Raw genomic sequence first — 72,089 nt, 5'->3', positions numbered from 1 at the left:
AAGTTTTTCTTTCAAAAATTATAAATAAGGCTTTTTAAACTACAAGTAATGCAATTATGTTAGAAAAGAAGGAGTTAGTGGACAAAATTTAATGGCTATGCATGAATAAAACTAAAGAATTCCGAATATCTGGCAAAAACTCAAGACAAGCGAACATCATTAAAGCTGTCTGCAATTCAATATTAGATACATTACACAATTGATTTACTCATAAAACGGCATACAAATAGTTTAATTTATATTTAATAGCCTTGAAACAAATTACCTTAAATTTCAGAATAATAAACTTTTAATTTAGTAACGATTTCACTGAGGGTGAATAAGATAGTTAATGATCTTATTTTTGTACTTAGCGTATTAAACTTTATAGTTGGCAATTGAATGCACTTTACTAAATTTCCTGACAGGAAAATGCATGTAACTTTAAATTGCCAGTAGTTGTCATCAAACATAGAGGAAAATATAACAAAAAACGTAAACAGTAAAATGTAAAACAATTATATCCACAGAAAAGAAATCTGTGACTTAATTTGGTACCTAACACTACAGAGAGATAACACTGTAAAGTCAGCAAAACATTTTAATTACATTGTGTTGTAAAGGGAATATTAAGCTTCTCAGTGATCAAAAATGGTGTTTGTCAAACTGCTATATAACCAGTATAATTTTTCTGATAAAATGGTTGGTTCAAAATTTTTGAAATTTTTATATTTTTGTTAAAGGTTCAAAGTAAATACTGTGTCAAAATTTTATGAAAATTAAACGAGCCAAACTAATTTTAGTGAAAGTGTTGGGTACCACCTTAACAGAGTGAACAAAGACGAGAGAATCTACATTCGATAACATGGACATGCGAACAACAGTCAATACATGATTTCGTATACAAATTAAATAATCAAAATCAATTTGTTCTAGCTAAGAGAATATATTTACAAAGTAAATTTTGTTATTGACCGTTTCTTTTAAAAAAAAAATGTGTTTCTAACAGAACAATATATTAATGAAAAAGTGGCACAGCTAAATGTCCTTCAACCAAATAAATTGAATAAACCGCATGTTATAGAATTCGTCCTCACAATGTATGCACCTAATTATTATTATACCGATGTTAAAAAACTTCCTATTGTCTTTGTATCCTAGAAAAAGTTACAAATTGATATTTTGGATAACTTTTTTTTACAATCTTTGGTCTATTTAATGATAGAAAATAAACTGTTTTATCATTGTATTACCGTTCTAATTGACACATTATTGCTGTATTATTGCAACTAGTTTTACCTTTCGTTTTGACCGGTAAACTAAAAAGGGTTTATCATCCCTGTCCCGCTTCCTATCTGATACCATCATAACAAAACATAATATTGTATGTGTATTTACATACAGCTGCAAGCAGAAGACGCAGTAATACAAGACCTCTATCTGACAAACCAGTATCCAAGGTCCTCTACAAAGAAAGGAAAGTTAACGCTACCCGAACAAATATGCGCAGAGAGAAAGACGAAGCAGAGAAAATAGATTATAAACTTGAATTGCTCAGGTTGCTGACGAGGAGAAAAGACGAAAAATAAAAATTGAAACGTTCCGAAGAGTATGCTTAAAAACAATTTGAATCGTCCATGGACAATGATATTGACAGTTTGTAAACATCCCTTTTTCATTTTCCTTTTTTGTTTGATCGTCTTACATTGATGTTCTTTTAACACTGGATGTCATTTGAAACAATATTTTAAGCTATATTGTAAACCAATCGCTACTTTCCCGAAACCAAAAAAAACGATAATATTAAGCGTCTCAAAAACTCGAAGTATATAAAACTTTGATAATTTTAATCAACCTACATCAAGTAAATTTGAAAAATCGCGAAATTAAATTGCCACAGAGTAGGCTTGGAAGGGCTACGCATAAATCAAAAGATACGACAAATAAAGCTGGCTTGCAGTAATTCATTGTATCAACCAAAGTTTTTGACAATAATTGGTGACAAAGTATGTTTTACACTTTTAATCAATATGAATATATGACAGCTAGATACATGCTATTTGTTCTTTAAATAACGACCATTTTTTGTTTCAATGGCGATAAGACTATTATGTTAGACCCTAGATAGCGCATGTTATATTATCATATATATTTAAATTTATATATTCTCATCATTCTGATGTTATTTGAATTGACCTTAACATTGCTCATTCTAACTGCTTTTTTCCGAATAAAATACTTCTTGCAAATGCAATAATTTGTGTTGTCCTTTATCTATGATTGATTATGACGTCAAAGTTTGGAGCTTAACATCGATCGGCTGCTATAACATGAACATCAATAGTCATCAAAGGTACCTGGAGTCAATTTCACAAAAAAACATACGACTAAGATTGATCGTGAATGTACTCAATTGTTCATGACTTACGACCAGTCTTAGTCGTAAGTTTTTTTGTGAAATCGATTCCAGGCTTATAATTTGATACGCCAGACGCGCGTTTCGTCTACATAAAACTCATCAGAGATGCTCAGATCAAATCGTTATAGAGTCAAACAAGTATAAAGTTTGAAGAGCATTGAGGATTCAAGATTCCAAAAATGTGCCAAATACGGCTAAGGTTATCTTTGCCTGGAATAAGAAAGTCCTTAGTATTTTTATAAACAGGAAATTCACAAAAATGACCATTTAGTTGATATTCATGTCAACACCGAAGTGTTGACTACTGGGCTGGTGATACCGTCGGGGAAAAACGTCCAAAAGCAGTGGCAATGACCCAGTGGTGTATATAGTTATCAAAGGTACCAGGCTTATATGTGAATACGCCAGAAGCAAGGCAGATAACATGATATTATGAGGAATATTACACTAAACGGTAATCGCTCACTGTAACAGTTCAGAAGGAAAAAAAGAAAGAAAGATATCGACACTTTATCATTCTTTATCGCACATATCATTTAAATTTCATTCGTATATATTGTGTGCTTAGCTATGAATCAGTTAAGGGTAAAATGGCAATTTTTATTAGCCTCTTTTCCCTTGACCATGGAACAAACCAAAGATCTCCCGTAATTTGGATAATAACGTGATAAACCAACTCAATTATATTTTTTTGATTTTTTTGATTTTCAGTGTTTAAACGCAACTTTAAGTACCGCATTTAGGGTAATTCGTGGCGGTCAGTTTTTATTGGCGGAGTGCCTGGAGAAAATCACCGACCTTCGATAGCACCCGCAAGAGCAGGGTTCGAACCCATGACATCAATGTTGACTGGCTAGTGATTACAGTAGTTACTACTTAGACCACTCGGACAACGAGCCCCCCCCCCCCCCCCCCAATACTATTTATAGATCGATAACCCTGTTTTTAGACGTATTAGATAAATCAGGTTGATTATTTGGTAATACATACATGCATATTCGTATATCCAGATCGGTGCGTGCTGATATATTTAAAACAATTGAAAAAAAAGCAATTACAAACTTGAAGAGCAATTAACACAATGACGCAACTTAGAAAAAGCAATGTGCTTTCTATCAATTATATTAGCTGTTTAAAGCTGTGTATCTATCTAATAAATAAAGACCTTTCCAAATTAAATTTACAGTGTGTTAATAATGTTGTGTTGTAACAACTGTCTCTGGTTAGAGGGTTTGATCTCTCGCAAACATGTGTAACCCGACCACTTTCTGAATGTCAACGTTTGTATTCATCAGCCTGTATATAAACAAATATCCCATGGGATTGATTATGACTTTATCCTATAGGATTTCATAAAATCCTGTGGGATTTTTAAATATCCTACGGGAGAAGAAAATATCCTGCAGGATTTTGTCACGGTTTTTACTCCAGTTGCCGAACCAGGCGTGCCAAAAAAAAATAATTTAGTATTGTGTAACCTATCCCCAGAGGTTATTATTGCCAAATTGGATGATTGTACGATTAAAAAAAGTGTGGTTCCAATTTGCACTTATGAGAAGTGCAAATTAATCCAAGAACATGTTAGTGGATTCTTTGGTACCTGTCAATACTGATTATGTTATGTCGTTTATTTTTTGTACACAAATAAGGCATTGCATTTCTCTTTTGAATTGCTTTACATTTTGTTATTACGGGGCACTGTTGATAGCTATACGATAAAAGTTAGTTAGTGAAAACCATACGGTTAGATATCTTTATTCACATCAACGTAATTGTATCTAAATTTAATTGCTTTCTTATTGGGAATCATATATGCTTATTTTCCAACTGATAGGATCAAACTATGTGTCTCTGTAATTGCTAAAGAAATGATTCTTTAGAACAAAAATAAGTACATGTATATGCTTACATATATAGGTAAATCTTTTCAGTGACGTTTACATTTTGTTAATGTCATGCGACGTTACAAGGTGAAGCGGAAAATATTACACAGTGTATTCTTTTAATTCTTTTGTTCTGCTGATGAACACATTTTATCTATCCAATATTGTCAATAAAGTGTTAAGTAATTTTTTTCTATTAAACAAAAGACAATTTTTTTTGCCATGCTTAATATAAATTGGATCATTATAAATGGTGTTATGTCTCAAAAAAGAAGATGTGGTATGATTGTCAATGAGACAACTAACCACAAAAGACCAAAATGACACAGACATTAACAACTATAGGTCACCGTACGGCCTTCAACAATGAGCAAAGTCTGTTTGTGGGATTTTTTTTCTGTTTGAGCCAGGGTGTTGTCAGTTTATTTTCGACTTACGAGTTTAAATGTTTCTTTGGTATAGTTTACCTCTCTTTTAAGAAGTAGCAATTACTTTTGATGTATGCTTTGTTAGAATTAGACAAATATAATGTATGTTCTCTCATTAAAAATGTTTAACAAAATATTTGTACCAATCTATATAAAATCAAAGGTCATGCATGCACAAAGTTCTAGACTCTGTAATTTAATTAATTACAAATATATTAACAGCTCATGGTAAATAGTATCAGGCCTATATTTCGTTAAAAGTAATACATAATATTCATTTTAACTGGTTTACTCCTTGCAACATACGGATATTTGATATAAAAGACAATGAACCAGTACCGCATCCACACGTGTCTTTTTTTTTTTTTTTTTGATAACAACTGTTATTTTGTGTTTTGGAAGGATAGAAATATACGGCTGAGATCTGATGTTGAACATTAATTCATCGAGCATGTTAAAGGGAAATTCCGCGATTTTTTACTTATCATCTAATTATGTTCATCTTAACATAAAAACACATTTGCAAAGTTTTAAATTGATATTCCTTCTAATAACGGAGAAAATCAAATATTTGTAACTTTTTTGGTTGAATTCTCGAGTGGGTCGTGACGTTTTAGCCCGATTTGTTGAATTCTGGGAAAAAATAAAATCTGTTTACCTCTTATAGCTTATCTGTAGTAAATGTTTTCGAATAAATTTCATTAATTATTGTTGAGATTTTTTTCATAAAATATTAATTAAACATTTTTACTGATATTGAACTGAAAATATTTCAGTTCTATTTACCGTTATTGTTTTGATAATCATTTTAATGCAACTAATGTGTGAGCAGAGTGTGTATATTATTTTGTAAAGGTCACTGTATATTTCTCGGCTTGAGGTCAATTCGTTTACCTTGTAGCTATTTAGCCGCAGGTGTGAGTTCAAGCGTACACAGGTATGAATGTTGTTATTTGGAAATATTAATTATGTTATTATCAAATACATGCAAAACTGACAAAGATAACTAACTGCAAACACTATACTTTTACAAAAGTTTAACCATTCATTATTTTTTTTCATATAAAATTGAACACATTAATTTAACTGAGATATTCAAATTTGAATTTAGATCAACAGAATTTAAGTTTAATGTTTAATGAACGTACACGTATTACCTTATTTGGTGTATGCCGTTAAACATAAACTTCATGAAATATCCAGATTGAATTTGGTGAAGGATGTGATTTATTTCTTATCTAAGTCCCTAGCGATATGGTTTCACCGTCGTTGATTTTTTTATACACGATTAGGCTTTTGATCTCAAAATGTTCTAATTCTGTCCTATACACAATTGTTTTCTTTCAAAATTTGCATGCTTGGTTAAGATTTCGCTAAACATGTTTATTGTTTGAGCCTGTCCCAAGTCAGGAGCCTATAGCCTATGTTATTCTTTTGTATTTTTTTTTGTATTTATTTCATTTACATATATTTAGGAGTTAAGTGTGATGTCAATTTTCACTAAACTAGTAAACACTGTTGTTTAGGGGCCAGTTGAAGTCCGCTTCCGGGTTTGGGTATTTTTCTTAGTGTGTTGAAGAGCTATTGGCGACCCTCGGCAGTTTTTGTTTATTTTTTGGGTCGGGTTTTTTTCTCGTTGATACCTTTTCAATTTCCATTCTCTATTTTATAGAAAGAACCACTTGATTTAGTGCATTTTCTTCGTTGTTGTAGCATAAACCAGACCATTGGTATTCCCTTTTTTTCCTTTTTATCATGTACTGCTTACTGTTAAGTTGTAGATATATGTTTTGCAAATTGTTGAATACATGGCGGTAACGATGTGGATACTTTGTTGAATGCATTGCGGTAACGATGTGGATACTTTGTTGAATGCATTGCGGTAACGATGTGGATACTTTGTTGAATGCATTGCGGTAACGATGTGGATACTTTGTTGAATGCATTGCGGTAACGATGTGGATACTTTGTTGAATGCATTGCGGTAACGATGTGAATACTTTGTTGAATGCATTGCGGTAACGATGTGGATACTTTGTTGAATGCATTGCGGTAACGATGTGGATACTTTGTTGAATGCATTGCGGTAACGTTGTGGATACTTTTAATTGTTGCCATTTTCTGTATGGATAGTTGGCACATTGGAAATCATACAACATATCCTCTTTTTATATATTCGGTCTTTAACGGAAACTTTTGACGCAAAAACATTTACTTCTAAATAACAAAAAACATATTTATTCGAAATTTAATTTTCCAGGTACTAAACGATAAGAAATACTAAAATGCATTGGACACGTTATCATATGACCATTGGGAATGTCTATAATAAAAATCAAGACAAGAGTAAGGTTTCGAACTATGATTCACTAACTGTGTTTCAGATCAGTTTCCTTGTATTATTGTTTATACAAGTGTTTTACACATCAGATAATTGTCAACCCATCCTAGTTTTGATCACAAATCAGATTTCTCAGTAAAAGTATTAACAATGTTTCAACCAGGAAGCTTCTCTCCCTTTTTGATACAGTTTCCCTACTGTACAATCAGTCAAGTAATATTGTGAAGCAATACGTGTATACTAGCGACCAAATTAAAAAGGTAAAATATATATATTTTTTAGAAAACATGCTAGGTTGAAAAGGCTTGTTCTGTCAACTCACTATGTGTTCCCATCTGTGGATCAACAGGCAGTTTTTACTATCTATGTTTCAGTTTCCCTTCTTTGAAGCAGTCAAGTAAAATTGTGACGCAACAAGTGTATACCAGCGGCCAAGTGAAAAGGGTAAAATATAAATATTTGATGGTTGAAGCACTTGTTCTGTCGACCAACCGGGCCTTGAAGTCATAAAACTTTCGAGTCAGTTTTTTGTACTAACACTCCAAAATAAACCAATCAAAATGCTGGATTTCATGTTTCGAGCATGCTTTTTGTGCTCCAAGCATTGAGCAAAGTTTTATGACTTCAACCTCAGGTTTTCCCGTTCTGGAGTTCATCAGGCAACTTTTCTCTCTATCTTTCAGTTTTCCTTCTTTGAATCGCTCAAGTTATATTCGGAAGCAATTAGTATACAAGCGGCACAGTGAAAATAAGGTAGGTATACGTCATTGAAAAAACACGCATGACAAGAGACGTTTTTCCTGTCGACTTACCCGGTGTTTTCATTCTGGATTCATTAAGAAGTTATTTTCTCTTTCTTCAGTTTCCCTTCTTTAAGTAAGTCATGTAATATTCGGATGCAGAAATAACGAGAACTGCGTATTGATTACTGTAAACCAACTTATTTTCGCGGATACTTTATTTCGCGTTTTACCCTTTCTAGACCATTTCGCGGTTATTTATATTCGCGATTTTCTGTCTTACTTGATGAACTTTAATAAGGAATGATCAAAGTTTTACATATTCGCGACAATTTATATTCGCGTTATTTTGCTACTCGCGAAAGTCGCGAAAATAAATAGCTCGCGAAAATAAGTTGGTTTACAGTATTTACTGTCAGTTTAATCTATCAGACAAGAAATATTCATTCTTGTTGTCATCGAATACTATTTGATCACAAAAAGTAAAATCACAAAAATACTGAACTCCGAGGAAAATTAAAAATGGTAAGTCCCTAATCCCTAAAAAGACATGTGTGTAATAAGACATACAAGAGTGGCAACGTATTAATCATATATATATATATGATTCTCTATTATAAAGTATATTCCGCTATTTATATTATTAGTAGCTTTTCTGATGTTGTTTTTTTTTTCTTTTCTAAACCTTATCAAGCTTATTGGTATGTGTCCACTTTCGCAAGTCTCTGTTCATTAGATATTGATAAACGTATAATGCTGAACTTATACCTTTTTGTTCGTCTTACTTTTTGGTGTTTAATATATCCTACTGTCTAATATGAACGTTATGACATGGACCATACTAGTAGTGCTACACACATAGTTTTGGCATTTCACATGTTATGCTTTTCTAAGATTGTTTATGACGTATTTACATTTAATGCGTTATATAACTACTTGTTGGTACTTCAGACTGGGATAATTTGATTTGACGATTTTGCTGATAAGTTGTTAATGGCTTCGAACAAACAAACAATGACCGTAAGTAATCTAATATATCGTTCGATTTTGCCTTTTCTAAATGTTAGTTTGTATGTCTGTCTGATTGTTTCCTATCTGGTGATTCATTCCCATATGCAAGTAAGCGACTGTCTTTAATTGATGTAAGTTAGATCTGGTTGAGTTATAGTTTTACCATAAAAATTCATATAGAACTAATTATATATACCAGGCAAGTCTATTGTTAAAGTTACAGAAAATAAATAAAGCAATGCGATGTGTCGACAAAAATGTTCTGACAACTTTGCTTTATTTTCCCTCTGGGATGAAACGTTTACCGGCAGTGGAATAGACCCTGTTGTTGTAAAACTTGTTAACGATATCAAGCTGGAATTCAAATCAGACCGTTGTTTTTTTATATTTTTTTTCTTATTTTATCATGTTGATGTCTTAGTGACATTTTATTGCATAAAACAACATTTTGTCGTACGCAATTATGGCTCTTAAAAAAACGTTTTTAAATCCCCCCAAATAAAGTGACTGAAATGATGAACTTTCACGTGCCTGAATAAAAGTACTTTCAATTGAGAAACATGCATACATTTATGGTCGGGTTGTTGTCTCTTTGACACATTTCCGATTTCCATTCTCAATTTTATACATATAGATTTTTACTTAAGTAACATGTAAATTAAACTTATTAACCAAGTTTTAGACTTAAACTGATTTTATATGTATTGATACTTAGTACATTACTTTAATCATTGACCACTAACGTGAAATTTTTAATTTAATGCATAAGAAATGTGATCTCTTATTCAATTTTTGGAATCCCATCTTTCTTATCAGAAGAGCATTATTTTAGGACCATCATAAGCTGAAAATATTGATAGGTTATGGAGCTCCTTTTCAAGATTTTTTTTTTTAAATAGCGGGAAATTATAAAAAGTCAGACACTTACTTCGTACTTGCATTGATACTATTTGGGTCTCAAATTAAAAAAAAGGAATTTAAAATATGATTGAATTTTTGTAAATGACCTTTTATAAGCAATTGAAGTCTTATTAGTGGAAGATATAAGCAAGCAAAATCAATTGTGCAAATGGTGATACAAGCATAAAAATTAGCACAAAGCATCATTATTGTATACTTCTTATAATAAGAAAAATACTTTACCTGTATCGGAGGTAAAAACAAGGAGTCCAACTGTCTAACAAAAATTCCTAAACCTCACCTAAGTACATCCTTAATATTATTAACGCAATCTTAATATGTTTTTAATAACAAATAAATAGTCCCTAAGATAGGCTGTATGATTTATACGCTTACAAAGAGAATGTTAGTGGAAGATGCATTATAATTCAACAAAAGATTATATAACAAATGGTATTTCAGCATTTGATTTGACCAATTTTGAAGTAAAATGTCTTTATAATGTGTAGATAATAGATTTTTCTCATTAATAGAAAAGATGCAGTACAATATCTACATAAGGTCATTTTTCAGATTTGCTTTAGTGAAAAATAGTAGGGATGATACAGATGTGTCAAGAATGAATGAGACATTAAAGATACATCGTAATGGACAAGAGGTCCAAATTACATACAGACATACAAAAGATAGAGAGCTTTTATAAATTTTATATGACAATGTCAATGAGCATGATGATCGTAATGTAAACGAAGTCGGGTCGTAAGAACAGCGTGAGGAGGACGGCATTGGCATACTAAAATCGTACTATTGTCTAGCATAGCGTGGTATAAGAGTGATAAAAACGCGGTATAGTCGTAGTGGAGCGTGTTTGGGTCGCGACAAGAACGTGTTGGTCGTAGTGACGTCATAGTGAAGTCACTGTGAGATCGTAGCACAGTCTCCTCGACTAGAATCGCGATTTCGCTACGCTGATACAGCGACCTTTGCGATCTTACCACGACCTTACTGCGCTCTCACTACGTTTCTATTCCGACCTGATTTCGCCACAACCATGTTCAAAGTTCATGAAGACGTCAACATGACCGTACTACGACCTTACTGTGATCTGTACGATCGCACTACAATCTTCAAAATTTTCATAATTATTCACAGATTGTAGTGCGATCGTGGCCTAGTGGGACTGTGGTTTTAGTATAAGAATTGGCTTGCTTTGTGCACTGCCGCAGTCTATTTAAAAAGTTTCGTACCATCAAATTAATTTCGATTTTAATAAAAAAAAACTTCATTTTGAATATAGTGCTATCCATTTGTTCCTCGGCGGTCAGTTTGATAAAATTACAGAGGTCGTACTTTGAACAGTTGGGACAAAAGGGGACGGACAAAAAATTCCAGCTCTGAATTTATTTAGATAATGATTAAATATTTGACACATAAAAGGTTCTGAATGTGGTATACACACTATAAATATCGGAATTATGACAAGTTGGATCTTTTTTATAGGGCTCTAGATGTATGACATTAACTGTGTTCAAGAACTATAGTATGATATCACCGCAAGTTTTTGGTGGGGTTCATGATATGTCTTTTTTACTATCATTTGTATGTCTTTTTTCTAGCCATGACGTTGTCAGTTTATTACCGATGTATGAGTTTAAATGTCCCTTTTTTAGTATCTTCTATCAGTGTTTTTTTCTTCTTTCTTTTTATTTCTATTTGCCGCATTAATCGGTGTGCTTTGTCAAAGAGTAAGATTTCATAGCATTTGTATTAGTTGTAATAAAGGTCTTTTCTTTTGTAACGTATTTTGTTTGATAATTATTACTTAATCAATTTTAAATTAACGACTCTAGGTTAATTTTGCGTTGAACGATACTGACTCTGTTAATAGTTAAATAAAAATTCCTCATTTTTCGGGTCAACTGCTTTTGATTAATCTTATTGTCCTTTTCAATGTATATCGAGTATATTTTTTACTTGTTTTAAAGTGAAGAATGTTGCATTTACCCTCATCTTTCAAAGCAGGCAATAAGTACACATTTGCATGTACATGATATACTTTGTTTATGACTCCAAAATGTTGTTAATTCCTATCAGTAGATTTATCACATACATGTATAAGGTAATATCATTTTGAAGTATGTTTGTGGCTTAATGACTCTAGAAGCGAGCCGACCGTACAAGGGCTGAACAGCCAATCAAGGTCGTTTAAAACTCACAAACATATAGAAGAAAACATGTAATATTAATGCATGGGTAGTAGGAAGAAAACTGTTTTCGTTTATAATTTGATTCGTAATCATTTTTGACAAATATTTTTTAATGTAAATACAAAGTCACTATATCAACCTAATATGCGTTTATAATAAAATTGAGAATGGAAATGGGTAATGTGTCAAAGAGACAACAACCCGACCAAATAAAAAACAACAGCAGAGGGTCACCAACAGGTCTTCAATGTAGCAAGAAATTCCCGCACCCGGAGGCGTCCTTCAGCTGGCCCCTAAACAAATATATACTAGTCCAGTGATAATGAACGCCATACTAATTTCCAAATTGTACACAAGAAACTAAAATTAAAATAATACAAGACTAACAAAGGCCAGAGGCTCCTGACTTGGGACAGGCGCAAAAATGCGGCGGGGTTAAACATGTTTGTGAGATCTCAACCCTCCCCCTATACCTCTAACCAATGTAGAAAAGTAAAAAAAGCCTTTTCAGTTATAGTTGTTGTGTAATATTTAGTTATGTTAGTTTTTTATGAGTTTTGAAGTTGTTTATGTTATAGATAATGCATATGTAGTATTTCTTGAAGAAATGACGCATCATGGACTATTACCCGACATTTTATCGTTTATATTTTATTGTTGAGTCCAGCAATCAATCAAGAGATATATTGCTCTTCAACTTTGTACTTGTCTGACTTTTTAACTGAATTGATAATAGCGTCAGTGATGAGTCTTATATAGACGAAACACGCGTATTAAATTATAATACTGGTGCCTTTGATAACTAATTTAGTCCGTGCTTCATCAGTTCTAGAAGGATAACTGTTGAAAATTCAAAGAGCAGAAACATGTGCCAAATATTTTAGTTTAATAGTAAACCTTGAATCGCATTCCATTTAATTAAAGTTTTATTGGATAATTTCATGTAAAAACTACAAAACATACCAGTGCCTAGAGGTATAGGGGATAGTGTATATATATTTAAATTGCTACAAGATATTCTTGGTGTTCCTTTATGGAAGTATAATACATACAGAAGAAGAAGGGGAAGGTTGAGATCTTTACAAAACGTGTTTATCCCGTCGATTTTAGCATGTCTGGGAGCCTATTAACATTTAAGTGCGCCATCGATTTTCAGTAAACTAGTATACATATGTCTTTACGAGTAGGCTGAGATGTGATTTTTCCGCTCTTTTAAAGACATGTGTGTGGCCTTTTGCTGTTGTTCTTTAAATTATCTTTTTTTGATTTTTGTTTTGGTTGTTTTCTCCTGACATAGTCCCCTTTTCTAGCAATAACATTTATTTCTATTCATTAGAAAATGCCTGTGCCAAGTAAGGAATATAACATTTGAAATTCATTCGTATGTGTGTGTGAGCGTTTTATTTTTTCATTTGCGCAGAATATGTTATTTATATTTTCCCTCGGAGTTTTATATTGTTATATTACTTTTTTCCAGTTCTATATTTTTTTCAGTTATATATTCTAGTAGAATATACGCGTGTTTCACAAGTCTCATCAGTGACGTGAGTATCGCCAAGTTTCAGGACCGCATATCAAGTTAAAAGTAAGATATCTACAAATAGTTTTTTGAACAATCATAAGTTCAATGATAATCATGTTTTATATTTTGTTTCGAAAATTACAATTCAATTGCAACCATATTAACATTTAAATAAACAGTTGTATAACTGCTGATTCGTGTGATTAGGAATTTATGCTGACATCTTTTATTCATAAAAAAATAAAAGAGTTTCTTTTTTTATTTGAAAAATGTATACCGGTAATGGTTGTCTTACAGATATAAGTGAAGATAGTTTTCTAGGTAACATCAAAAAGGTTTAGTTTTGTTTTGTTTTCCTTTTCATTACATGTACAGATATATGATGGGTAATTATCGATCGTACTATTTGAATACAAACAAAATAATGTTTTCCGAGAATATCAAGTTAAACATCCTGGTATAAGGACGTTTTTCTGTATTTTTACAATCTTTATTTGATTTCAAATTTTAAAAATCAATTAATATGTGTTCGAATTGTATGAATAAATCGACCAGGAATCATACATTATCAAACTGTAAAAAAAAAAAAAAAACATGTTTAATAAATTCAATTATGTGACGCCACTACTTGTGGATTTTTCCTCCCCGAGGGTATCACTGGCCTAATTTTCGTAAATTAACTGTTTGCAAAATTATGAATTATTCTAAATACTAAGGTTTTTCTTATCCCAGGCATATTTTACCTTAGCCGTACTTTGCTCAACTTTTTTAATTTTGGGTTTTCAATGCTCTTCACATATTTGACTTGTTTGGCCGTATATCTTTTTCGATCTGAGAGTCACTGATGAGTCTCGCGTAAACGAAACGCGCGTCTAGCGTATCAAATTATAAGCCTGGTAACTAATTAAATATATTAAAATCTATTAAGTCCTATCTATCCATCAGCATGTTTTAATATTAAATGCCAACATTTCAGCTGTAGTGAAAGAGGGATAAAAGATACCATAGGGAGAGTTAAACTCATAGAAAGAAAATAAAACTGACAACGCCATGGCAAAAAATAAAAAAGACTAACAGACAAATAATAGTACAGAAGACACAACATAGAAAATAAAGACTTAGCAACACGAACCCCACCAAAAACTGGGGTGATAGCAGGTGCTCCGTAAGGGTAAGCAGATCCTGCTCTACATGTGGCACCCGTCGTGTTGCTTATGTTATTGCAAATCCGTTAAATAATCAAATTCGGTAGGTTACATTCTTGAAAAGGAAAAGGGTATTGTAGTAACGACATAAGGAACATATCCGATATCCGATATCATCTGTGAAATGGTTATTATAACGGTCAACCAAACTCGTGATGGCGTCCGTGAAAATTTACTAAGGAATGATTTCAACTTCACCATTTAGACCTCTTGGTTTGATAGCTTCCTTATGAGTAACATAAATCATGATAGGAAATACAAGCCTGGGAATATCTTATTAATTGTGAGATATGTAGTCCGTATGCAGACGCTGCTGAAATATTGCTCCATAGAAATGGAAAGTTCACAATTAGGAAGCTGAAATCATCTTTCGTAGAGTTTTGTTTTCAACCGAGCTTCATTGTCAATTTCTAGATGTAAGTCAAGATATAAGGCAGACTTAGATGTATCTGTAGTATCCGTTATCTCCAGTTCAACATAGCCACCAAATGTTGTAATATTTAGTGAGAGAACGACATCTATTTAGCGGAACATAACGTAAAAGGATATTGCCTACGGTATCTTTCTTCATAGAAAGTGCCTGTATGAAGTCAGCCTCACAATAATAAAGAAACAAGTCGGCAAGAAGAGGGGCACAACTTGTTTCAATTGGAATTCCGACAGTCTGTTGAAAAATATTTTGTCAATCAAGAAATCAAGCATCTTGATAATGTCAGTTTCAGAGAATTTTAAGTTTGAATCAGAGTGATTCTTTACAAAGTAGGATTTATCCCTGCCTGACACAAGATACTTGAATGTTTCAGATATTATGAAAATTGACCGCCATTAATGTTTTTGGGAAATTACGTACATCGTGTACGTATCGAAAACATGTCAAACTGATAATGTCAAATATGGAACCATTTTTTATGATATACGTTTACTGAGTGAAGAAATACAAAATATTAACTATTCACTAGTCTCTATTCCATAAAATAATAAACACTTCAATTTAACTGAGAAATTAAATTTGAATTCAGATTAATCTAAGAAGCATACCTTTAAGTGAACGAGCACATGTTACATTATGTGGTGTATGTCATTAAACATAAACTTTATATGATATATTCAAATTGAATTGGTTGCAGGATGGGATGTGTGTCTTATTCAACTCCCTAGCGACATATTTTTATTATCTTGGATCTTTAGGAACAAGATCAAGCGAGTATTTTCATAATGTAATAAGGTTTGTCCTATTCGCTATTGACCTTCGCATGGGTGAATATTTGCATGCTTGGTTGAGATCTCGCTAAACAAGTTTATTGTTTGTGACTGTCCCAAGTCAGGAGCCTCTGGCCTATGTTAGTCTTGTAAACTTTAGTTCATGTATATGTATAGGACAACTGAACAAGTAAACACTTTTGCTTTGGGGACAGCTGAAATCCGCTTCCGGGTTTGCATTCATGTCCAGTGCACGACGATTAATCAACATTGTAGACATCGCAATATCTACAATGTGAACCCTTATATATATTGTTTATATCGTTGACATCGTTAACATCGCGATGTATATAATCTAGAAAATATATTGTGTTTACATTGTTTACATCGCGATGTATACAATGTTAACACCACGTTGTGTCAAAATCGTATACATTGTTTGAACCCTTATATAATGTTTACATCGTTGACATCGTTAACACCGCGATGTATACAATGTTAACACGATGGTGTGTCAGCATCGTTTACATTGTCTTAACTCTTATATGTTGTTTACATTGTTTACATCGCCATATGAACTCTGTTGACACTATTTTGTGTCAAATTAGAGCTATAACATCACATTTTTTTAAAGATTTTTTGCTAAAAAAAAAAACCATAAAAATGCATACTGTATACATGTAATCCACAAACTTTATTTAATATTATTAATGATTAAAAAAACATTTTTTTTTATATTGTCAAAATCACAATGTATACGATGTGAACGATGTAAAAATAGAGGTATAGATTTGGTACACATTATTTATACAATGTTGACGATGTAAATTATGTATAAACGATATTGTCAACATAACCATGTAAACGGTGTTATCGATGTAAACAGAAAGTTATAGAGTCGATATAAAACATAAACACGATGTTGACACGACATTGTTAACATCACGAATATACGATGTAAACAATGTAAACACAAAGTATAGAACATATATATAGAATACAATGTAAACACAATAACAACAGTATAAAGTTGACATTGCGATGTTGACAGTATCGACAAAACAGCGTGCACTGGACAGACTTCCGGATTTGGGAGTTTTGCTGTGTTGAAGACCTATTGGTGACTATAGGAGTTTAGTGTGACGTCCATCTCCACTGAACTAGTAAACACTTTTGTTTTAGGGCCAGCTGAAATCCGCTTCCGGGTTTGGAATTTTTTGCCTATTTTGCCTATTGGTGGTCTCCGGCTGTTTTGGTTTACTCTTTCGTCGGGTTGTTTTTTCTCGTTGACACATTCCAAATTTCCATTTTCTTTTTTATAGAAAAAAATACACTTGATATATTGCATTTTCTTCGTTGTTGTATTATAAACAACCCAATTGGTTTCCTATTTTTTCCATTCTTATTTTGTACATGTTATCATAATATTGTGGGTATATGTTTTTGCTAATTGTTGAATGAATTGCGGTTACATTGTGGATACTTTTAATAGTTGACATTTTTTGTATGGATAGTTGGCACATTAGAAATCATACCAAATGTCATCTTTTTTATATATTCAGTTTTTTAACTGAAACCTTTGATGCAAATACAATAACTATTACATAACATGTCTAACAGAAAACATATTTATTCGAAAATAACTTATCAGGTTATAAACGATAAGAAATACTAAGATGCATTGGACAGATTATCATATGACCATGGGAAATGTCTATAATGAAAGTCAAGACAAGAGTAAGGTTTCGAACTATGATTCACTAACGTTGTATTTCAGATTAGTTTCCTTGTATTATTGTTTATACAAGTGAGTTAAACTTTAGATAAGTGTCAACCCATCTTAGTTTTGATCACAAATCAGATAGCCTCAGTAAAAGTATTAACAATGCTTAAACCAGGAAGCTTCTCTCTCTTCTTGATGAGTCTTGTGTAGACGACACGCGCGTGTGGCGTACTAAATTATAATCCTTGTACCTTTGATAACTATTTGTTACAGTTTCCCTACTTTTCAATCAGTCAAGTACTATTGTGAAGCAACAAGTGTGTACCAGCGGACCAATGAAAAAGGTAAAATATAAATCTTTGTTAAAGCATGAATGGTTGAAAACGCTCTTTCTGTCGACTCACCGTGTGTTTCCCTTCTGGAGTTCATCAGGCAACTTTTCTCTCTTTCTTTCAGTTTTCCTGTTAAATTGTAAAACGTTAAATTGTATTAAATTGTGAGGCAACAAGTGTATACCACTTGTTGAAAGTTTGAATCCCGCACGAAGCATGTGCACTCGACTCCAATCTTAATTGACAAAGATTGTCAGTTTGCCTACCGGAGGTCGATGATTCTCTCCCGGAACTCCCGGCTTCCTCCACCAGAAAAAAAATACTGTTACAAAAGTGTTGAGAGTGGTGTTAAACATAAATTGATCAACAAATCATTTGGTAAGTTTCTTCTTAATCGATTAACGAGATGTGCATATTGATAATTTAGGGTCAGCTTAATCTATCAGACACGAAGTATTCATTCTTGTTGTCATCGAAAACTATAAGATCATATCAGAAAAGTTATTCTCACAAAATGAATATGTGTAATTAGCAATACAGTAGATGCAACATGTGACGTATTATTCACATATGATTCCCTATTATAAACAGCATATTTTGAAGAATACATATGGAGCTGTAGATCTGGACTTGTTTTATATTTACTGATACTTAGTATATTATTTAATACATTGACCACTAACATGAAATTTTAAATATAATGCATAAGACATGTGATCTCTTATTCAATGTTTGTAATCCCATCTTTCTTACAGGCACCATGAATGGAAACGCTATTAACCAAGATAATGATGACGATGAAAGTTTATTTGCAATGAGAAAAGTCACCTACTGGGACATTTACGGTGTAAAACGTTTTCCATACCGCGGTAAGCGGAAGTTTACACCTTTACTTTCACAATCTTTAGATGGAGCGATGACTATCTCAAATGATGTTTTCGGACTAACAATCAAACAGTTTGAACGGATGTATAAGGCTTGTCTAGATCGAAGGAAAACACAGGAACCGTGGATTACTAATCTTAGATATCCTGACAAATCTTCAAATGAGTATTTGGAATACTTACAGAACTGTACAGACTGTAATACAGGTAATAGGCCGTTACAAAATCTAAAAGACTATTGAGAGATGTTATCGTTCGTACTTCAAAATGGAAATGACCTCACTTCATTGGTTGAATTTCAATTCAGTATGACGTTTTCAACCAATCACAACGCTTTGGTGTCTCTTTTGAAAACATTACCCAGAATGCATTAGATTCTGAAACGGCGAATTGTCATGGTAATTTGTAAAACTTTCGGCAATGACAGTTGTATACTTGGTTTCGATGTAATCAAAATGTACAAACGATCTTCCATGAATTAAAATGTAACTATAAGCTACCCACAAGCAGACAACACCATAACCAAAAACTTACACAACAAACAGAAAGCAGCTTCACCAAAAAGGTCACGACAAAGGATGAACACAGTTTTAAAAATAGACTATAAACAAACAAAAGCATGACCATAGAGACATTTGACATATATACAAGGAAGTTTACACAATACGATATATAACGATATAACGATTTGGCTTAAGAAACAAGGAAATGAGGACAGAATTCATATATCGTTGATATGTCAAGTCAATACACTATCATTGTCTTTATACTGCAATCTCGGTAAAAAAAAATCAATTGTTGTGTACCACCTACGATAGTAGAGGGGCATTCTGTTTTCTAGTCTGTGCATCCGTTCGGTCGGTCGTTCGTTCGTCCATCCGTCAGTCCGTTCGTCTGTCTGTCCCACTTCAAATTAAAGCTTCGGTCGAGGTAGTTTTGATGAAGTTGAAGTCCAGTCAACTTGAAACTAACTACGCATTTTCACTGTGATATGATCTTTTTACTTTTAATGTCAAATTAGAGTTACTTTGTACTCTTTGGCTATAAAAGTATTTTGATCCGAGCGTTACTGTTGAGTCTTATGTAGATAAAACGAAAATGATAGTACGAGTGAGTTGTCCGTGTACTTTGGACACATGCTTGTTGTTCATAGTGGTATATTTATTCATTTGATTTAAATTGTTGGAAATAAAACCTTTAAAAAGGCCTTATATCTCGCCGAGTAATATTATAGCACAAAACCAATCCGATGGTGAACGAATTCGTTTGAGTATGGATCAAAATATCAACCATTAGCATAAAACATAATGATTTATATGACGGGTGCCACATGTGGAGCAGGATCTGCTTACCCTTCCGGAGCACCTGAGATCACCCCTAGTTTTTGATGGGGTTCGTGTTGCTTATTCTTTAGTTTCCTATGTTGTGTCATGTGTACTATTGTTTGCCTGTTTGTCTATTTAATTTTTAGCCATGGCGTTGTCAGTTTATTTTCGATTTATGAGTTTGACTGTCCCTCTTGTATCGTTCGTCCCTTTTTTAAGCATATTTTAAACATTTTATCACCTACGTGGACATTTCTTAGTTTATAAGACATTTCAATCGGATATTATTAATGACACATTATAAATCAAGTCGTACTCCTTTTCGACGACAATCTAATACAGTGAAGACAAGCAGATGCATAACACGTGAAATATGTTTTTCCATCACTAGTTACAGAAATGAGATTGAGTCGTTCCACGCTTCGTTGTTTACATTGGACATCAAGACAGGTTGAAGATGTCTTGATGAATAAAGCTAGTATAGTTCCGGTTATTACTATTTAAATATTCATGAGGAAAAGTAATGTCGGGTCAATGAGTGTATATGACATAGAAATATACAATCAACGCATTTTGACTGCTCGAATAGAATGAGTGCAGTATAAAAGTCTATATATGGTTATCGGCAGAAAACCCTTCGAGCTTTGAATAATTCAAACGTTTATATAGAGTGGATGTACAGAAATGAACAGGTCAATGATATTGCATATACACATTTAACATTCAAATGCCATACACATATCTAAATATGACCTGACGACTGATTGCTGAACGTTCTTGTAAAAGGAACAATGTTTAGTTCTTAGCCGATGATACTTCGAGAATGAAATAACCAACATGGTGAGTACTGTTGCTGTGGTTGTAAATTATCATACATAGGTCAACATATACAAGGCTTGGTGTCAATTTCTTCTACATAACACTTAACATGGACGCTCTCATAAGATATACTGCTTGGAAAAAATATCGAAGATAATATCTATACACGAACATAAGAATACGGTTTTTGTTAAAAGATTCATACATATATTTGCTTTTATAGATCACTTGCTTTGGCTCGGAAAGGACCTCAGGGACAAATACTTATACGAACACCTTGTGGAAACAATTGGTACTGAAATAGAAATACGAACGCGACAACGACTGTTTATCATCAAAGATATGATCAACAATGCATATCCGACTCAGAGACCACACATATCAAGTGGAAGTTTGTCAGAAGGTCTTAATTTACCAGGCAGTGACATAGATATAATGTACGTTGTACATGAGTTTGAAGTAGTACAAAATGCAAGGAATATCAAACACCCAATAAAACATTCTATATGTGTATTGGAGACAGATGTTGATCATCCTGGATTTACTAGACTCATAGCTGTAAAAACTAATGATGTTAAGAAATGCTCCCGACAACAATGTAACTATTGTAGATGTACTGATACCAGTAAGAAGTGGTATTTATCAACAAACCTTTTTCTTGATAGTATAAAGAATTCATTTCGAAATAAGCAGGTAATTGTACACGGTCCATCCTTTTCAGACAAAGCAAATACATATGATTATGTATACTGCATATATAGTAGATATCTACCGAACAACGCCTTTCAATGGGCATACCGTCATCGACAGCAATGGCCGCCTAATTTTGTAATTGACCAGGTTATAAATAACGGGTGTTTGATAGTACCAATAGGACCCAAGACCACATCAGATGACGGCAGCTTATGGAGATTGTCATTTTCGGTGCAGGAAAAAATACTTGTACACTCCTTTAATTTCACTCAACTATTGTGTTACGGTCTACTCAAATTATCCTTGAAGCATATTGTTAACACAAACCATGATGTCAAAGAGTTATTGTGTTCATACTTTCTGAAAACGGCTTTATTCTGGGTCTCCGAAGAACAGGATATCAACACATTTCAATTACCTAAATTGTTTTATTGTTTTTCACTTTGTCTGAATAAATTAATATCATGGGTACACAATTGCTATTGTCCAAACTATTTTATACCTGAAAACAATATGTTCCTTGGAAAGATAAATGAGAGTAATAATACGATTTTACTAGGTGTACTTGAGAGTATACAGTCTGGCGGGATTAGTGGATTGATAATGAATTTATTTCCGGCTGAAAATGAAAATCACAGTTTATTAAGTACAAAGATCGGATCTTCTTCAACTATGTTAGACTTCCTATTTTACAGGATTATGCACATCGAACAGCAAGAAAGAGACATTTTAACGAATTTTAAGAAGCTTTCATTTACTGAATCTTTAATTAAGTCCGAATCATCGGCATTTATTTTTGATGTATGCAAATTTAATCATGCTCAAATCAGTCAAATTATAGCACAACTACTGCCGCCACCAAACACAAAAGGTACCAGGTACAGCATACGCACATGTTATCATAAACATTTACAATGCGGCACAAGGACAGATGCTGTTTCGGGTTGGTTGTTATACGCATCGTTTTATTATGTAACAGGACAGTTCCATGTTGCACTAAGTCTAACGGATTTTGTTCTCTCAAGATGCTCACCTGATATGGTGTTTCAATGCGATGAACCAAGCTGCGGACATAGAATCATGTACAGTCAAAATGTACATTCTTCAATAACATTAAATGAAAGGATGAAAATGGCTATAATAAGATATGTCAGGTACTGTAAGAACTCATCATTAATACCAAAAGAGCTACAGCTAGAGGTTGAAAAATACAGAATAGACATACCGCCAGTTATAATGTCTTATTGTCTGAGATTTCTATGTTATCATCATCTTGGTGATATTTTCAACAGACAACAGTCTTTACGTGATTTATTTTCAACAGTGAAACGAAAATATTTAATTAAAATATCAGATTTATCTAATTCAATAACAATACTTGGAGTATGCTATGAGATATCAGGTGCTAAAGACAGAGCCTATCAGTGCTATGAGGAAGCTTTGCAAGTTGATGATACAATATCTAAAACCGCGAAAATAAGAAAATCAAAATTGTTATTGTAAAATGTTACCATTTTAATGTTATACTCATATCACTATATTGGGAATTTCACTTTCTTATCATTTATAACAATAGTGATCAATAGTGACAACAAACAGTAGGCATGAATTATGTATGCTTAACTAGCAATAATTATTATCATGTTATGACAGTGAATGAATTATTGATTGATTGACATACTTTGAGTAACACAAGAGGCTGTCACAACGACAGCAAACCGGATTTATTTACATTTATTTGTGTCCTGGCAATATCACAAGAACCATTACTGATGAATGGTGAAAGTGAAAATCATCAATATCAAATTTGACCTCCATTTTGTCATCAGTATCAACATTTTGAAATAATAATATTTGAAAAGCTTAGATTGAATGGTTCATGAGTAAATGCAACAACGTGAATGGAAACGCTATTTTACAATCTTTCAAGAACCATAACTCCTGAACAGTAAAAGTCAAAATCGTCATTATTGAACTTGACCTCCATTTTGTCATCAGTAACAGCATATTTAAATTTCGGAAGCTTTGGTAGAACAGTTCATGCATAAATGCACGGACACGACTGGAAACTCCATTTTTCAATCTATCAAGAACCATAACTCCTGAACGGTAAAAGTCAAAATCGTCATTATTGAACTTGACCTCCATTCTGTCATCAGTAACAACATATTAAAATTTGGGAAGCTTTAGTAGAACAGTTCATGAGAAAATGCACGGACACGACTGAAAACTCCATTTTTCAATCTTTCAAGAACCATAACTCCTGAACGGTAAAAGTCAAAATCACCATTATTTAACTTGACCTCCATATAGTTGTCAGTAATAACATATTAAAATTTTAAAAGCTTTGGTTGACCGGTTCATGAGTTAATGCACGGACAACATTTGATTGCCGCCTTTCAAGAACCATAACTCCTGAACGGTAAAAGTCAAAATCGCCATTATTGAACTTGACCTTCGTATAGTTGTCAGTAATAACATATTAAAATTTTAAAAGCTTTGGTTGAACGGTTCATGAGTTAATGCACGGACAACATTTGATTGCCGCCCGCCCACCAGCCCTCCCGCCCGCCCGCCCGCCGTACATCCCCAAATCAATAACCGACATTTTTGTCACAAAAATCCGGTTAATAAAAGTATAACTATAGGTGAAAATGGGACATCGTAAGATAACAACTCGAGTTTTCTAATATCAATATACTACCACTGACTTCGGCATGTTTATTATTAGTATCTCAATAAAATCACGAGAGTTGATATCAAACAATATCCAATTTTCACAAGTTGTTAAACCTGTTTATCTTACGGTCAACACTCTTAATGTGTTAATTCAAGAATTCCGCGAAATATTGATTTAGTGGCTTACGAATTCTAGTATGACGTCATACCGATATGTCATTTTCCAGTGTCAAACTTCAACATTTGAAATTTTAAGACTTTTGTTCGCTTCAGTATGTAATAGAATTTGACATAAAGAAGTTTGTCAGGTGAAATGTGTGAGTATTTTGTCTATTATTGAAGCAATCACTTAGATGTATGTTGTTCTGGACAAAATGTACATCCGACTGATTCGTCTTAACCTTTGAAAGACAGTAATTATATTGACCTAACGAAACGCCAATGAAAAATGCCATAACATCGTCTTGTGATACTCGATGAGCCAACCAAATTACAGCAAATTTCCGTATCACTGTTTCGTATCACACTCCGTTCAGTGTGATACAAGAAATCCCTATTCTTGCAAGAAATAGAAAATAGATCACAACCATGGCTTATATCTTTTATATATATTATAAAACAAGCACGAAGACCCTTCATTTATCATTTTTGCTTTTTTTGTTTCTTTATTTATATATTGTCAATAAACATGATGAACTCATCATAGATACATTCCAGGATTGAAATTTCGTAGATTGAAGTCTTATGTGAAAAGAAAAAAACACAGAAATATGAGGCAAAATACTTTACTAAGTACATCCTTAATATTATTAACGCAATCTAAATATTTTTTAATAACAAATGTATAGTGCCTAAGATAGGTTGTATGATTTCTACGCTTACAAAGAGAATACGCACAGTTAGACACAAGTCCGAGTCAGATGTCAGAATAGGTAACAAAAGACAATAATACATAAACTAACAAAAGACTACTAGCAGTAACTGACGTTCCAGCTCTAGACCTCAATTAAACTGATAGAAAGATTATGTTTTCATCATATGAATATCAAGCACAGTTTTCCCCCCGTTAGGGGTTTAGTATTATACCATCAAAAAATATATCAATATAACATATTAACCTGAGTCATGCCAACAACTGGTTTTAAGATAGAAGTGTTGAGGATGTACTTCGGTGAATTTTTTGTTAGTCAAAAAGAGCATTAGTCAAGGACCAAAGTAGACTAAAAATATTAAAATCTTATGGAGCTAAAATTAATGCGGGAAAAGGCTGACCCGGATTAATTAGCAAATGGTGTTTCAAGAATTGTTTTGACTAATTTTAAAGTTAATGAGTTTATAATGTGTAGTTAATAGATTATTCTCATTAATAGAAAAAAATGCGGTTCATGTAACGACATAAGGTCATTTATCAGATTTGAAAGAATCCTAGTATGCTACCAGTCGCAGTCTGTACTCTATACCTTATATAGCTAGGTATCTTGAGAAATAATCTCTATGGTTACCTATCGTTAGCCTTTGTATGGTATCAAAGATTCTTTCTTTCGATATAGCAGTTTTTGGTACTCTATTTTGACTAACAGATTGAGGTATATTTTTCTTCAAATTGTGTTAAAAACAAAATCACAAAACTACTGAAAATTCAAAACAGAAAGTCCCTAATCAAATGGCAACATCAAATGATAAAACACATCAAACGAATGGAAAACAACTGCCAGACTTGGTACAGGCATTTTAAAATGTAACATATTGTGGACTGAACCTAGGACTATTATAATAGTCCCAGTTTGAACATGTTTTTATAGCGCTTAACATCTCACTTGTATAACAGTCGCGTCAAATTTCATGATATTTACAACGGTGCGTGACCAAAACACACATAATAGGTAAAATTGTCAAAATAAGGGTACATCAGACATCACCTTGTGAATTGATGAAAGAAATAAACTTTTTTTATTTTAAAATAAAAAAAAATCCACTTTACTTGTCCGATCGAAGCAGTGCATTGTTTTTAAAATGTTACTCATCATCTATGAACTTTACAAATCGGTGTAAACTGGCTCGACTCATCAGATAGGCATTCAGCAACAAAAAAGAACAAACAAACAAACAATAAGACACAAAGTGTTCTTTTAATACAGACTAAACATTAAGTGCTTCAGACCGCCTAGGTAGCGCGTTTACCTTGAGTGCAGGAGGTCGTGGGTTCGAATTCAGGTAACGGCAAACCAAAGACATTATAATTGGTATGTTGTGCTTCCTCACTAAGCACGTGGCACTAAGGATTAATAGCAAAGACTTGTTGGATTGGAGTCAGAAAAATATGTCCCGGAAAGGTTACATGTCTGCCTACAAGCACATTACAAATCCGACTCAGTGTGTTGATCTAGTACAAAGCAGGGTTAATTTTCATATTACATTAACATGTTCTCGGCCTGAATATTCATTTTAATTGCCGCTGGACGTTAATCAGCCATGCATCATCATCATCTTCATCTAAGTGTTTAAGGTGGCACGGTAGTATTTGCTTTCCAGATTGTAGGTTGCTCTTTTGTGTACCCTACTTAGGTAAATGTATCTAAACAGTGTGATTGGACAAAAAATACAGTACTCAACTGAACATACTTTAGCAAACTGAGTGATGAATCAGGTGTAGAAAAATATGAAATAATTTTACATACAGATTAAAATGAATTTTTGAGAATTTTTTTAAATTTTGTATAAACTGCACCATAAAAGACCTAAAAGTACTAGTGGCCTTAGGTTTTTAAAAATAGCAAAAAAAGGAAACGGTCATGATACATATCCAAATTCATTTCTGAACAGTAAAATGAAAGTACTTCAGTAAACTGTGAATGTAGAATTTTTTGCAGTGTTAGAAAGTGGTAAAAATTCTAAAAAGGCTATCATTATCCCTTATGGGCCAGGAAATACTACCGTGCCACCTTAAGAGAGATACTCAAATTTTCCCGAAGTTATGTTGGAATAAATGTGGAGTTACCTCTCTTTTCGTCGATAATGATGCATGTGTTATTTGACTGTTAACTTATTATATATGTTAATTGGAAAATTTATATCTGAATAAACATTTATTAACAACTTGGGTAGGAAGTGTGTTTCAACTCCAAACAAAATGCAGTCGATATCGATGACGTGACTGTCTATATGATAGATGATAGGTTTTTTAATATTAATTCTTTCACAACATTAACGAGGTAAATTATATTCAATCAAATTGTCATCCATGTTTGATTTTTAGGCATGTCTTGTCCTAAGTTAGTTTACTGCGAAAAAAACATTGTCTTAATATGAACTTTAAAAAAAAAAAGTAGCAAAATGGACCTAGACAGAGATTGACCCAACTTAGTAGTTATGACAAAACTCTTACATCGCTGTTTGAAATCATATTCAAGATCATAGCTTTTCATAGCTTTTATTTAATTTCAAATTCTGACAATTATAATAGAGAACCGATACACAAGGTAGGGTACGTTCTCAGTAATGAATAGGCATGTAATATGCATGCTCGAAACGGGACTTGTTATTGACGATTATGAGTATAATTGTTATAATGCATCATTGTCAAATAGTTGCCACTGAACGGTAGGCAAATAGCAATAAATCAAGCATATAGGATCAAGTAATGCTCCCAAATGTTTGAATTATTTGAACTTCCTTATCCAGCTCTCCTTTTTAAACAAAATTGCTTTGACAGATGCAAAATCTTCTAAAATTTCTTAAAATTGGTCATTTTGTATCCTTTTTACTTTTGTTATATTTAACTTAAAGTCATCTTATATTGCAGAATTATGATTCGGAAATAAATAATTGAAAATAAAATCAGATTAAAAATCGGTATTATTTTAAAATATTTTTTGGGGGGTAAATACGGTGATTCGTTTTCGGTACGTTTTTTGATACATGTTTTGCTCAATAAATCCGCACATTTTTTTTTCTGCAAGTCAATGAGATAGAGTTAAGCTACCTGCAGAAACCTGCTTGAGTTTTTATAGCGGAAGTTTAACGTGCATAAAGCGGGGCACTATCTATACACAAGGCGGCGCATTGAACAATAGCATTCCTACCGGACATGGTTGAGCATATAAACAAAAAATGGCGCATGTCCCACACCCTCACTGGTGTCCTAGATTTATTCGGAATTTACTGCCGGTGGGACTTAAAGTAAGAGGTTGGGATAACAATTTATCTATACCCCAGTCATTCTTAGAGGTTGATATTTAGGCTATCGTAATGCTGACGTACATATCTCGAAAATGAAATGCCTAATCTGCTTTTGGCTGATGTAAGAAATGAATATTTTTTATTGATATATATACATATATACATGATATTATGTATAAACATATATATACACCCAAATCACCTATAATACTATAGTGACCTAGCAACATAAAAATGTGTCCCATATTTTTTGTATCTAGACGACTAATGTCACAATCAGAACATATATACTACTTATATACATCATACGTAATACAATGATACAGATATATTCGTGTCACTTTGGAAATATGGGTAAGAAGGCGAGTTATTCAAATTCAAGCTCTTGTCCTATACAATAACTACCCATGTTATGCATATCATTCGAAAGGAAATAAACCATAGAAAACAATAACATAGATGATTTTGTGCTTTGTCTATTTTTTAATGAAAAACTTTGCTCATTTCGACGCCCATAACGTCATTTCAAGGGTGTCCCGCTGTTACAATTTTGTTTTATGTGCGTCTTTGAAATCCAAGTGCGGATTCATTAGTAAGTAGAATGGTTTAAAATTGTACAACTGTATTGTATACATTTAACGTTAAATGAAGTAATAGACGTTTTTGACTGTAAAAGAAAAAAAAAAGTTTTATCAGAGAAATACTCGTATGTCATAAACATTTCAGTATAGCTAACGATCATTTTTTTTTTTTTTTATCTTTTGTGAGTAGAACAACCCCATGTCATCTACCTAGCAATATGTGTATGAAAAAATAAGGTTATTACATTTAGAAGTTGTGTGGCAGAATAAAGTTTATGACTGGTTACCGATCGTATAAATACGCGGATATCATCGAGTGCAAATTAACATTTCTTATTGCTTGTTATAAATTCCTTTCTTCAATTAATACTCATAAAAATTATTTTTTTTAGCTCACAGAATAATAATATAAACTTTGTATCACTAGAATATAATAGTTATTACGGTGAGGTGGAATTCCCAAACATTTATTCATCATCCACACACGAACTTGTCTTTCTTGATTTTTTGTTTGTCATTGACAAGAATAGTTTTTCTGATTTGGTATATCGGAATTCATTATTCGAAAAGTATGAAAGTACATTATTTTCCTACCATTGACCAATTGAAATGACAAACAAACAAACAAACATACGTCAATCAATAAAAAAAAACTCTGAAAAAATCAAGTGGCACAATAAAAATATTAATCGGACGAAGGTCAAGCAGCATCATGACTAAAAAAACAACGACGAGTCGGACTAAAAATACAAATTTCCAAACATAAAAAATAATATATCCAAAATTGCTTGTTTTGCTTGGGCAATACGTTTCTTTTAGATTCTTTAATATTTTGGTCTCGAGCATCGTGAAAAAATATCAGATGAAAGGATAGATCGTAAAATTGTTTCCAAAAGCAAAAACAAAAACAATACATAATCACCGTTTTCATTTTCATAATACAGTAGAAGATGCGGCCGTAAAAGACCAATTAATAATTTCTATATGCAATCAACAATGAGCAAAACCCTTATCTTATAGTCAGCTATAAAAGACCCCGACATGCGGTATGGGCTTTGCACATTGTTGAAGACCGTAAGGTGACCTACAGTTGTTAATTTCTATGTCAATTTGGTCTCTTGTGGAGATTTGTCTCATTGGCAATTATACCACATCTTTTTTTTTATATTTTTAAATCATATTAAAAGACATCAAATTGTTATTTTGTGTTATTGTTGCAGACAATTCTTCGCAAAAATTAAAAATTGTTCATGTATTTAAAATTTTGTTTTTATTCAATGGAATTTTGCATTGCACCGGCTTGAAAGAATAAAACCATATAAAGAAGCAACTTCGAAAATCTCTGTACTTTAAGCGGCATTTTCACATGAGTAGAATATAAGGTCAACGTTTGAAACTTTCCGTGGAACAACGTCAAAATCGTTGTTTTATTGGGAACGTCGTGTAACGTTAAGTGGCACCAATACCATGCGTAACGTCACAGCCGATTGCATTGAGTGTGTAGGAAAAGTTAATAAAGTTGGTTAGCTTGCTTGAAACGTGAAGTCATTATCAAGTAAGGTATACTACCCACCTTTCGAAGTAGTCTAGTCCTACAGCCAGATAGATTGATCATCAGTTGGACTAGTCTACTCTTTAAGGAGGGTAATATACATATCTTAATAACTACTTTACAGTTCAGCTAGCAAGCAAGCTAACCATATGTATTATCTTTCCCTACAAACTCAGTGCAATCCGCTGTAAAACATCAAGGAATAACAGCTACATGTACGACAAACACCAACCAACGTCATCCACTGACTAACAGTCTTCTTGCAAGGGTCGTGTATATCATGAAAGAGACGGGATAGTGAATTTAAGGGGAAGGAAAGAGACAATTGGTTAATAGATTGATGTTTCCCTTGCGTTCAGTGACGGATATTTCATGCATTGAAGGACGAGGGAAAATTCACCATCAATACTATAATTATGTTATAGAATCATTCTTTATTTACTTATCATACCTATCTCATTGATATCTTGTTAGACAAGTGGCTATACAATGACTTTTTCAAAAATAAATATAAATAATATGGTACATGTATCACCGGTTTACCTTAATCTGATATTTTTGCATTTTTCCTTGAATGTGTACTCGCTGATTTTGTCGCTTATCTTGACAGGTTTTAGCTTTTATATAAACCAGTGACAAATACATTGGATTACACTATAAAAGAAAGACCAGTTAATAACAACCACGGAACCAGGATTTGATGTGGGGAAAACGTTGATGTTCTTGGATTAAGTAAATATATGTTGACGTAAAAATTGACTGTTAATTCATCTTGTAAACAATTTTTATAGGTATGGTCATTCGCTCGAAGCGCCCCGCCTAAATCCGCACTTGAATTGGATAAAATTACGGTATTCTTATAATCCATTTCACATGTTCAGTCGTGCCTCGGCCTTAATTATAATTGATAAATTTAGTATTCTCAAAAATATAAAATGCCAAAAAAATGTCGAGCTTTCATCTATTTGACCGATCATCGGTTTCCAACTATTGGACCTCGATGAAACTATTTGACCGCAAGCGTCATTATATTTCGTAAAATTTCAAATGCAGCTAAGGAATTGAAGGATTTTTGAAAATACCGCGGGAGATATGAGGTCACGTTATACCTATTGTATCTAGGGCGATAAAACTGTTTCTAAAAAACTGATAACCTAAAGCGAGACAGACGGACGAACGAACGCACGGACAGAAAAGCATAATGCCCCGAAGTCGGTCTAAAAAGGCTACCACAATCACACACACACACACACACCTTTTCACAGTTAAATAGCCTTTTCCTTAAGATATAAAATTTGTTAAATTTGCCAAAAAAAAGCATGAATTCTAATGCTGAGTTAACACGTACTTCGAATTCGATTCGCATTAGTTTAATTCGCATTCGAAACGTGTTACGTCATAACGTCAATTCTAATTCGAATTGCAATGCGCGTCAAATTCGCTTTACTGTCCAAACGACGTTAACTTTCAATTCGTATTAACTCAAGCGTATTTCTAATGCGAATTGGATAATTCGAATTAGCCAATTCGAATCAATTCGAATTAAAAAAGAAGAGTGTGTGGACGCGATTAGCGAATTCGATTCGCATTCGATTCGAATTTAATTCCATTTAAATGTATGTGTGAACGAGGCATAATATAATCTTTCATTCTGTTAATTATAATGCCCCACATAGGGACATATAAAAAAACTTTCTCCGCACACTCGCACACACCTTTTTACAATTATATGGCCTTTCCCTTTAGATATAAAATTTGTTAAATTAACTTTAAAAAAAACATGATTTCAAATGTGATCTTTCATTCTGTTAATTATCACGGAACTGATCCATTTCATCATGTCCGTAACATGACACAATTTTACGATCACTTTCAACTTGCTATGTTGTCAAGTCTGTTGATATAAAACTGTCAATTGTTTTGAAGCGTGTAAAACAATCATTGCCTGTCACAGAATGTCTCAGGTTATGTATTACCATAATAACACAATCAAAGGGTAAAGACAATATTTATGGAAATGATTATTACCATACGCGTCAATTATACACAGTACACATACATACCCTCGTGATCAGTCAGTGCTCTACGGAATATTTGAACTAGTTGACTTGAAAATATGGAAATTTTTATAATGAGAAATATGGAAATTATTTGTAATTTTTTTTATGGAATAATTCATTAATGTTTTCTTGATTTTTTGTAAGATTTTTTAATATGACAGTTTCTTGTGAAAAGGTTTTTCATTTTATATAACAATTCTTGTGAAAAAGGAATATTTACTTAGAAAATTGCAGTAATAATAAAGAGTTGTTGAGATTTATGTAAATGCAATTAAAAAGTGATAGTTCTTGTGAAAAGGAATATTTACTTAGAAATAGTATAGCAATTACGAAGATTTGTTGAGATTTATGTAAATCCCAAAACAAAGGTACGTATTGTTTGCTATAATATTATAATTATATGTATATGAATGTATTCCATGTAAATAACGTCATGTGAAATAAGTAATCAGTAATGTTTATTCTCGAAGTGAATATGGTGCAATGTAGAAACTAAACTTTATGTTAGCGCCGGTCAGAAAATTCTAAATTGTACAGCAAAAAGTATTTTTAACAGGCATACAAATTTCGTCTATTTACTTTATGTGGAGCATAATACACATAAACTGATATATAAGAGCTGTATGTACTAGATTTACGTTGTATTAGGCTGGTAAACCGAATTAAACTTTTAGTTTACCTCTTTTTGTGTGTGATTTTGCATTTTTCCTTCTTTCTTACACTATTGATATCTTGTTATACGTTTTATTTCAAAACGTAGTCTACCGAGTAAATCCAAGAATAATAAATGTGATTGTTTTAACATCCTTATTGAACGTTCAATGCCTGTCAAGTTTGCTTACTTCTAAAATTTACTGATAATATGTTAGAAAAAAATAGTTTTCATATTGTAATAAATTCATACATATGTTAAAAAAAGTATTAACACGTATTTCAACCTTTGTTTATAAGATCTAAATACATTTAAATAATGCAGTGCTTAAAAGTTCATATGCTTGGGACTTTTTGTTCAACTGCAGTTGTAAGTTCGTTTTCTATTTCGTCATTGCAATGCGTAAATTGCATTGATTCATTCCCCGCCTGGACATTAATCTGTCAGCATAACTATTTTAAATTTACAAAGTGCTACAGTTAATTTAATAAAAATGTTGTTTTTTTTTGTTAAGTCAGTCTTAATTTGTTTTCTCTTTTATCATTGCAAGTCAACAAAGATATCCTCTGTTTCGCCGGTTGAACGTAAATTCGTTACGTAGCATAGTTCATGTAGTTATAACAAATTAAAAAAGTTCGTCAACTATTGTATTAAGATAGTTTTTTAAAAAACCAATGGATCTTTATTTCTCATTTGTTATTGCATGTGATGAGGAGATGAGGATATTACACATTTCGCCTTCTATACATTCAACTGAAAAATAAATATTTTTTTTTATCTAGATTAAAACATCTTTTTTTCAAAGTCAGATCCAGAATACTTTTTTTTTCTTTTTCGTCATTGTAATGCGACAATGATATCACCTGTTTCGCCGTCTGTACATAAAGCTGTCATGGTATCGACAACGTGTTTATCGTTTATTGTTGTTTTATTATCCCCCACTCCCTAAGCGATTGACAGATAAATTACATGTATTTGTGTATTGTATTAATACATGATTGATAGTAATTTGTGTAATTAACAAAGCAATGATTGTTGTAAGTAGTATCTACCCTTGTACAACAAAAGAATACAGAACTATTATCCATATACATACATATAACTTATGTTAACATTTGTTAATGCTGTTAGAATATATACAGTCACATTTTTGGTCTCTGGGCCTTTTATTTTTTGTATTCTCTTGCTTGTTATTGCCATTTTCATTTATTTTTTTTATATATTTAAACACCGTATTATTCTCTTTTTTATTTCTTCTTCTTATTATTATTTTGTATTATTATTTTTTTTATTTAATTATTTTTTTTTTGGGGGGGGGGGGGCGTTTGCTTTTTCTTTTCGATATGTATTTCCCATTAATCTCTGTTCTGTAAAACCCAATGAAACACCTTTATATCACAAAAGAAGAAATTGATATATTGAGTAATGGCAGTTAGTCAGAAAACAACTTAACAGCTTAGTTTCTTTGACTGTTACATGTATGCATTTTCTATTTTCTAGACATGATTCAATGTTAATGAATTTATGTATGTCAATCTAGAAACTTGAATTCTATTTTGATTTGTTTTAGCATTCCAAGTTTGACGTGACGAAATAATATGTCAACTGTTGCGTCTTATTATACTAAAGACAACATCTCCTATGGGGTTTTAAATATAACTACATGTATAAAATTCAACAAAATTATGTGCGTATTCAGATTCTGAAAAAATTGTGCAATGTGTGCAAAGTGTTGAAAGTGCATCACATTTATTTGTAATAATTTCCATCCTTCTTTAAAACACAAGAATCGAAATGACGAAGGTACTTTTGACAGTATATTACAATAGACCACTTTCGAGTTCATCCGTCACCGGATTTTTTGTCAATTATGCGCGCCTTTATGACGTCGTTTACCAGATAGAGGGGATCGCCTGTATCCCTGCACTATTTACGTTCATCAAGCGTCTTTAATAGTTAATAGTGATCGTCATTGTGCAGGATAAACTAGAAATAATGTTTGTTTTATAAGAACTTAATTACAAATTCCTAATGTCAGCAGTGCTGATTGCCAATTATTAGAATTTAGTTTGCCGAATAATTTTTGCAATACAACAAGTATGGAAATCCGGTGACAGATTTGGAGGGAAAATGTTACTTTTCCCGCCTTTTAACAATCGAATATGTATAAATCATAATAGTATAAAAACAAAACGGATCATGGGGGGTTCAGGATATGGAAACAGGTGGAACTGTGTCAAGCCAACGTTTTGAGTGATAAAAAAGTCTATGCATTCATAATTTATGATATATTTTCTTAAACCCGTTTCAAAATCCTAGAAAAAAAACCCATTCGTGACGATTCAATGTTTCTTTAGCTTGCCCGTAAAGAACCTTTATTCTGATAACAGAATGCTTGTTGTCTCTGCAACGTTTCTCGACGCGATCTAATTCCGATCTTATGGTGGACGTTTCGTCCCCGAGGGTATCACCAGCCCAGTAGTCAGCACTTCGGTGTTGACATGAATATCAATTATGTGGTCATTTTTATAAATTTCCTGTTTACAAAACTTTGAAATTTACGAAAAACTAAGGATTTTCTTATCCCAGGCATAGATTACCTTAGCCGTATTTGGCACAACTTTTTGGAATTTTGGATCCTCAATGCTCTTCAACTTTGTATTTGTTTGGTTAATAACTATTTTGATATGAGCGTCACTGATGAGTCTTATGAAGACGAAACGCGAGTCTGGCGTACTAAATTATAACCCTGGTACCTTTGATAACTATTGACATATTGCACATGTTAAGGCAGTTTTACAATCATACACATGGTTGATGACCGTCTATTGACCTTTAAGCCTTCATTAACATTACAAGACCTTATACTTCATTGTTAGTAATCAGTTCATGGTTAAGATAAGGTGATTGATCTGTTTTATGTTATGGTTAGCGAGTTTTAGGGCTAGCGGTGACGGTTCAGAAAGGGTGGGTGTTCTGAGATTGGAACATTTTTAAAGGCCAATGCTTGTAAGTAAGGACATATGGTTGAAATCCCCCTGTTATCCTGGATAGTACCCCTCCTCTTTTTTTAAATGTATGGATCCGCCCTTAGGTAGTGTAAAGGTTTACTTATGCATGACTAATGGTTTGGGTTTAAGGTGGTACCTAACACTACAGGGAGATAACTCTGTAAATTCAGCTAAACGTTTTAATTACGTTGTGTTGTTAAGGGAATATTAAGCTTCTCGATGATCAAAATAAGTGTTTGTCAAACTGCTATATAACCAGTGTAATTTTTCTGATAAAACAGTTAGTTCAAATTTTTTGAAATTTTTATATTTTTGTAAAAGGGTCAAAGTGAATACTTTGTCAAAATTTTAAGAAAATTAAACGAGCCAAAATAATTTTAGTTAAAGTGTTCGGTACCACCTTAAGTAAAACTTTTAGTTAGAGAAGCCTTATATTATAAATAAGTTTGGTCATCTAATGAAAAGAAGCTCATGTTTAGTTGAATTTCTTTTTTTTCTTTCGATTTTTTTATTCTTTCTAGTCATCCTGTCAGGGTGTTAGAAGGGAATCAAAAGTTTTGCGCAGCTATGGCTGGACACACGGCTACTGATAGACAGTAAGTCGCCGAATGTATCACTGCCCCAGTACACTCTATTTTTGCATAGGTACTATGTATGTACTTATAATCTTTAGTACTGGAAATTTACTTGAAATATTTAATACTTTTTCTATACTTTAAAATGATTGTAATATTAAGTTTACTGCATTGTATAGTACTTGATTTGTACTTAACATGTTGGTACAGAAATAATACCAACAGTAATCACAATATTCCATGTTTGAAAATTATAACTGTAAGAGATTTGAAATAGACAAACTTTCAAAATGCTGAAAATGTAACGGTGTAACCAAACATTTGTAGTACTTAAATTTCAAGTACAAATCAAGTACTGTACAATACAGGTACATAAATATTACAATAATTTTAAAGTAACAAAATAATGCTAAAAATTTTCATCAAAATGATCATGAAATATTTGTCACTGGCGGTTTATTGAACAAACAAAGAATCGATAATTTAATTACTCCTTCATTCAAATACACCAACAGAGACAATAATCGACGTTTAATATGATAAAATGCTTTTAAACCAAATATAGGCCGTCTGTTTTTCTCTTTTAAATTGGTTTATGTTCACTCGTGACATGGTCTGTTAAGTTTTGCTTATTTCTGAAATCTTAACAGTGACCTATATCGTCGTCTGTTAGTCTCAAATAGATATTTATCTAATTCGATATCATTTGACATCTTATTTTCACTTTAAAGATAAGAAGAAAATCTGTCAGCTTGCTTTGTTCTGTTATAAAAAAAACGGCAATGTGATTCAAATACAAATCCCGTGTCCACACTTGTCTAAAATCTGTTCTGGTTATTTTTTCATCAGCCAATGGCATTCATGCCTCTGGCGTTGTGTATCATTACGACAAAACTAGAGAATTCCGAAAGGTTTATGAATCACCGCTGTCAGATCTGTTTAAGAGAAGCACCGATACATATGATCCATAATTTAATGGATTGACCTGTTACTTTTAACTTCGGCTTTGTACCTAGTAAGGTACTGCTCGGCTTCCCAATGAAGTTTCACTGTTCATAGATTACAGCATAGGAAATGAATCGTTGAAGACCTTTGCACTCGTGTGTCATGCTTTCGTGATTTCTTGTTTTATAAGTGATAATTGATGTAGGGTGTGCCGTTATTTATTGTAACAGAACGAGAAAAATCAGATTTTTATTTCATAATCGTCTTTTAATGTGTAAAAACCAACAAACATTGATATATTATGATATATTATAAAAAGTGTTACATATTTTTATTTCTATCAAACGTACATTTCTTGTAAATTTAAAACACTGAATCATACTGCAAGAAAAAAATTCTCTAAATAGTTTGTAGCTGTCGACAATTTTATATGTATTTAGATATATACCATACGGATGGGTTTTCTATAATGGTATCTCTACAAGGTACGAACGATTATTGATCAATATCTTACTAGAGATACTAGATGATTTTTTTGTTGTTTTCGATGTTTGTTGATGTATTATCCATGCTGTCCACAAAAAGACCTGTAAATAAGGCCGTTAGTTTTCTCGTTTGAATTGTTTTACATTGTCTTATCGGGGCCTTTTATAGCTGACTATGCGATATGGGCTTTGCTCATTGTTGAAGGCCGTACGGTGACCTATAGTTGTTAATGTCTGTGTCATTCTGGTCTTTTGAGGATAGTTGTCTCATTGGCAATCATACCACATCTTCTATTGTTTATATGTGTAAAAATATCCCCCCCCCCCAAAAAAAAAAATCAAATTTTCAAAAACCAGTAAAGAAGAAACTTGTTCACAAGGTAATGTATGACAAGAAAATGACATTAAATTTCAAGAAGCCCTGTCTGAGGTGGTCTTTCACATATTTTTCTGAACTCGATGTAATACAGATTGTAGAGACACTTGTGTTAAGATTGTATAGGCATTTGTTTTTGTTTTGAATTGTATCTATTAATCATTTGCTTGTATGTTTGTATAGGTATTTGTTTGTTTTTTTGTTTTGTTTAGGCACTAGTTGTTTTCAATTTGTATAGGCGGTTTTTTTTTGTTGTTTTTTTTTAGATTGAATCTACAATTATTTATGCCTATTTGGTTCTATTATTGGATTGCTGTAAATATTTAAGTACATTTTATCTTTATCTTACTGCATGAGGACCGGCCTGCTGTGGTTTACAAAATAAAAAATAATGGGGGGGGGGGGGCTAAAAGCTAAACACAAAGAATAGCAAATCATGGTCGGGAAGAGGGCGGTGGCTACACAATTGTAAGATAAGAAAATAATGTGCAATATATTTAAACAAAAGACAAAAAAGGATAAAGGATTTAAAGAATACAGAATTGAAGCAACCTCATGCAGACATTCATGCATGCACAAGTATGATAAATTGTCATTTACGACAATCATAGGTTGATTTTCCAAGGTCGGAAAATAGCTACGTGGCAACTAGTGTCGTATTTAGGAGAATGTTCTTTAGTGAACTTTTCGGTAACCGGTATTTGACAGCCATTTTATTTTTTGTTACTCGCACTGTCATTGTCATTTTGTGTAAAGTTTTAAAGTTTGTCATTTATATCCTTTTTTAAATAAATGTAATAATTGTAACAGACCGACAACTCAAATCCTTGTTCATGTCAGTTTTGCATAATTCAATTTGTTTGTCATTTATTTGATTTTTTTTTTTACAAAAAGACTTTAAAAGATATAGTATGTTCGCACTTTATATAATAAACTTGAATCATTGTTTTTCTTTGACATTTATTATTCTATGCAGGGATTTTTTTCCCATCTATCATGATAAGGTTATGAACATTTATTGATTTTATGCCCTCTTGTCATTATTTTTATGATGTAATTCTGTTCATATCAAAAACACTACAACTAAAAAAAAATAATATAAGACTTGCTATGAGGTATCAGTTTTTTCGTCATTGTTGAAGGCCGGACGATGACCTATATTATTTTTCTTCTACCTCGTTTTTTGTTTCTGATTGAGAGTTGTCACGTTGATGATCTTAGGGCATCTTCTTAGGTTTTATATCTATAGTACAGATCTGGCTAAAGGTCCAAAACATGTGTCACTGAAGAAACATGTTGCAAGCCTAAATTTATATTTGTGACGCTGTCCTTCGTGACACATATACATCTTATGATATTTTTACGTCGTTATGATGGGTCTAGCAAATTTCTCATTATCTTTACATTATATTTCACATAAACTTATAATACCAGTCACTGTAATATTAGCCGTTGTAGAAAGATAGGAAATGAAATATTGTAGTCGTATTTTAACTGTTCATTAATAATTTGAAATATTAAAGGGAATCACGAATTGTACGATCTCTGTAAATTAAATATTAAAGGGGCACTAGCTACGAGATATATAAAAAATCTAAAGTTTGATTTTTTTTCTGTTCAATCAATAATGAAAGTGAAATAGTGAAATAACAATTCGCTTTTTGCAGCCAAAAAGGTTCAGCTTTGTCAAATTACGCTAAGAAACATTGATAATTAGTAATTCACTTGCAAGTGAATGAGTCGACCTCTTTAAATCCGTATTCATGTGAACTTCAATTTAACCCCTAGCTAGAGATTGACAACGCATGCATTGTACGTGTACTGGTTATTTAAAGAAAAAGAATGTCAACAATGAAAGGGAAACTACGGTAAATCATTTAATAATTTTTCGATGCACATAAAATCATTCTTATACGGTTAAAAACAATGAGAAACATCTATTTTTAATCTATAAAATAAAATCAAACAGACCTATAAAAATCTAATTGCACGTGTTGGTTTAATCTATTCATATCTTTATTTATATTTACATCGCTTATATGGTCATCTGCGGTCAAATCGATAGTTAATTAGATGGCGTCTGGACTAAAATACACACGAAACGAACCTGTATATTATCTACCCCATGCTCTGTAAACTGTTTATTTTAGATTTTTTATAGTTTGGATAAATGTTTTACATTGTTATAAATCAAATATGAGAATTTGAGTCAAATCGGTGACCATGAATTTGACAGCTAGTGCCCCTTTAAACCAATTATTCAAATTCTTTGAAAAAGGTGATACGCCCAGAGCATCCGCTAACGTACTATTATAAGTTATATGGTTCGCTAATGACCGCCTACGGATCCATAGAGGGTAAGTAAAATTCATAGGGGGTGAGGCCGTAGACCGAATCCCCTATGGATTTTATTCACCCTCTATGGTCCGTATGGGGTCAGTAGTTAACCGTATAACGAATTTATCGCACGCGCTGGACTTTTTCTGCTGCGTTCTGTTGAAAAACAAACGACGAAACACAACAACATTAATAGATGACGTCATAAACCCCCTATAAAATTTACTAACCCCCTACGGTCTCATAGGGGGTCACCACGTTACGGCGTTAAACCAATCAAAACGTTGTATTTTACCCGCGGTGCGATAATACGCGTCTTTTTAATGTTAGCCATGGCGTTGTCAGTTTATTTTTAATCTATGAGTTTGGCTGTCCCTTATGTATCTGTCGTCCCTCTTTTACAAATCGTTAGATTAAATAATAATATGTCAATGCCTGCTGATGAAGTGTCTATAGTAATTAAAACGTGGCGTTTGTTGAACTCATTTGTTTCATAACCAATATAAATAAAGCCAATGATTTATTAGTATCTAAAAAGGGAAGGTCGGTATTGAGAAATTATATATGGATTTTCTGGTTGTGATGAAAAAAAAGATATGAAATTAGGTTCTAAATGGAACAAAAATCACTTTTTGTTCGGCATTGAATTTAACCGAAAAATATATCGATATTCTGGTTGTGATTTTGATTTGAAGATGGAAGTAAAAAGATATAAGATTAACAATTAAGTCATAAATGTAACAAAAATCACTTTTTGTTCGGCATTGAATTTAACCGAGAAATTTTCTGGTTGTGATTTTGAATTTGAAGATGGAAGTAAACCGATCACAAAAGATTACGGACGAAACGGAACAAAACACCCTTTTAGTTTGGCATTGAATTTTGTCGAGAAATATATCGATTTTCTGGTTGGGATTATGATTTCAAGATGGAAATAAAAAGATATTAGATTACCAAGTCCAAAATGGAACAAATATAACTTATTGATTGACTTTGAATTTACTAAAGGTAAGGTTCAAATGGACGAATTTCATTGATACAGTATTAAAAACACATCTCGATGGACAGTGAAGATGGATTGTTCATGCATTGCAAACAATTAATGTATCTTTTTTTTAATTTTCAGATGCAAGAAATCCAGTTGTTTGTCTCCCTTTATTTTATTATCTTCAAAATAGTATTAGGTAAGTGTTATAAGCATATGACTATTGCTAATTAACTTGAATAATTCAATCCCTCTCCGTGTCCTATTTTCTCCCACGTGAGGTTCATGTGCGATTAATGTAGCCATAGTAGTTCAGCGTAAAATACATGTAACGACTGAATTATTCGGTTTATTACTTAATAGAAAAGATAGCGAACTAATTGTATTAATGATTTATTGTTGGAGTAAACAATACTTTAAGCACTCTAGGTCAAATAGCGACGGACTTCTGTTATTTGAGGAGGATGACGGACTTATTTGAGGAGGGTGACTGACTTCTGTTATTTGAGGAGGAAGACGGTTTTCTGTTATTTGAGGAGAATGACGAACTTATGTTATTTGAGGAGAGGATGACGGACTTCTGTTATTTGAGGAGGATGACGGACTTCTGTTATTTGGAGAGGATACTGTAGTCTGCGAAGAAAACCATTGGCCTTCCTCTGAAAAAATCCTAATATACATGTAGGAAATAAAAGAATAAATCCAAACGGACACGCCACGGGAAAGGTTCGAACTAACCAACCCCTATGTTGAAAAACTAGTGATAACTGAAGAGGACTACCGATTGTCAATCTATCGTATTAAAATGTCAAATTATGTCAAATTTAATGATAATATTTTGGTTTTATTTTGAAGAGAAGTGAAACCGTTATACAATGCGATATTTTCAAAGTCCATCAAGGTGCACGTAACTTTACCGTTTGAATTTTATTCCATAACTTAAAATTGCTACAATCTTTAATTATATCAATTAGACTGCTCTTGTTATAAGCTTCAACAAAATCAAACTGGAAGAAATGACCAAAAAACGTGAATAAATGTCATAAATTAGTCTTTCCGGATGTCTGAGGTTTTTTCTCTCTGTTTAATGATTTTTATTTTTATTGCTTTCTCATATTTTATTATGTCATTTTAATACTTTCTTGTCATATGATTTTTCTCACATATATACATGGAAAACTCCGATCATTCATGTTAATTTATTTGCATTCTGATACATGCCAAGATGAAACACAAAATTTTTACCACAATACCACCTCAATGGAAATAAATCTAAAATGCGCATAAAAAAGGGTAATCAAAGTCATGGAGGTCTAAGGTGTAATTACAAAAATGTATGCAATTATGGAAAATTAATATTTATATCCTGTGAGACAAGGAAAGAGTCAGTCTCCAAAATGTTGTATATGACTAATGTTTCAAAAACCAAATCTCTCACAAACAGGCTTTGAAAATTTAGTGGAAATGTTTGCTTCCAAAATGTGGTATGGGAACTTGAACTTTTTTGTTAATATCAGTGAAAAAAAAAGTTTGAAATTTCTGGATTACCTCAAATCTTAATTTATTTTCACAGAAATAAAGTAACGTACAAGCATATGTATGATTCACAAAGCCATTATACAACAATTTTTAAGTTTACATACAACATTTTGGAAGCAAACTTTACAAACAACTGAGCTTGGCAATTTTGTAACATGTCTTATTTCACATGTGTTGATTGGTCTAACTTTATACTATTTTGGAATATTAAAGATAAATTATTTCCTCCCGCCTAGACGATTTTTGTGAAAAAGTAATTTTAGCCAAAAAAATCATATTCGACATTTTGTAAGCCCAGCGACGCAGTAAGTGTAAATTTCTGATCAGAACTTTGTGTGTTGATGTTGCTGTCTCGTTGATGTATACTTCAGATTTCTTTTTTTTTCTTTATTTTTTCGTTTGAATTGTTTTACATTTGATGATGGAAGTTTTTAACGACCTTGACTGGCTACGCAGCCCTCGCACAATTGGCTTTGGCTTGCGTCTTTTTGCTCTTTGAAATAATTTAATCTTTACCATAAGGTAAAAAAAACACAATCATAAGCTTGTCTTACAACGGTCTGACCCCTAATTTCAAATATGACAAACAATTTCATGTCATATCAACTTTTTCAGGTTTAAATTTATATGAAAGATGTACAGACAATACTCAATGTCCCACAAGCTCAGCCTGCCGTCCATACGATTGTCAAGGATATACTTGTCTCTGTGATGAAGGATTTGTCGCCACTGATGACAAAACAAAATGTCTGAAAGGTATGTTAAATTAAACCTCGCTGTAAAACGAATAATTGTGCGCCCTCTAGCGTCCAATAATGTAGCAATCGGAGATTAGATGGAGATTGGCGGAATATAACGACTGACATTATTCGGGATAACCTCGTTGGTGAATATTTTTCAAAGTTTATAAAACTTACATATTTTTTCTGTTCTGTCTTTTTGTAGTTGGATGTACAAGTACCTGTCCACGTCAACTTTTTTTTTTTTGTTAGAATTATTTCTATTCATATCAATCTGATGAATTATTCATTTTTCAACTAATTTTTATATTTTGGTCTTACATGTATAGTGTACTGTTACATTTTTTGTACACCACTATCCCAGAGTAGGAGAGGGTTGGCGCCTTCAAACTTTTTTTAACCCCATTACATTCTGTGTGTGATTTTCCCAAGTCAGGAGACTTTGATTCGTTTTTGTATTCATTTGTTGCTGTTTTTATGCCCCACCTACGATAGGAGAGGGGGCATTATGTTTTTCTGGTCTGTGCGTCCGTTCGTTCGTCCGTTCATTTGTCCGTCCGTCCTTTCGTTCGTCCGTCCGTCTGTCCCGCTTCAGGTTAAAGTTTTTGGTCACGGTAGTTTTTGATGAAGTTGAATTCCAATCAACTTGAAACTTAGTACACATGTTCCATATAATATGATCTTTATTATTTTGATGCCAAATTTTACCCCAATTTCTCGGTCCACTGAACATAGAAAATGATAGTGCGAGTGGGGCATCCATGTACTTGGGACACATTCTTGTTCATATTTGTTATGTAGTTCATTATTTTGTACATACATTAGGATATCAGTTATCTCGTTTGAATTGTTTTACATTTGTCAATTTTAGGCATTTTAAATCTGACTATGCAGTTTTGGCTTTGCTCATTGTTTTGGGCCATGCGGTGATCTATATTTGTTTATTTATTTGTCATTTGGCACAATGTGGAGAGTTGTCTCATTCACACATTAGATGTTTCAAAGGAGACTGTAGAAATGTTTTTTCATACACGACGGGGGTAGATATAATGAGGGCCCTCATGGGGTTTTTGATTATGTGATTACTTGGCCGTTTTTTTAATGATTATTTGATTATTAAGCCAAATATTTCATGATTATTTGATTACCTAGGACTGTATTTTTAGTTTATAATTATTTGATTACTAAAGATAAGCAAATATTTAATGATTATGTGATTATATTGGCAAAAAAATGGTGATTATGTGATTACTAGGAACCCCCCCCCCCCCCCCCCCCCATGAGGGGCCTCTATAATGAAAAGTGTTTTTATATACGGTGGGCTACAATCATGGTATTTTATAAATGACAAACTAGATCCATCGTCGTATCTAAGTAAATGATATTTTGTATGTGCTTAAGTTTTCTAATGATCGCATAAGATACAAAACAATGTTTCACCATTAATACTAATTCATAAATGTTCTTGTTTTTTTTATTTAATCTTATTGGTGCCATAATACTGCATTTCATGTCTTCTATTTCATGGATTCCATGACTAATGGATAAAAACATAAAATTCCATTTGAAAATTAGATTTATTAAGGTAGATCATAAGTAAATGTTTTTTGAGACAGAATTTTCTTATAATTTGACAAAATGAAGATTTTCCTATGCTGTTTTCAAAAATATAATAAAAAGTATGGGTCACCGTGCTATTTTTCAAGCTATGAGTTGTTGAAAATTACCTAAATTTGGTTAGTTTTTTCATGAAAAAACACATAACAGTGCATAAAAAAAATTCTATGAGATAGAATTTTGAAAAAAATTGTGAGAAGATAAGTTTTATAATATGTTTTAAGAAAATAAAAAGAAAACATGGTGTCACCGAACTTGTTTTCTTGCCACAAGTAAAAATAAAAAATTTCCCTATTAGCCCAGTATAAATTTTGTGCTAAAAGAGTTATCTCCCCTTAAATGGCTCATTTGAAAAGAAATGATTTTAAAAACCAAAAAGGTTGATATTTGTTAAAATATTTTGAATAATACAATAAATTAGCAAGTTTTCTTTATATAAATAAACAGTCTAACCATTAAATTGCAAATCTGTTTCCAAATTTGCTGATTTGGGCAAATAACTAGACCGATTTTGTACTGTGATTGTACAATCCAAGATGGCGGTATACCATGAATCTACCTTAAGTTACTTTTTAATTTAGAAAGAACATGTTACTTATGGTAAACTTTTCGCAATATGGAAAGAGAGCACATATTTTAAGCTAAACAATAATTACTACTAGAAATATCTAGTACACGTGTGACAATTTATTGAATGTGACCTTCAGAACAGGCATCGACCTCTTGATGATAGAAAAATATATGCAAATATTTATGTAAATTAATAAGTTATTCATTATGCTCATAAACAAAGGTAACACGAACGTCAAGGACAAATAAGCTTTTGATTCCTTATGATATATTGAATTTTAGCGTGACTAATACTTTACAGTATATACAATACATTTATGTTTTACCTGAACACTGTGTATATAACATATTCTAAAGAGTTGCTTGGGTAAGGGAAATACTATGATTGACATTGAGATTGTGGAATTATGATTAGATTTTTGACTAAAACTCTTTAGATGCTTCCAACAGTTTTGATTCAAGCGCCATCGATGAGTTATTTTAAGAAAAACGCGGGTTGGGCGACCAAATTACAAGCCTGGTATATGTATCTTCTATGAGGTTTTTTTTATTATTATTAAAGAATTAAAAGTCACAATCAGAAAACTGATAATTGTTTAAAACTGAACGCTTTTATCGGCGTTTTTTCTTTGAGTCATATTTTTCAATCGGCAAACCTCGGGTGACTCCACTTTTCTCCGGATCTGGCCGATCGAGTTGTGACGAATGGCATGTTGTCTACCCTTTCTTCGACTTCTGTTGTTTTTAATATTCTCTAGAAATCTGTACTCTTTTTGTAAATTATCTGTAAATGAATTCTCCTCATTTATAAGGGTCTGGATGGATTTTACGGAATATATAATTATGGGTAAAACATACTGATCAAAGCCCCATCCCCAAATTAAAACTATAGAAACTAGGGGGGAATAAAAATTAATAGGGTTCAATGTACAAAGGAAAGAGAATAATGAGAAATTTAAAAAAAAAGAATAGAAAAAAATGGCCTTAAAATATAAGAAAACAGAAATAAATACTCCCCCATCCTCACCACAATTTACTTATTTCCATAGTTAAGTCTTTAAGTTTAGTATAATCGTATATGAGGTATCATTTTACTTTAAAATAGATCTTCAGATTATGACATTTCGAGGATTTTTGCTAAAACAAATCCAATATGGACTTTATTCAGTGATAATGGTAACCTAAATGTGTACACTTCCGGACTTGATTTCAGATGTATAACTCTGAAACTGGAGAAGTGTTTAATTATTGCAGTCAATAAACAGTATACAAATTCAAAAGAAACAATTATTCTATATCTTGGGTCAGCAATGTGTTTTTGCGGCGTTAGTACTTCAAATACTAAAAAAGCAAGTTTTTTGATGCGCTGTTTAAATTAAAACATAAAACCACGGTACATAAAAGTTAGACCGATATTTGTTTTCTTTTTTAGGACGACTTATTGGAGATAAATGTAGCTTTACCGACAGCATATGCATGTCTCCTTTTGCTTTCTGTCTCGGTCACTGTGAATGCATGGGTGTTTTCCAGCCTACAGAAGATGGTCGATGTAAGCTTCCAGGAATGGGATTTACAGGTGACAAATGTGACGAGTTGTCTCCCTGTCATCCACCGGCTGCGTGCACAGACAACAAATGTGTCTGTGAATATCCATATCGTCCATTAACTAACTTTGAGTTTTGGGTCGACCCTATGCATCCACGGCAATGTGTACCAGAATCATACTCTCCAGGTAGGAGCACTAAATTTTATTACAATGTATGTCCAAAATTTGAGCATAAAATTTACTGAAATAGTTTTATATGCAATTATATATTACACCAGAGTAAACCATCTCGTCAAATCCTGCAATTTGATTGGTTACCTTAACCCATATATATAAAGATAACCAACATTCAGATCTGAGTGGTAATTAATTTTGTAATTAAGACACTCAATACTTTTTTTTGTTTTTATTCAGACTTTGCATGTGATATTAACCCATGTAATATATATATTAAATATTACTCCCCTTTATCTCCTTCACCTGATCGGTCAAGGGAACTAAAACGCTAGTATTGAATATGAACCCATTGCTCGAATAACATACTAATATATTATGTCTCCTTACCTACCGAATTAAGCTATTCACCGGGTTTATGATAACACGAGCATCACAACGGGTGCCACATGAGGACAGGATCTGCTTACCCTTCCGAAGCACATGTGTAGGGTTTGTGTTGCTTATTCTAAAGTTTTCTATGTTAGGTCTTGGGAACTATTATTTGCTGTTTGTCTTTATCTTCTTCTTTTTTAGCCATTGTGTTGTTAGTCTGTTTTGAATTTCGATCTATGAATTTGACTGCCCCTCTCGTATATTTTGCCCGTCTTTGACTTGTTTAATGACAATACAGGCGTTTACTTAAATAAGTAGAAAGAAAACCGGAATATTATACTGATGATTGAAATGGTGATCTTATAGGTTAATAGCATACACATTTGTTTTAATTATTCAGGAAAATGTAATGGAACAGATATAGTAATACCTCTGGCATTGCAGCCGACAACATCATCATCATCAACAACAACAACAACAACCACTACAACAACTACTACTACTACTACTACAGTACCATCACCAACTACGGAAGCTACTACAACCACGACGACGACTAGACCTACCACTACAACTGAACCACCACCACCACCAACAACTTCCGCCTCAACAACTACAGAGACCACTACAACAACAACCAAACCAACAACATCTACACGTCCTACAACAACAACTACCAAAAGACCAACAACTACAACGACAACGACGAAAAGACCAACAACAACGACGAAAAGGCCAACGACTACCACGAAAAGACTAACGTCAACCACGAAAAGACATACGTCAACCACGAAAAGACCAACAACAACGACGAAAATGCCAACAACAACAACCAAAAGACCATCAACAACGACGAAAAGGCCAACAACAACTACCCAAAGACCAAAAACAACTACCAAAAGACCAACAACAACGACAACGAATCCAACCACATTGACAATATCTACAACAGGTACTTCAGGATTTAAATCAACAACAACAGACCCATCAACAACAACAGCAGATCCCGAAACAACTATAACAGGAATAACAACAACTACTTCTGAACCCAATCCTATACTTACCAAACAAAACCAAATAGCTAATCTTTCTACGGCAGTTAATAGTATTTTGTTTAACATTGAAGATAAAGGACTCCGAAATAAAAGCAGCTTTAACGAGACTTTGCATAAATCCAAACAGAAAAAATCTCATTTGAATGTAACTAACAATAACGATTTGTCATTGACTAAATTAAACACAACCAATCAACTATCATGTAGCTCTATACCTTCATCGAGTTCACCTCTGCAGTCTAGGATACCGACAGCAGTTTACAACGTAAAGCCAGAATCAAGCGAATATATAATGCCTACCCTGTCATATCGGACGATTCCAACATCTGTTATGTCTGATAACATTGCACCAACATTTACACCAAGTACTGATTTTCTGTCGGATACAAGAACGATATCTGAAATAAGGCATGAACCAACTCTCCATTCGAGCACACCGTTCATGAGTCCAGGACTAAAAAATAGTAACATCGTAACAACTACTGCTTCATCAGAAGTAAACTCTATGCTTACATCATCTTTACCATACGAGACAATAATCAATACAACGTCTCTCCCATATGTTGTAAGTGTTGAAAATATCCACACGAACAAATCGCCAGAAAAGAAGGAAAATCCGAACAGTAATTCTAATTTTCCTACCGTTCCTATATTCCATATATTCTCACGAACTAATGACAACAAGAAGATCATAAAAAGTGAAAATTTATTTATTCTGAAGGATACACCCGCCATGGAAAAAACTAAATTCCTAATGAGTGGTAACACTAAATCCGATATTGTTTCTGAAGAACAGAAAACAACTCCCGTAAACAGATTTAGTGTAAATGTTGCTACTTCAGTACTCACGTCTGAATTTCAGCCAATCACAACACCACACACAACGACAACATTTCAACCAATCACCACCAAGAAAACAAAACCACTTCCATCCCACTTATTCGTACCTATAAGACCAATAGTACCTATTGCTGTTACGCTGTTTGATATTGGACGTGAGCTATACTCGAGTTGTACACAACATTTGCAATGTCCAGAGCATGCGCAGTGCAGACCAAATACGTGTCAAGGTTACACGTGTCTGTGTGAAGAAGGGTACATTGCAAGTGAAGATCGTAAATTCTGTCTGAGAGGTAAGTACGCAATAAATAACGCATAGAGGGTATTGCTGCAGATGTTTACCCCGGGAAAATAGTTAACCGAGGCGAAGCCGAAGATCACAATGTTTTGTAATTGAGTAAGAATTTTCTCCATTACTTGGTCAGCTATTTGTAATTTTATATAAAGTGTATGTTTATTATTGGCTATTACATTGTTGATTTTAACTTTGCGACTTATTGATTATTACAAGACGATAACGTTTTAAAATCAATTTAAATGCGTGCAAGTGGATAACTAGTACCTTCATCATGTACGCAAGCCACAAGATATACACAGAGTTCTCTTAACATGACACCTGCTTGGGGTTCAAATCTTATATACTTAATAATTCTTCATTGTATTAATTACTCAGTCTATTGTGTCAAAAAGTTTTTTTTTCTCTTTTGTTTTAATTTGAATGTACTTGCAAGCAAAATACAAGTATAAGAATGAAACAAGACAGTATATGATAAAATTGAAATGTGAATTTAAGAGTAGTAGTTGTAGTAAGAAATTGACTTTGCTGCACCAAAACCAAACAAAAAATACATTAAAACACAAACTTTCGTTTTTGTTAAAGCTATCCGGAATGGCGAAAGATGTGACCCAAGGACAGACAAATGTTTGTCTAAATTTTCCATGTGTGCTGGTGTATGTAAATGCTTGGAATTTTTCGAGCATACAAGAGATGGTCGATGTAAGCTTCCAAATGCTGGTTATCTTGGTGATGACTGCTCAAAACGAGGCTGCCAGTATCCATCTAAATGTGTAGATGGTAGATGTCGCTGTGTACATCCTTTCCGGAAGTTATCAGCAGAAGAGTTCTGGATATCTCCACAGTCAACCTTACAGTGTAGAATGCATGATTACTCGCTTGGTAAGTATTGTTTTGAAAATATATATCAAGATGCTTGTTATTGCTTGAATTCTGCACAAAAGCCCTATCTAAAACAGTGATGCATTATGGGAATACAACAGTTTTTGTCGTTCTGATAGGTCAAAACAAGGACACTGCGAATTCGCAACAAAAGTATAGTATTGCTTTTACATTTTACCGAAAAGTCTGATAATCTAAATAAGATGTATTATTTCAATCCATTCGTTTGATGTGTTTGAGCTTTTGTTTTTGCCATTCGATTATGGACTTTCCGTTTCTAGTTTTTCTTGGAGTTCTGTATTTTTTGTGATTTTACTTTTTGCTGCCGTGTTGTAGAAGTGTATTGGTGCCTATATAAAACAAAGTGTACGCACTGTTCATGTGACAATTAAGACTATGATAATTAATTCTTTTATTAGTTATGTAATAATGTATCAGTTCTTGTATTTGCATTATACATTTCTAATGTCAATATGATAATTGGCATTATTAAAACTGTGCTTAAAATATTCAAAAATTGAATTCATATGTCAAATTATAATGTTGTCTTTGTGGTTTATTGTCTTAATTGAAGTTTGCTTCTCAGTTTCAAAGTAATTAACTTTTCAAAGCACTAGTTTATATTGATGGGGAATTGATAAAGGAATCCAAAGAGCAAACAAAATATATAGGTCACCGTGCTTGTTTTTGAGATATGAGCCATTGAAATTTTGGCGGGACAAAATTCTCTCTTGACTTTTCATAGCTTTATCATTGACAAGTTGAAGTTCTCAAAAACTGTTAAAAAGTAATTAAAATGTTATAAGACTTTTACAGATGGCTTATCATTATACATGTAAAAGATTTTCAAAAAGAAAAATGGGGGTCACCGGGCAAATTTTTTCAAGGCATTTAAATGGATAAAACCAGAGGATTCAGAAATTCTGACAAAAAATCCGAAACATGACAAGCCAGCTTCCTTAATTGAAGTTTATTGAATTCATATTTGTGATTAAAATATATAGAATTCGCCGTTTCAGATCCTAACGCACTCTCGGTAATGTTTTCAAAAGTGTACACAAATACGTTGTGATTGGTTTAAAACGTTCTAAACAACTGAAGTTCAACCAATGACGCAACGTTATTTTTATTTTTGTGTACCAACAATTAGATTACCCATATTCAATTACAATCTAAAAAAGGCGAATTGCAAATACGATATAATTCATACATGTATAATAACCGATAGAGAATTAAAAATGAAATGATTGCAACATTTAAATAAGTGCATGATTTGAAAAAAAGTGTCTATTTTATAAAACAATAAAAGTGCAAAATAAGAACTTTAGTTGCTCGTTACTTCACTGAGGTATCTTGATGAAACCATTTGTATTATCACCGTTAACCAATGTATACTATATCATGTATATAGTAAACAGTACTTTACTTTATAAATCAAATTATGTTTTATTGTAATGCCACTCATTGGTCGTATGATACAAAAAATGCACCTCTGGCAAACTAATCTTAATTCTGACCCATGTATCTTTTCACGAATTAATTAAAACATTTTTAATTTTACATTTAAAAGGATTTTCACTAATGTATTGATCTCGGGATCAGTAGTTCACTGTCAATTGTATTATTAAACACAGTGTAACACATTAAGCATTAGATCAAATGACTTTACAAGTTAAATATAAGTTATAACATTGATAAATCTGCATAATTATAAAAAAACTTAGGAATAATTATGTATACATATTTAGCACATCAAAGACACATGTCACAGTAAAAGATGTATTTGTCTTTGTTCAATCATTATTACTTTGATTATTCTTGCAAATAATATTGTTTGGTTAAATTGTTGTATCTAAATTATTTTGTTATGTTGAGAGATTTTAAAAAGTTTACTTTTTGTGAAATGAATATAAATCTTTTGAAGACTCGAGACGATTTAAAGAATGCTATATTCTATGTCTTGTATAGATTGTTTTTTATATCCTCGAACACAATATGTTTCTGCTAGATAGTGTCTTCGTTTTGTTAATTTTGTGATTATTATGTTTCATTATTATATATCCAATATCTTCTTCCATACTTTGGACTTATATTTCAGAATTATATATATAAAACTAACACTTTTAAATTTAGTAACTATTGGCAATCGAAGGAAATGATAAGAATGATATGTATAAAATTAAAATTAATAAATGTCTTTCTCGTTCAAAAGACATTATCATTAATTTATACATAAGCGAAAATTTTGACTTTATTTACAGATAAATGCAATGGTTCTTACATTCAAGTTCCACGTGATCTCCGGCCAAATATAACTACGCTTCCACAGGACACAATAGGTAGGTTAAATGTCAAATAGTGTCAAAATTATTTACTTCGTCATTATCGGTGTATATCAGTTTTCATCTCACAAATAGCATATTTTTAATATGTAATACACTAACACGTTAAGATTGAGTGCATTAACCCGTGTTTCTAGTTTCAAAGTGTTCATAGAAATAGGTTGTCTTTTATATCAATGTGTATGTGTTTTAACTTGCAAATGAAATGTTTTCTTTGTTAAACACTTACGCGTCACTTATTGTGCGCATCGCTTGTAAAATGTTTCTAGAATATATTATACTTCCATATTCAGAAATGCTCACTTTTCAGGATAGCAGGTTCTATTTGAATTGCAAACGGTGTCAACCTTTCCCTTAAAACATAGCTTTTATATGTTTTATACTTAATTCACAAGCATCTGCATGTTCGCTATTCATTTATTCAAATTATTGTTGAAGTTCATGACTTCAATAATTTAATCATGTAAATTTCCAAATTATTACGAGCATATACCATAACGATTTTGATAAGACCAACCACATTTTGCGTTTTCATGATAAGCTGCATACATGTGTTACATTTTTGTATGTATCTTAACGCAATATTTCATTATTAATTGTGTGATACACAACCAGTTCTCATATTCGAATTAATGAAAACAATGCAAACTTAACAGAATAAGCTCTTAAAATGAAACAGAAATACTGCATTCATGTTCACCAAATTTCTGTTTTCCTTTCACAGATACTGCCTTGGAAGTTTTGTCGTATTCATCTTTTATTGTCGATCTTTCGTCAAAAATTGACGCCTTCTTAACAAATTCGAACATGGCTTTGAGCAGTGCAACTTCAATCATTTCTACTGCGCCTGCAAACTATTCTACTAGCAAACAGCTGCAATCTCTTTTCTCTTCATTCTCTACTGCGTCTGCGGCTGCGCTATCTTTTCTGTCTTCGCCTTATTTGAATCTAGAAATAGCAGACTCTACAATGAGCACTTTACCAATTCCAGACAGTGTTAAATTATATACGGTTAGTTTACCTGAGCAAAATAATGTTTTAGAAACATTTTCTATGAAGCAGTCATACACTACAACATCATTAGTCCCTCTTTTCGATTTAATGCGTTCTGTTTTGCTTAATCCGAAAAACTCAGAACCTTATGATATCGATGTAAAAACAGAAATGTTTGACAAGCAAGGCAATACTCGACTCACCACTTCTGTATCAAATAAAGGTGTCTCTAATTTTATTCAATTTGAAAATAATAATAGCAATACAAGGTCAGAACATCATACAGTTGAGCACAGTCTCATGTTTTCGTCCATTACTCCAGTAGTATTCATTGAAGGATTGTCTGATCAAACAGGCCCACACAGTAGTAAAAACAGTCGGATAACAGACACAAATGCTTCACAACCAATAACATTAAAAGGATACGCTGAAAAAGAAAGTTCGCTAAAATCTAACATGAATTCAGTGTTTCTGAGCATCAACAACATAGATAATTTTTCTTCGAAATACAAAGCAAAACCAACTACAGGAGAATACGGACTCCAATCCTCTTTTTCATCAGATTATATAGTTATTGTAGAAACTACACAGACGCGAGCCACATTGGGTGAATCATCTTATGATAATATGAAAAATAAAGATGGTGGCTTTGAATCCGCTGTTGTTTATTCATCTAGTTTGTATAGATCAATTGCAACTGATGGTTCTGCTGCAAATGCATATAGTTTTCATCAACTTTCATCCAACATATTAGATCAATTTGGAAATTCATCAAGAAATAATATCGATTTTACAAAAACGTTGAACGATGTAATAGAAACTTCTGATCTACAATATATATTCACCAATTACTCAATGAAAGACAACATGGCCAGTTCATTCGAGAAATACTCTAATGTTACTACAAATATTCCAACTATGAACCAGAGTAATGAGACCGGATTTGAATTTCGCAATTATATAACCGGATCTTCAGTGTATAAAATGCGTGCTAATGAAGTGTTAGACTCTATATCAAAATATGGGGTTTCAATTGTAAACGAAGGCCGTACTACTAATTCAATCATTAAAACTACAATAGATTTAAGTCAGGTGTCATCAGCAGATTTAAGTCCGTTCACGGACATCAACGTATTAACAAATGATGGAAATCTGACAACATATACAAGTAGTGTATCTTTAAACAGGATGAAACAGTCTATTAACCTTAAAAGAAAGGAGATTTTGTCGACCAAATCCGTTTTGTACATGGATGTATCACTGAAAAAGAACATCGCTGAATTTTCAAACCAAGATACCACCATTGCTAAAGATGTATATACTCGAAGTATTACCACTCAGAATGGAGACGAATCGAATGATAAACCATCGGCTTATAATCCTTCGCGTGATGATAATAAAGTAACAACTTTAAGCACAATTTTTAAAAATATGGAAACTCACACGAGCCTCATTGGGGATGATGATCTTAATTTCGATTCACCTAGAGTAGTTGATAATAAGGAACTTCGTATTGCTCCCTCAAAGACGTCAGTAAATTTGTATCAAACTCTTTTGAAAGAATCGTCTTCAGTTGTTAATGTGGTTACGGATACACACCTATTTTATCAAATTGATCATTCTACACTACTAGTACTAAACGACACTGATAATAAATCCTTATCAATCAACACAACTTCAACACATCAGTATTTGCATTTTGAAACTGTGAATTTGACACATACTGTGGCGAACTCTATGTCAATTGCACAAAATATTAATCCGAGTGTTTCGTATTTGACCAGTTTAAGGTTATCCAACCGTGATGCCAACGTCACTGAAACTGTCTCTTTAAAGTATACAAATATACAGCACAGGATTCTGGGTAATCAAATTCACGAAGATATTTCAACGGATTTAAAGCATCAATTAAATGTTTCTACTTTAACAAACAAACTATCACAGGGTAAAGTATTTCCAACTGAGTTGAAGCCCCAATTTCTGCACCCGTCTTTTAATAAATTAAAAGAGATTGTCAAAACTGATAATACCATTCAACTTCACAGAACACCAGATAAAGCCTTTGACGGGAAATTAATAAGTTATACCTTTAAACCTATTTTAGTATTATCAAAATCGAACATTGTCAATACGACAAACAATAGCTTCAATGAAACAGCAGAAATAATACCCAACGTTCCCTCGAGTCAAATAGTGTATACAAAGTTGTCTGAAGGGACCGATAGTTATAATTTTAGTCCTGATTCTAATGTTACAGTAGAAAGGTATGTCAATACAATAAATGCACCATCGATGTCAACCACAATGACAAAAATATCACAGAACTCGCTACCGGAAGTCAACTCTACTGCTTCAATCAAAAAGATGCCAACCGAAGCAATTTTCGAATATGCATCTACTGTCATGAGTATGATACCAGAGGAAAACACCAATGAAGCAAAATTGCTAGAGACTAAATTTGAAACCATAGAGACGACTTTCACATCGGCTACCATCTCTTATTCAAAAGTGAATAATTCCACAGAGGGTTTTGCACTTCAGAATACATTAAAAACAGATTTACTACCTACATCCAAAAGCGAAATCAGGAATAATGCAACTAAATTCTCATCACAATTTGAATCTCAAAATGAAGGAGCAGAGTCATTGGTTTCTGCTTTGAAAATCACGCCAAACCAATTGTATGTGTCTATATTTGATTTCATGGTGATGAAAACTGCACCACGATTTAATTTTGATGATACCATAACTATGGAAACTATGGTATTAACATATGAAAACAAACTACTCAAATCTACAATGTCCTCTATATACGAGGATACTCTACTAGAAACAGTTCCCAAAATCTGTTTAGAGGACAAACATACTGATGTCATATTGAAACATGAATTTAGGACAATCACGACGGAGGCACAACCCACCTCTAGATTAGAGAACAATGTAGTAGATTATTCAACTAGCTCCTTAGTTGAGACCAAAGTTGATGAAGCTGTACCAATATCTTCAATTGCTTATACTAAGCTTGGCGCTACGAGAAATCTTGATTCACATCAGATGCGGATGAATAATAAGTTATCATCTTCCTTTTTAGATACGTTTTTGAGAGCTAAGGAAACATCTGCAACTACAACTAGGCTACCGGAATTAGAGGCTCCATTTCAGACACAGCTACCAGACAATTTTATTTCAATCGAACCAGATGATGCCACATTTCAGCTTAGTGCAATGTTCAATCAACTGACCGATATAACACATCATCTTCCAAAATCGATTATAAACGAATTGCCAAGCTTGAAATTGAAATCTGCAGAATATTTTAGCAAGATCATTGATCAAAATTCATATACATCGCATCATTTACTATATCCAAGTATAATAGACAATGGCGTCATCAGTAATCATATGTCAAAAGAAGAACTTACAAATCCGTCTGAGATAGTTGATGTGGAAACATATATTCATAGATTACTCAAGGAACCAATTATAAAATATTTGGACGCCGATTTATTTGTAAGCTTGGTACCAACGACAACACTATTTACGAACCGTCAAGATGAGGACAAAATGTCACGTTTCGGTAAGTACTTAAACATATATTAATGAATCTATACATATAATGTTGTTGTAAAATAAGATATTTAGGTGGTGATAAATATTTATTTTTAACCAGAAATTTTATCTCTAGTTTTCGCATTTTCATTTGAAGTGAATATTTTTTGGATAACTCTTTTCAATTTGCAGGGGAAGAGTTCATGACAATATCATGTGTTTTTAACAACTTCCTACCTTTTAGTGTACTTTTGAATAAAGAAGAAAAAGAGAAAAAAAAACAACCACGAGTCGTCAATAGACATTTTTTTAAATTGCAAAATTTTGACACCGGATTATAAACCTTTTCGACAGGTTGCCTTATCTGGGTTTGAAATTTCAATGTTCAGTCAAGTGAGATCAACTTAAACAGGTATACTCAAGATGACAATCGGTTTAGTTTAGGGGAGGGGAATATTCTGTTTTCTATATTAAACGAAATCATCGAAAACAGTTTAGTTTCCAAAAAAATTGCACTGAGTATACGTTTAATTTTACTTCTTTTGTTGCTCTTATTTGACCAAGTACTACGATGTCTTTATTAACCCGAAGTCGAAAGTGTGAATAGTTTATTGTAGAGACGATAACAATATGCAAAATAAAAGTCAAATTAAAACAATTCCAGAACAAAAAACTGAATTCAATAAATATCAACAAATAATAAGGTTACGCAATGTCTTACAAAATCAAAAGAAAACAATGAGACAAATTTAAGAAAGGAAATTAACCTTACAACAAAAAATCCTGATGGAAAGAGTCTTATACATGACGTAACATGTAAACAACAAAAGCTCTTAAGTGAAAAAATAACATTTGTCTGCGTTATATAAAAAGTTATTTGAATTTTGATTGTTTCGTTACAGGGATCTGGAAGCTTTGCTGCAGCTAACTGATACAAGAATATTTGCTTTGCTTGGGAGTTGGTCATTATTTGCATTGCATTCTGCTTTAGATGCTTATCAATTTGTGTGTAATTCTCTTTAAATAAAGACTAACTTATGAGTTATAATCATTGTAATATTTCATACCTTGAATCCTTTGTCTAGCTTTCAAAAATATGTGCATTGATTTATTCTGGTATAAATGAGGGTCTAGAAGTTGGAGGGTCTGTCAATCTGTAGTCTTTAAATAATCTTCCTGTATTCTTTATATTTAGGCGCTCCGTTATTCCCTATTCATAATGTATATGCCATGCTTTTCTCTATTCTTCATTCCTTATTTTTATGTCCCCTTACCTTTCTCTTTGCTGATAATCTCATTTATACCCAAATGCAAAATGAAATATTTTTGTAGATTACCACGAGTATTCTTTTGAATGTTGTTGCAGAGAGCATGTTATATATTGTTTTATGAAATTGTACACCATATTGACGTTCCGAAATAGTGTATTTATAAATGTTAGGTTAAAGATTTCTATAATTACTAAATTGTTTCAACTTAATTAACTGACACAGAAGGCGTAGGTTTCTTTATAGTAATGTTAAAGCGACTGCAATATTTTTTATATTTTTTTCAGTATCAAAAATGACAACAGATATCCCAAATGTAACACCAATTTTACCGGAAGCTGACTTTCCAGGAGAGAAACCCGATAAACCAGAGGTTATAAGAAGTGGCCTCGGTTAGTATTTTATATTGAAGATTTGTATTTGTGTATTATGTTTTCTCAGTGATTCTAATAAAAAACAATGAATACAACTCAAATCTGGACAGAATATTAACACCTTATTTTACTTTTTAAAATCTTCAAGTTACAGTTATGTTTAAAAGTTTAGTTACGGATATATTGTATACTACAATAAATGTTCATGGTATTTCTGAAAATTATAGTACAACATAGTTATTTCCCACAACATGTATTTCGTAGTGTTTTCCGAAATTGATTGTACATGAATAGTATTTTTGAAAATGATTGAACATGGTATTTTCTGAAAATGATTGTGTTGGGTAATTTCTGAAAATTATTGCGCTTTATACTCTTGAACTTTAATGAACCGTGAATTTTCTGAAACTGATAGTACAAAATATATTTCAAAAATGGTATTTCAAAGTATTATACTTAAAATGTTGTACATGGTATTTTCTTTTTACATTTCAGATCAGCTCATCTTGCCAATATCTATAGTTGGTGTTTTTCTTGTGAACGTCATTGCTGCAATCATTGTATTAGTGTGTAGACGTAAACGGCGGTAAGTTGATATTAAACATGCTACTTTATTTGTGTTATGTTTCTGTTAAATTCGTAAAAATGGACTTATTTCCCTTTGATAAAGGAAATACTTCCCTTTTTTGTATATAAGAATCTGTGCAATTGCATCAAATAGCCTGCTATTTGGAAATACAGAGATTTTGTACACATTCAATAGTATATCTAAACAAAATCAAATGGAAACAAAACAAAACACCAAATTCTTCTTCCCTTTCAAAACATACATTGTGTTTCTATTCATTTAAAAAAAAACATTATTTTATTACACGTCATTTGGTCTCTAGATGACAGTTGTCTAATTGGCAGACATAACAATATGATTATCAATATGTTTTATCTCTGCACAATGTAATTGACCGATAAAATTTAATTTGGTGATATAAATGTATGTCGTTTGACAAGCTAACTATTTGGAATCAAGTTTAATGGTACCAGCACATTGAATGTTGAGTATTTTTTTTTAAATGTTTATAAAAATTCATACACAATTCATCTTAATTTAGTCTATGTTATATTACCTTATTCTTATAAGAACTGCTTCATTCGCTTTGGGGATAAACCCATTATCTTAATCCAATAAAATTTGTTTATACATGCATATATTGACTATTGCAGAGTAGTGAATTTTATGAAATTGGCATGCATTTCATATATTTGATTAACTTAAAACACTTTCATCCTCTTAAGGTAGCACAATACAAAGATTTTTCATCCCCAATCAGACATCTTTAAACTGATGTAATTCCACTCATCCTTCTTTAAATTTTATAAATGAGGTACCAAAAGAAAGAAGAATGATTAATCTTTCAAATTGTGGTAATTCCATTATGACATAATTATTACATAATTAATTGTTATGTAATTAGTTGCTATATTGTGATGTCCATACTTGAATGAATTTAGCTTCTTTGTTATTCATAGCATCCCAAAATATTTTATAGATTCTTGCACAACACAGTTTGACCTCCAAATCTGTGTCTCAGATTTTTCCTATTGTATTTCATTCTCTCATAAATCTTCAATGAAGTTTGCAACATCAATTCATAAGAGATCACTGAATTCAATGTGGTATAAAATTTGTTCTATTGATGTTTTTGGAAATCTGAGACACAGTTTTGGAGGTCAAGCTGTGTTGTAAAAGAATCTATAAAATATTTTGGGATGCTATGAAGAACAAAGACGCTAAATTCATTCAAGTGTGGACATCACAATATAGCAACTAATTACATAACAATTGATTATGTAATAATTATGTCATAATGAAATTATCACAATTTGAAAGATTAATCTTTCTTCTTTCTTTTGGTACCTCATTTATAAAATATAAAGAAGGATGAAATGAATTACATCAGTTTAAAGTTGTCTGATTGGGAGTGAACAAATCGTTGTATTGTGCTACCTTAAATGATGCACATGTTGTTACTAATTCTTTGATTATGACTTTAACGTGTTGCAATTCGAAATTGACATATTTTACCTAGATACGACAACCGTTCATCATGGTTCATGTTGGCTGTTCAAAATTCCACCCTCTAAAAACAGCATTGCCAGTCGTTTGCTTGTTTACTAAAAAAAGTGAGGTTCATCGAAGAGCCCACACAAATGCTCAGAACTTATACAGAGATTACGATCAGGTTTATGAGATGTGTTCTTATGCAGTTAATTGTTTTGCTATTTTCTACTGTTGATATTATATGACGTTACTTAACTTGACATCAAACCCTTACAAAAGGGTTGAAAAATACCAGGCGGACGTTCAAACTCATTAATCGAAAATAAACTGATAACGCCATGGTTAAATAAAGACAAAAAAATAGTACACAAAACACAACATAGAAAAATAAACATGAAGCAACAAGAAAACTACAGAAAACTGGGTTGATATTAGGTGCTCCGGAAGGGTTAGCTGATCCTGTTCCATATTTGAATCCGTTGTGTTGCTCGTGTTAGAACAAACCCGGTGATAAGTTCAATTCGGTAGGTCACATTAAAAAAAAGTCATGGTCGTGTGCAATAAAAGCTAGATTATGCATCTGTTAAATTAGCAATACGTTAATACACATTTCAATTACCCTCCCTAAAAAATAAGCTTATTTAAGTACAATGTCCGCCATGTTGGATTTTAACCGGAAGTAGGGTTTTGGAAGACATCTAATCTATAAAATATATCCAAAAGTAGTCCAGAACAAAGGTTTGTACCAAATATTTTGCTAGTAGCATGATAATAAAACCTTTCCAAATACTAGCCTTCGATATTAGGCTGATTCAAGTATGATGTCCGCCATTTTGGATTTTACCGGAAGTGAGACATTTTTTTTCTAATGCCTCTCTCTCTGACATAAAAGAGTAATAGTTGAGGAAGGTCTATGCCAAATTTCATGCTCGTAGCAGGATGTGCACAATTTTTCACAAAGCCGCCGTACTAAATCATCACTTTAGTTCAGTGAGAAGAGTATATGGTATGTATATTCACTATTATAAATAATACTTGGAAACGGCATAGCCCAACTGCACAGGACAATAATCAAAACCGGACATGTGTTTTATAAATGTTTAAATCAATAATCTTAATAGCTTTTTTTCTACAGTTCAGATCGAGCACGAAACCTCGATGAAGCAAAAAAAAGGAAACTGGTGGAAGAGCAGAAACAGAAACACCGGTTTAAGATACCACGCCCTAATGTCCACCCTCCAGAATACTCAAACATCATTGACAATTCAAGCAGTGATAGCTCGACATATTACAACTATTTAAATACGGGCTTCTCCACTTTTCACGAGGAAAATGACACGTACGAGGAAATAGACAAAAAGGTCATAAAAGGAAGCTTGTAGTAAACCAAAGATCGCAGGGCGTAACATGAAATTGTTTCCTTCGATACTATCAATTCAGTGTTAGCTAAAAGTACATGAAAGTGTTGTTTGAAAGGTCACGTGTAACAAGGTGACGATAATAATTCAAGAACAATGTAAAGTGTTTATATTTAGAGCAAAAGACACATGGAAGTGTGAAATTGGATGTAAATATGCAATTTGATTGATGGGCTTGATGAATATATGTAATAATCATGTAAATACGTACAATTATGTGCGTCGTTTGTGGCGGAATGTTTCAGAGAAAAGCGTAGGTCAGAAACTATGATCATCCGAACAATGGAAGGTTGAATGCTTAAATGAAAAGTGCAAATCCGAAACTATGATCATCCCAATTATGAAAAAGGTGAATGTTTAAGGAGAAAGATGAAAATCCGAAACTATCATCATCGAAAACAACTGAAAGGTATATGACCTGTGAATGATGCAAATGTATTTGATTGTAAAAAACAGAATATGGTTCACAATACACGACAAGGAATGTGGCTTAAAAAAATGTAAATGACGATGCGTTGTGTAAACTGTTTACATTTATTGTGTCCTACGTATAGTGTCCAACTACCCAAAATTATGGATAGACATCTGGTTTTTTTTTCATAGATTGTTTCTTTGGAAGTCAATGTATAGCATTTGTCTAAGCTAACTAACTAACGAGAATATGTGTAGTTGAATGTATTACCCGATAATGTATTTATTGTTGAATGTATTACCCGATAATGTATTTATCGTTGAATGTATTACCCGATAATGTATTTATCGTATGCTTAGTTTTTTTTGTGAAGCATGTCATCACATATTTGAATTTTATGTTTAAAATATTGATTATCAACTTGTATTAAAATGACTCTAAAAGCCAAATGCTAACGCATTACTAATAACTTTTATAAAGTTAAAGTACAGTGTATTTGACTATTCAAAGTCAGTAACCTGATACAAACCTCAAAAAGCGAAATGTTGACACTTTTATCATAAATTTTATTAAGCTAAGGTACATTTTATGACAATTCTAAGTACGTTATCTCATAATGGATTGACGTAAATGACACGTGTGTATCTTAATGACTTAATACTCGAGGGAATTGTATGTTGGTAGCAGATCTCTGATAGTCTCTGAAATTTATTCTTATTTCGTCTATTCATATTAGAATTTTGTCTTCCCTTTCTAAACAAGTAATTTCCTTTCGGTTTGGGATGTTCTTTTCTCTTTGTGTTTTTTAATTTCCTTTCGATTTAGTTTAAACATATTTATTTATAGTGGATTGGGAAATAAGTTTTGCAACTTAAATAAGTCCCTTTCCACTTTGCGGGTGCGAGTGCTGCCTTGTAGCGGCATTAGTCTACTCTTTTTTCAAAATCTACAAGGGTGTCTTTTACGGGCAACAGATATGGCTTACTCTTAACACGGGTTAGCCATTTATTGTCCCCTTCCGACGGACTATCATCGTTTCCTCAAAACCATTCTCGCAAATGAGCCTAAAATTTAGTCCCTTAAATTTTCATCACTGAACGGGAATCAAACCTTTGTGTTAGTAGTCCGATGCACTAACCACTACACCACGGCTCTCCAAGGTATATAAGGTGATTCGGTGCCAAAGTGGAATGGTATTCGAACTATTGTATCAATAATGGGTTTAAATCTCAAACGTGACCGGTGCACTCGACTCCAATCTTAATTGACTAGGATTGTTATTGTTCCTTTCAATGCTCGGTGGTTCTCTCCGTGCACTACGTCTTCCTCAACCAATAAAAAATAATCTACACAAAAAAGTCCTTTAAGGTGGTACCTAACACTACAGGGAGATAACTCTGTAAAATTAGCTAAACGTTTTAATTGGGTTGTGTTTTTCAGGGAATATTAAGCTTCTCAATGATCAAAATAAGTGTTTGTCAAACTGCTATATAACCAGTGTAATTTTTTGTAATAAAACGGTTGGTTCAAATTTTTAAATTTTTTTATATTTTTGTCAAAGGGTCAAAGTAAATACTTTGTCAAAATTTCAAGAAAATTAAACGAACCAAATTAATTTTAATTAAAGTGTTGGGTACCACCTTAATATGATGGGTCGGCATGTGAAAAAATAAGGGTCAATATTTTAGATACTAAAAATATACAGCAGATGCCAAGGGACATTTAAAACTTTTAAAAAAGTCGGAGAAAAACTGACAATACCAAGGCCAAAGAGAAAGACGACGATAAGACAAACCAGTTGACTACACTATAAAAACAGAAGACTGAGCTGCACGAATCCTATTTAAGTCATCTCAGATAGTTCGAAAGAAAAGTGTAACATGTATAATACATAGTAACTACCATGAAAAAAGACGACGAAATAAGTAATAAGAGGTTACAATAAATGTCAGCTGAAAGTTTAGATCGAAGTTATCAAAAAAAATCCTATTCACATAATCAATATCATATTCATGGTTTGATATAATACATATTTATTTTATCCTCGCTTCTTCTGACACTTGTTTATCTGTAAGAGAAAAAAAGTTTGTTTATTTATTCTGAACATTTATGAGCAATTAACGTTTTGCATCTTTAATGTAATAGTTTAGTCATAAACATATGAATACACTTAAATGAAACCGCAAAGAAAAAAATGATGGTTTAAAATACAATGCGTCAATCTTAGTGCATATTTTATATCCATTCAGTTCCATGCTTCGTTACGCTATCATTAACATTACGTAAAGTACGAGGAATGCATATGAACTCTGCGCCGGTGGTTGCTTTGTCTGTCACCATATTATAACCAGCCAGAACTGTATTTCAAATATCAATGAACATGTTTACACTTTGTGAACTGTTGGACCTTAAACCTCAAAAAAACAAAACGAATAGTAAGTCATGTAGGTATTTTTTTTCTTTGAATTTTCGAGCAATTTCATATAAAAATTTAAAGTTTCAAGAGGGTGGGGCTAGAACGAAATTTGAAAAAGCAAGACAGGAGTCGAGTAAAAATCAGATAGGATGAGCAACTTGATTAAATACCAAATGCAAGATGACAATTTCTTTAAAAAAAAATAAAGGATAAACTAATAAAAAAACAGGACTGAATAGAGTGAAAAATAAAAAAAACAGGACTGAATAGAGTGAAAAATAAAAAGACAGGACTGAATAGAGTGAAAAATAAAAAAAACAGGACTGAATAGAGTGAAAAATAAAAAAAACAGGACTGAATAGAGTGAAAAATAAAAAAAACAGGACTGAATAGAGTGAAAAATAAAAAAAACAGGACTGAATAGAGTGAAAAATAAAAAGACAGGACTGAATAGAGTGAAAAATAAAAAGACAGGACTGAATAGAGTGAAAAATAAAAAGACAGGACTGAATAGAGTGAAAAATTAAAAAAACAGGACTGAATAGAGTGAAAAATAAAAAAGACAGGACTGAATAGAGTGAAAAATAAAAAAGACAGGACTGAATAGAGTGAAAAATAAAAAAAAAACAGGACTGAATAGAGTGAAAAATAAAAAGACAGGACTGAATAGAGTGAAAAATAAAAAGACAGGACTGAATAGAGTGAAAAATAAAAAGACAGGACTGAGTAGAGTGAAAAATAAAAAAAACAGGACTGAATAGAGTGAAAAATAAAAAAAACAGGACTGAATAGAGTGAAAAATAAAAAGACAGGACTGAATAGAGTGAAAAATAAAAAGACAGGACTGAATAGAGTGAAAAATAAAAAGACAGGACTGAATAGAGTGAAAAATTAAAAAAACAGGACTGAATAGAGTGAAAAATAAAAAAGACAGGACTGAATAGAGTGAAAAATAAAAAAGACAGGACTGAATAGAGTGAAAAATAAAAAAAACAGGACTGAATAGAGTGAAAAATAAAAAGACAGGACTGAATAGAGTGAAAAATAAAAAGACAGGACTGAATAGAGTGAAAAATAAAAAGACAGGACTGAGTAGAGTGAAAAATAAAAAAAACAGGACTGAATAGAGTGAAAAATAAAAAAAACAGGACTGAATAGAGTGAAAAATAAAAAGACAGGACTGAATAGAGTGAAAAATAAAAAGACAGGACTGAATAGAGTGAAAAATAAAAAGACAGGACTGAATAGAGTGAAAAATAAAAAGACAGGACTGAATAGAGTGAAAAATAAAAAGACAGGACTGAGTAGAGTGAAAAATAAAAAAGACAGGACTGAGTAGAGTGAAAAATAAAAAAGACAGGACTGAATAGAGTGAAAAATAAAAAAAGACAGGACTGAATAGAGTGAAAAATAAAAAAGACAGGACTGAATAGAGTGAAAAATAAAAAAGACAGGACTGAATAGAGTGAAAAATAAAAAAAGACAGAACAGATATCTTGTTTTAATTGTCAGCGTACAATGACTTATGTATGGAAAGTTCGATGTTATTATTTTCGTATCCTTTGCTCGTTGGTGGTCCCTAAAATGATGTTATAAAACTACTTTTTTAGTGCACACTGTTTTACATTTCACAATCGTGACAAATCAAACAATAGATCAGTTTTGTAATCATCTATTACACAGAGCTGTTTTATGAAGGGAATTAAAGTGACATACTTGTAGTGTTGTGATATGTGTCATGAACTAGAAACAACTCAACGCCGTGGTTATCGTTTAGTTTGCTTTTCTTAGTTTGAAAACATTGAACAGGTCAGAGTAATTGAAAGCATTATAGCTCTCTTTATCTTGCTGTTATATGTGAGTCAAGGCTCTGTGTTGAAGGCCGTACTCTGGCCTATAAAGGTTTACTTTTACAAATTGTGACTTTGATGGAGAGTTATCTCATTGGCACTCATACCACATCTTCTTTTATCTATATTTGTTTTCTTTGATTTTGCTTCACTCACCACAATCCTGAGGTAGGGATCGTCCTGAATTAACAGTTGAGTGACAGTGTAGACACAAGTAAAAGAGAAAATTAAAAAAGAATCTTGTTCTTGTATGTTATGGAAAAAAATGTGTTTTGGTTTTTTATATCCGAGTCGACGAAATTGTTTGCAATAGAATAAAATAAGTCCAAAAATATATCATTGCGGGAAATATTAGATGCTATTACTTTGACACTGTTAAATGTGTTATATATGCACTCCATATTATCATTTTCCGTGTAATGATTACTACAGCTTATAAATATATTTGTATGGAACCACTGTGTGTTTAAATTATATTAAGAAAATTATGTAGGTGGTATAACGTACAGAAAACGGCTATGAATAGAATACACATCCAGGGACAACCATTCATCAACACAAGAAAGTTTAAAGTTCGAATTTCCAATGACCTGACATTTATGTCATTGTGTATCAGACTAACATTTGTTTTGAAATTATGGGGAAGGGGGCTGCATTACATTAAGGAGCTACATACATGCATATGCTCATCGCATAGACTTCTTACATGTTCTATTACTTACGTAGCACATTTGTTCTCTCCCCTTTTCAAATCATGGATGCGCATCTTGGACAATAATAAGAATAAAGCCTTTTAGAAAATTAAACTAACCCGATCGAAGAATCTAGGGATTGCCGTTTAGCTCTTTTCGCTCTTGAAGTGTTATAACCTGTTTTTCTAATCTAAAACTAAAAAAAAGGTTAATCTGAGGAAACGACAAGCAAATTAAAACACATAAACAATCTTAATGTATAAAGCATATAAAATCAATGACTTCACTACCTCATAATATATATGATGGAAGGTAATATCGTTAAAATCAAAAGTAACAGAGAGTCTGATTCTGAATTCTATTCTTTCTAACGTTTCTCGTGTTTTTTTGTTTTTTTTTTGGTTTATCGTTAAGACCGTTGGTTTTCCTGTATGAATGGTTTTACATTAGTCACTTTTGGAACTCTTTAATGCTTGCTGTTCTGTGTTAACAAGGTTTCGTGTTGAAGGCCGTACTTTGACCTACACTGGTTTACTTTTCACGAATTATGACATGGATGGAGAGTGCATTCATACAAAAGTCTTATTTCTAAAAGCTTCATGTTATTGCACCATGCTATATTAAACTCAATAATTTAATATATATTTGTCATTCTTGATTGATAGCAAATCATTCCCAATTGTGTGCACTCTACCAAAAACTATACTATCTAAACGCACAAGTAAAAAGACTGGTCAGTTGTTAGTAAGATGCGCCAGCGAAGGTAGTCGAAATATGATATTTTGAAAGGCTATTTTTTATTTATTTATTTTTATTTTTTTTTTGCGGTGACGTATTTCTGCAACGTTGTAGAAAGCATCAAAGCAAATTAAAAAAAAAGACAAGCCTCTCAAAACATCATAACTATTTTGACTACTATTGTGGATGGTTCCTGTTTACATCTTTGGAAAGTGAACACGCAAGAAACAATATATTGCCTGGATTGTGATTTGTTTATATCAAAATATAAGTAAATGTTATCTGGGTTAACGGTTCAATTCCATTGCATACTCTGATTTAGCTTTTAACCGAGTAAACAAACATTTACTTTTATAAATTGTTATTTGGATGGAGAATTGTCTCATTGGCATTAACCCTATATCAACCTATATATATTTCTTTATTACATGATTGATTAAAATCAAAATAACTGTATGCAGTACAGAGTGGGTCTCATTGGGGTCTAAGCGTGACGCGAGATTGGCTGGGTTTTTTTTTAGCGTGACACGTGAAAAGTCGAATAATAAAGCTTAAAAACAGGAAACGGAGTCCAGCAGGACACGGGAAATTACATGCACTAGTATGGCAACTACAAGCAGGATAATACAGGATACTCACTAAACAATAAGCGGGATTAGGGATTCCCCTCCCCAACAAAAATCCCTGCTGTTGTGCTGTTTTTTCACCAATGTTACGTACACACACATTTTTTTTAACTTAATGACACTCGACTAAACATACCTTTGGTATACTAGTAGATCAGCAGAGTCCAGTTGTAGTACACCATCATAGTAATAAATAAACATATACATTGTAATAAGTTATATATACTTAACAGTTTTTTTTAAAGAATTACAATGTTATAATATTTGGAGAGAAAAAATGGATCTTTCTTCGATATTTTTTTGTTTTTCGTTGTCAGAAAAAAGCTGTATTTCAGGTATTCATAAATTACTTTTTAGGAAATGCTGCTGCTCATCTGTGTGTTGCGGCATACATATATATATATATATATATATATATATATATTTAAATGTCTCTGGTTGGGACGGGGGTAAATAAATTATCATTCTAGTAAAATTTTGTAAAAGGGCCGTTAGGAGGGGGTAAATTAAAATCCCGAAAAAAATAATGCAGATCATTGTGAATCCCAGATTCCTACGAAAATAAAGGCCTATTTCCAAATTCTTGCAAAATTTAAGGCCCTTTCCCGACTTTCAGAATAGGATTGTTCTGTCCACTTGTAATCTTGATGTTTTGACAATAAAAAAAAATCGTGTTATTTTGTAATTCAATAAAAAGCTTTTATCAGTTAATAAGATAGATACTGAAAATCCTTTATTGTTTATAATTAATTTTACATTGCTTAATACTTACATTTAGTGTAGTTTTTTCTGAACACAAAGTCATAGAAAATCAACCAATAATCAAAGGAATGAAATAAACATAATCATAAAATAATATTTTATGGTTACAATATAAAAAAATATAATATAAAAGAAAACATTAGAATATGATAACTTGTGTGTTTGTGTATGAATGAGTTCGCACTTTTAATCAATGCATTACTTAGTATAACATTAATAGAAGGTACTACCAAAAATATAGATATGATAAAATTTTGCACTTACCTTTTAAAAATTCGCGCGCGAATAATTTGTCAATGAAATGTTTAAAAATGACAATATGAATGAATTCAATGATTGATGAATTATGATAATGAAAACGAGTGAAATTGACATCATAAATAAACAATATAAAACGAATAAATAAGAAGGAAAAATTAAAAGGAAAATACGTCTAAATCAAATTACTTAAATCATTTTTAATTAAAATTCATTGATTGAAACAGAATTAAACAAATCAACTGAATCACCGGAAAATAAGTTCAAATCTATCAATAAAAAAGTTTCATAAATTGAACGATCATTTATCCACAGGCAAATCATATAATGAGGGTTTGAATGTGGTTTACATCATAGTGGATATGTGTTACAGAAAAATGGACCAACAAAAAGGATAAGACAAAAATAGTTTAAAAAGAATAAAGAATATTTGTAAAAGCAGCTAAAAAAGGGTGAAATTGCGAAAAATAGTTAAAAAAAAGAGAATAAAGATAAGTAGGGTGCTACATGTAACACTATAAAAAAAGAAATTGACAGACACAGAGAAAAAAATACTTAAAAAATGAAAGAATAAAAAATCGAAGGTCCCCCTCCAAACCCTCATTAATGACACATTTCTATCAAGGTGTTTATGAAATTGACATCTGTTGTTTGTCATTTACACAATTATT

General features: G+C 32.4%; 4 protein-coding genes and 1 long non-coding RNA gene across 7 annotated transcripts in view; 3 read left to right on the top strand and 2 right to left on the bottom strand.

Annotated features, from left to right (window-relative positions):
• LOC139495602 (low-density lipoprotein receptor-like) overlaps window positions 1–2,228 on the top strand; it is a 6,183-nt gene extending 3,955 nt beyond the window's left edge. For both annotated transcript variants that reach the window (XM_071283887.1, XM_071283888.1), the window contains exon 5: window positions 1,384–2,228. In XM_071283887.1, coding sequence (XP_071139988.1) covers window positions 1,384–1,568 — 185 coding nt within the window. In that variant the 3' untranslated portion in view covers window positions 1,569–2,228. The remainder of the gene's footprint in view (window positions 1–1,383) is intronic.
• A 15,547-nt stretch (window positions 2,229–17,775) lies between these two features.
• On the top strand, window positions 17,776–23,114 carry LOC139494273 (uncharacterized). Its single transcript, XM_071282442.1, has 4 exons — window positions 17,776–17,902; window positions 18,646–18,981; window positions 21,142–21,543; window positions 22,591–23,114. Exons 2-4 carry the CDS (start codon window positions 18,651–18,653, stop codon window positions 23,112–23,114), a joined length of 1,257 nt encoding a protein of 418 aa, XP_071138543.1. The 5' UTR covers window positions 17,776–17,902; window positions 18,646–18,650.
• Window positions 23,115–32,557: 9,443 nt separating this feature from the next.
• Window positions 32,558–60,210, top strand: LOC139494272 (mucin-3A-like). Its single transcript, XM_071282440.1, has 9 exons — window positions 32,558–33,030; window positions 42,170–42,227; window positions 44,183–44,323; window positions 47,927–48,226; window positions 48,990–50,777; window positions 51,365–51,661; window positions 53,923–54,000; window positions 54,728–58,573; window positions 60,101–60,210. Exons 2-9 carry the CDS (start codon window positions 42,170–42,172, stop codon window positions 60,208–60,210), a joined length of 6,618 nt encoding a protein of 2,205 aa, XP_071138541.1. The 5' UTR covers window positions 32,558–33,030.
• A 5,855-nt stretch (window positions 60,211–66,065) lies between these two features.
• On the bottom strand, window positions 66,066–70,780 carry LOC139495621 (uncharacterized). Of its 2 annotated transcripts, none has more exons than XR_011657410.1 (3): window positions 70,535–70,780; window positions 69,065–69,230; window positions 66,066–66,144 (listed from the first exon to the last, which is right to left on the bottom strand). It is a non-coding gene; the product is annotated as an uncharacterized lncRNA (long non-coding RNA). The 2 variants fall into 2 exon arrangements; XR_011657409.1 differs by having other exon boundaries at window positions 69,154–69,230.
• Window positions 70,781–70,802: 22 nt separating this feature from the next.
• The window catches only part of LOC139495608 (fibropellin-1-like), a 12,580-nt gene continuing 11,293 nt past the window's right edge, over window positions 70,803–72,089 (bottom strand). The window contains exon 8 of the mRNA XM_071283893.1: window positions 70,803–72,089. This exon is cut by the window's right edge and continues 92 nt beyond it. Coding sequence (XP_071139994.1) covers window positions 72,088–72,089 — 2 coding nt within the window. The 3' untranslated portion in view covers window positions 70,803–72,087.

The sequence above is a fragment of the Mytilus edulis genome, chromosome 11, assembly GCF_963676685.1.
Source record: "Mytilus edulis chromosome 11, xbMytEdul2.2, whole genome shotgun sequence".
Lineage (NCBI taxonomy): Eukaryota > Metazoa > Mollusca > Bivalvia > Mytilida > Mytilidae > Mytilus > Mytilus edulis.
This window is presented reverse-complemented; position numbering and strand designations above follow the sequence as displayed.

Excerpts from the sequence above, each read along its gene's own strand:
- LOC139494273 (XM_071282442.1), top strand. The coding sequence starts at position 18,651 with ATGAATGGAAACGCTATTAACCAAGATAATGATGACGATGAAAGTTTA. Across the intron at positions 18,982-21,141 it reads CTGTACAGACTGTAATACAG|ATCACTTGCTTTGGCTCGGA; the intron begins GTAATAGGCCGT and ends TTGCTTTTATAG. Across the intron at positions 21,544-22,590 it reads TTGTAGATGTACTGATACCA|GACAGTTCCATGTTGCACTA; the intron begins GTAAGAAGTGGT and ends ATTATGTAACAG.
- LOC139494272 (XM_071282440.1), top strand. The coding sequence starts at position 42,170 with ATGCAAGAAATCCAGTTGTTTGTCTCCCTTTATTTTATTATCTTCAAA. Across the intron at positions 51,662-53,922 it reads AATGCATGATTACTCGCTTG|ATAAATGCAATGGTTCTTAC; the intron begins GTAAGTATTGTT and ends CTTTATTTACAG. Across the intron at positions 54,001-54,727 it reads GCTTCCACAGGACACAATAG|ATACTGCCTTGGAAGTTTTG; the intron begins GTAGGTTAAATG and ends TTCCTTTCACAG.